Source organism: Uranotaenia lowii, chromosome 3 (assembly GCF_029784155.1).
Source record: "Uranotaenia lowii strain MFRU-FL chromosome 3, ASM2978415v1, whole genome shotgun sequence".
NCBI classification, from domain to species: Eukaryota; Metazoa; Arthropoda; class Insecta; order Diptera; family Culicidae; genus Uranotaenia; species Uranotaenia lowii.
In genome coordinates, this window is record NC_073693.1 from 1213277 (window position 1) to 1285365 (window position 72089).

At 37.4% G+C, this 72089-nt stretch overlaps 2 protein-coding genes and 1 long non-coding RNA gene across 3 annotated transcripts; 1 reads left to right on the forward strand and 2 right to left on the reverse strand.

Annotated features, from left to right (window-relative positions):
- Positions 1-44613: 44613 nt before the first annotated feature.
- LOC129758628 (pescadillo homolog) lies at positions 44614-45911 on the reverse strand. The gene is made up of 3 exons (XM_055756167.1): positions 45837-45911; positions 45594-45712; positions 44614-45373 (listed from the first exon to the last, which is right to left on the reverse strand). Exons 1-3 carry the CDS (start codon positions 45909-45911, stop codon positions 44614-44616), a joined length of 954 nt encoding a protein of 317 aa, XP_055612142.1.
- A 6477-nt stretch (positions 45912-52388) lies between these two features.
- Positions 52389-52912, reverse strand: LOC129751679 (uncharacterized). Its single transcript, XR_008738777.1, has 3 exons — positions 52724-52912; positions 52557-52658; positions 52389-52500 (listed from the first exon to the last, which is right to left on the reverse strand). It is a non-coding gene; the product is annotated as an uncharacterized LOC129751679 (long non-coding RNA).
- Positions 52913-58721: 5809 nt separating this feature from the next.
- On the forward strand, positions 58722-60092 carry LOC129758636 (uncharacterized). The gene has a single exon (XM_055756183.1). It carries the CDS (start codon positions 58722-58724, stop codon positions 60090-60092), a length of 1371 nt encoding a protein of 456 aa, XP_055612158.1.
- Positions 60093-72089: the final 11997 nt, after the last annotated feature.

A 72089-nucleotide genomic window follows, 5' to 3' on the forward strand; every position in this document is an offset into this window, starting at 1 on the left:
CAAAATTGACAAAATTGACAAAATTGACAAAATTGACAAAATTGACAAAATTGACAAAATTGACAAAATTGACAAAATTGACAAAATTGACAAAATTGACAAAATTGACAAAATTGACAAAATTGACAAAATTGACAAAATTGACAAAATTGACAAAATTGACAAAATTGACAAAATTGACAAAATTGACAAAATTGACAAAATTGACAAAATTGACAAAATTGACAAAATTGACAAAATTGACAAAATTGACAAAATTGACAAAATTGACAAAATTGACAAAATTGACAAAAATTGACAAAATTGACAAAATTGACAAAATTGACAAAATTGACAAAATTGACAAAATTGACAAAATTGACAAAATTGACAAAATTGACAAAATTGACAAAATTGACAAAATTGACAAAATTGACAAAATTGACAAAATTGACAAAATTGACAAAATTGACAAAATTGACAAAATTGACAAAATTGTCAAAATTGTCAAAATTGTCAAAATTGTCAAAATTGTCAAAATTGTCAAAATTGTCAAAATTGTCAAAATTGTCAAAATTGTCAAAATTGTCAAAATTGACAAAATTGACAATATTGACAATATTGACAAAATTGACAAAATTGACAAAATTGACAAAATTGACAAAATTGACAAAATTGACAAAATTGACAAAATTGACAAAATTGACAAAATTGACAAAATTGACAAAATTGACAAAATTGACAAAATTGACAAAATTGACAAAATTGACAAAATTGACAAAATTGACAAAATTGACAAAATTGACAAAATTGACAAAATTGACAAAATTGACAAAATTGACAAAATTGACAAAATTGACAAAATTGACAAAATTGACAAAATTGACAAAATTGACAAAATTGACAAAATTGACAAAATTGACAAAATTGACAAAATTGACAAAATTGACAAAATTGACAAAATTGACAAAATTGACAAAATTGACAAAATTGACAAAATTGACAAAATTGACAAAATTGACAAAATTGACAAAATTGACAAAATTGACAAAATTGACAAAATTGACAAAATTGACAAAATTGACAAAATTGACAAAATTGACAAAATTGACAAAATTGACAAAATTGACAAAATTGACAAAATTGACAAAATTGACAAAATTGACAAAATTGACAAAATTGACAAAATTGACAAAATGGACCAAATTGACAAAATTGACAAAATTGACAAAATTGACAAAATTGACAAAATTGACAAAATTGACAAAATTGACAAAATTGACAAAATTGACAAAATTGACAAAATTGACAAAATTGACAAAATAAACAAAATTCACAAAATTGACAAAATTGACAAAATTGACAAAATAAACGAAATTGACAAAATTGACAAAATTGACAAAATTGACAAAATTGACAAAATTGACAAAATTGACAAAATTGACAAAATTGACAAAATTGACAAAATTGACAAAATTGACAAAATTGACAAAATTGACAAAATTGACAAAATTGACAAAATTGACAAAATTGACAAAATTGACAAAATTGACAAAATTGAAAAAATTGACAAAATTGACAAAATTGACAAAATTGGCAAAACTGACAAAATTGACAAAATTGACAAAATTGACAAAATTGACAAAATTGACAAAATTGACAAAATTGACAAAATTGACAAAATTGACAAAATTGACAAAATTGACAAAATTGACAAAATTGACAAAATTGACAAAATTGACAAAATTGACAAAATTGACAAAATTGACAAAATTGACAAAATTGACAAAATTGACAAAATTGACAAAATTGACAAAATTGACAAAATTGACAAAATTTACAAAATTGACAAAATTAACAAAATTGACAAAATTGACAAAATTGACCAAATTGACAAAATTGACCAAATTGACAAAATTGACAAAATTGACAAAATTGACAAAATTGACAAAATTGACAAAATTGACAAAATTGACAAAATTGACAAAATTGACAAAATTGACAAAATTGACAAAATTGACAAAATTGACAAAATTGACAAAATTGACAAAATTGACAAAATTGACAAAATTGACAAAATTGACAAAATTGACAAAATTGACAAAATTGACAAAATTGACAAAATTGACAAAATTGACAAAATTGACAAAATTGACAAAATTGACAAAATTGACAAAATTGACAAAATTGACAAAATTGACCAAATTGACAAAATTGACAAAATTGACAAAATTGACAAAATTGACAAAATTGAAAAAATTGACAAAATTGACAAAATTGACAAAATTGACAAAATTGACAAAATCAACAAAATTGACAAAATTGACAAAATTGACAAAATTGACAAAATTGACAAAATTGACAAAATTGACAAAATTGACAAAATTGACCAAAATTGACAAAATTGACAAAATTGACAAAATTGACAAAATTGACAAAATTGACAAAATTGACAAAATTGACAAAATTGACAAAATTGACAAAATTGACAAAATTGACAAAATTGACAAAATTGACAAAATTGACAAAATTGACAAAATTGACAAAATTGACAAAATTGACAAAATTGACAAAATTGACAAAATTGACAAAATTGACAAAATTGACAAAATTGACAAAATTGACAAATTTTACAAAATTGTCAAAATTGGCAAATGTGAGAAAATTGATTAAATTGAATAAATTTATTAAAATTTAATTTTTGACTTTATTGTTAAAATTAAAGAAGTTGAATTATTCGAGAAGTTGGTGTTATTTCCATAAATGACAAAACTGAAAAACTTTGGAAATTCAAATTCTTTTTCTCTATCTCGGATTTTTTGTGAAATAATCTTTGTTCATTGATGATATCCAAGTTCTTTAGATCAGGTCAGATTGAATTTGGTTTTAAATTCTAAAGAGAAAGATCTTTTTTCAAATAAAAAGTCTGACTAAATCGATAAGTTGTTTCGCCCACAAGAAGGAGCCAACTGCAATTTGAATCCATCACTCTAATTGGATTGACGTTCCTATACTTCGGGTCTCGTTCTACTTCCGGCTGTCATGTTACTTATTTCCTTACTGCAAAATAAATACACTCGCACGACGAAGCAGCAAAATTCGCTCCATAAGCAATAGGAATCGTTAAAATACACACTTCTCAACCGTGGATAAACGAAAAGCTTTTAATCCCCAATTCGCTCTCGGGAAAAAGAAGAAAAACTTGAGTCGAGGACCCAGTCGCCATTCGCGATTTTCGTTCCGTTTTCCGGAACTTCTCCCAAGGCGACATTCCTTCTTCTTGGACGAGAGAGAGAGAGAGCGTGTCACATTAGTGAAAATGTAAACTTTCAAATAACATTACCATCGTCGTCGGCCGCCGACATTCGTAACTGCGGGATTCTGCGGGAGTATTAGCCCTTGAATAATATTTTCATCTAACTACATCAACTTGCTGCTGGTAAAAGGCAAGGAAGGAGTGTTTTCATGACTTCTGCCGAGCGAAAAACGAAACACTGTGAAGGAGTTGCAGCAACGAGACGCCACAAAAGGGACCAAGTGCCACTTGAAATCTTGAAAATGTAGGTCCTTGTTTTCTTTCGCCCGATGCTTCCGGTACCTGCTAAGTGAGTAGGTCGGCAAAAACAGAAACGACGAACAGGACAAATAAATAAAAGAGCTCCTATCTCCTACACACTTACTTACTATCAAGAGTTCCTTTTGCAATCCCTGAAAACTTCGTTTTAAATCTGAAATTTATGTGTTGCAAAATTTCACCACCCCTGAGGGATGTGTTCTACTCTATCATCCTCGTAGCCAGGCAGGAACACTCGACGAACCACAGTTTGTCCCGATAGCCAAGAAAAGTTTTGTTCCTTCTTTTCCTAGCTGAAGGAAAAGAAGAAAAACGAACGAAAAAACAAACCCCGGCTGACACAGTAAGCCATGATACGGGGAAAGCAGACGATCGGAACAAACGAAATAACAAACCAAGCAACCCATGTCGTTCGTTTTACTTTCACCCAGTTCCTGTTCCTGGAGGTTTTCCTATGACTGACTAACTGGATGTGTGTGTATTAGTGTGAAGAAAAGTTTAAAAAAAATGCAATGCCAACGTGATGAGGATAACCGAAAATGTGCAAGAACATTGGAGGTTTGATGTGTGCAACCGAAAAGAGAGAGAGAGAGAGAGAGATGGAGAGTGTGTCTTGAGGCTGCACTCACTCATACGTGGCGTTTTCTTTGTCGGTTTGAGGGCAGTAGAAACAGCGTCAGCATCAGTGAACTCGACAATGAAGCAAAAGGAAAAGTTTCCGCACCGAGTTTGTGGGTTTCAGATAAACTTTTCGTTGTGACTGGTTAAGTTTCACACAATTATATTGATTAAAAAATTTGATGAATTTTATTGCAAGTGTTCACAAAATCCTGATTTTGCAGAATGGTTGTTGAATTTTTAGAACACTTAGCTTGAAAATTAAACGAGATATCAACACCGGTAATTTGTCTAGAGCTTTTAATCAACAAAATAAAACTTGGTTCTATTATCGGCTTGCATAATTTGCTTCTTCTTCAATATTTAAATGCGATTAAGTATCTGGTGAACATGAGCATTGCGTGGCTTACTGTGATTTATAGTCAATTTACTTGCTGGCAGTATTATGTCTTTGTCAGAAAAGATTCACAGTCCGATAATCTTGCATTATATAGGAATGGATAAATTGCGAATAAAAAATCACAGAATAAGGCACGTTTCGATGAATTTAAAAAATAGTAAATCACTTTGTATTTTAAATCTTCGTGAATAGTTTTGTAATAATATTTATGCTAAAATTGGGGATCTGCAAGAATAAATGGCGTAAGTTGCGACGAAATGTCGTAATTTGTAGGGATGGAATATCTTTAACGAGGGATATCTATAAAAAAAGAAATATCAATATTTTGTGAAGTCTATCATATAAAGAAGATTTGACTAGCCGCCATTTATCTTCCAGTTGATCCGGTTATCCATGAAATTTTCACGCAATCTAGTTCAACTATCTAACGCTCTTAAAAATTTGGAACTGTACAATTACTAAAAAAAAGAGTTAGCTATACCCGTTAAATTTGGAAATTTGGGATTGCTCCACTAAATTCGCTGAATCTTTGACAATTTTCATTGGACAAACTTGAAATGTGATCAAAACATGGAAAAATGTTTGACCTAGTACCTGGTCAAGTGAGGTGCCAAGGTTAAGATATATTTTTGTTTAAAGCCAATTACCGTGGCATAGTAAGTCCTCTATACTAAGTGTCAAGAGATCTTTTTTTAAGTTCTGTCATGCTATCTTATCCTCGAAAATTTAACGATAGTGTTATGTTTCACTGAGATTCAAGACGTTTGTGTTTTTCATTTAAAAAATACTAAGAGACATTTCTAACTAGATTTTTGATCAAAATCATGGGAATATGGGTAGCCTTTACAGCGGCACTTTATCGAGGCCATTAATTTCGTTTAGAAGTCTAGAGGCTAGACATTTCCAATTCCCACAATTGATGCGCTCATTTAAAACAACAATGACGGCTCCGACCACGTCCTAGTAGTCAGTAGCAGTAGGCGTGAGAAAAAAAACTAAGAGAAAAAGAACAATTTGTGCTGTAAAACAATCGTTGATCTGCATTCTAGGAAAATTCTTTAAGTTGGTCGTGAAGACTGAAGGTAGAAGGATAAGATATGGGACCATTTTTGTTTGTGTTGTAATCTTTAACCTAGCGTTTTGTCCTAATACTGTTGTTTTCTCGATTAATGTCTTACATAATGATGAGCAAAATATGTTCACATTTACAGACTATTATTTTCCATTATCTGTTTACTAGCTAATCATCCTCATCTTTTTCCTATTGCAAAAATTTATTTATTTCCATTGACAACATAAACATTGAAAAGCTGTTCTTCAGAAAAGTTTGACATGAATTCCATCACTGCTCAGCAATTAATGAACATGTCCATTAAAATTTAAAATATATAATGGAAATCAATTTGTATGTATGTTGATAATCTATCTATAATCACTTACAGTTCAGAGATGATCATACCCGGCACCATAGTTTCGTGTTATCTGTTGTGAGTGAATGTGTTTTGTGTCGCTGTTTGAGTGTATTCTGGATAAATTTTTAAAACGTAGATTTTTTACAGGTATTCAGCAAGGCCCTATTGAAGGGGGGCAATTGCACCGGGCCTTCGACCTATGGGGCCCCCTGAGTAGAAAATTAACATTACTTTAATCATATCAAGTGCTAGAAATCCAGGAAACAAAAAATAAAAACTAGAATATCGGAATTAAAACGTAAAGTATAACAGCTAAGGGGGGCCATTGAATTAATATCTCGAATAGTTTAATTCAAATATTAGCTAAAGAGGTCCCTAGAGTGAGTAGGTATTGCGAAATTTTTCCCGCCTTTGTTTTCCAAAACTTGATAAAATCTTAGCATATAGTTTGGAATTTTTGAAAAACAAAATGCAGAAAAATCTATGCAGAATTCAGTTATTATTTGAAAAATATCAAGAATGAAGGGAGGAATAATACATCTTTTTTTTTTTTATTTTTACCAAACCACCTAGCAACGTTAAAATCGTTTTCCAAACTTCCAAATAAAAACGAATTTAGATAGAGCTAACTCCAAAAATTAAACCCAACTTGAGTTTTCCGTTTTTTTGTAAATCCACCAAATTACGGACTTGTTTTTGCAATATTATGGCAACCAGCCAGACCGTAGTTTGTTTTACTTGTTCATTTAACTTTCAAAGCCCGTGTATGCCCAAAAAAATTTGGTGAATTTTGAATGTCTACCCACAATAAATTTTACAGCACGTTCTATTTGTTTTGATAATAAAGAAGTTTCCAGCGAATGACACAATTGCAAGATGTGTAAAGTTTAGTGCATTTAGAAATGGGACAGTTACGAATGCGTGTATCTCAAAAACCATTCGTTAGTTGGGAGATACCATCGGTTGGCGCACACTTTTTTCAGTCATGATATTTATAAGTATTTCCAACTTATACTTCGTCAAATCTGTATTTTAGGTAGCTACATCCTCCTCCTTCAATTTCTGCTAGTTTCCAATCCAACAATTCTCTTTTTGAAGGAACTACGGGCAATTTAGTGGATACAGCTGTTTCGACATGATTATTTTTGAGCCATTCAAAAGCCTTTTAAATGGATTTTTTGTTGGAAAAATCTATCAATATCGAAGTAAAACCATCATGAGATTAAACTAGGTTGTGAATAATATAGGTTGTGAACGGTACATACAACATAACTCTTTTTTGGTTTAAAAAAACAACGAAAACCAAAGCATTCGTTTTAAAAATTGTTGTACCTACTTTTCCACAAGATCAGAATTTCGGCAAATCATTATATTCTATACAAAACAACTAGCAAATACAAACTTTAATCTGCTAGGGACCTTGCTACGAGCAGACATGGTTTCCAAAGCTGGAATTTGTTTGAAATAGGGGTTTTCATATGTTTTGTCATCCATGAGAAATCATCTGTCTTATTGCCTCGGTGCCAGCTTTACAGCTTACGAGCTCTAGAACTAGCAAAAACTTGTTGTTTGAGGTTAGGTTTGAATGACCCATAACTGGGCAACACTTTTGGGTTATTGGAGTAATTTTTTTTTTGACATTTCGGCGATCTACACTTGGTTTATCGCTTATTGAAAATTATAAATTCTGGTATGAGCCTTGACTTCCTTGATTACCCTTAAATTGTAATTGCCGATCATGTGCCTCACTCCAATGCTTGATTTGAACTTACTGAGCATTTTTGACAGTGTTTGCATACTTTTCCACTACTCTTACACAGTAATTCTTTGAATAACCAACGGTTTTGTCAGCTATAAATTTGAAAATGACGGATTTTGAAGGAAACTGTTCTTTTTCTCTTGCATCCTAAACATCTCAGAAAAGCGTGAGTTCAAAATTTTGATAAAAAAATAGTTATGATAGTACTTTTAACAGGCAGCAAAATTCTGTCAAATTTTGAATGTCTGATCACTAATAAATGAACTATCAGCAAAAGAAAGTGTCCCATTTCTAAAAGAACTAAGCTTTATTTGATGTTTGATTCGTGATGTAACCAAATTTTAAGCAAACTTTATAACCTAATTTAAGATCAAGTTAATACTCATTTTCTGTATGACAACACAGACATCAAATAAATAAATAAATACATTGCTTTGAATTTAAACTTTACCGTGTGGTGAATTTTTCAATCAAAATGAATTTTATTAAAACCCCTCGTTGATCGAGTGTTTGGGTAAGTGACACAGTAATACCAATATCAGAAAATAAAAAAAAAAAGTTGCAATAGTTGATGAAGAAAGTAATAAAAAACGATCGTCCTCTTTTCCTGTGGACCTCCGAACGACACGCTTTTTCCTTCAGCGAGAGAAACCCCTGATATATTACACCGTTATTTGTGAGGAATTTATAATTCATGTTTACCTAAATTGATTTAAAGGCTTTACAGAAAAATATTCCTGAATTTTATTAAGACTTTATAAGAGCAAATACCGGGAATTATTGAAATTTAAAAAATGAAGAACTTGAAGGAAAACATTAAAAATCAATAGGAATTTAATCAAATAAATCGGGCAATCTGGAATGCTCGCTTTTTAAGCATAAGTATGAGTATGAATAATTTGAAATTATTATTAGATTTTTGATCGTTATTGAAATTTTCGAAAATAAATTAAAAAACATTTTTTTAGTTGCTAAAACTGATCCAATCGACCATGCTGAGATTCTTTATTGAATTTTTATTCCAATTTCTATCCTAGATTAGAAATTCAAATTGGAACTTTTCCAAATGAAGTGTTCTAATTCTTATTGATTCTCATTGATTCTGATGTACTTTTATTTTAAAAATTTTTCGTACTAAAGTAAATATACTGAATTCAGCATATCATTTTCCAAATGTTAATTCTCAAATTGTTTTTTTTTTTCAATAAAAATTGACATTTTCAAGTCTTTTGTTGGTTTTTAAGTTTCATGGTTTTCTAAATTTTGGGAACTCGAGATTTTCTTACAACTTCTAAACTCATCTGATTTTTTTTTAATGATTACTGAATATGTGTTAATCTTCATTCTGATTTTATGTTTGACAACTTTGACAATTTTTTTTATTTTGATGTGAAATTTTAAATTGTAATCCGCATCACATTTTCTAAATTTCAACACATTACACAAAAAAGAATTTTAATTATGAATATGAAATTGAAATATGATATATATTCTGAAATTAAAAATTATTGAATCCTTTTTTGACTCCGATTGTAACTTTGTTCCTCAAGTCAGTATATAAATTGTATTTATAATTTGTTTCTTAAATATTTATGAGACACTGAATTCTGAATAAAATCTGATTTGAGTGTTCGAATTATACACTCCATATCTCCATAGAATTTGAATTTACTTATTTTTGTTTTTTTTTTTAATTTTGGTTTCTTAGTCTGCAATTTTAATGTTACTTCTCAAATATTTTGAGGGAAAAAAGTATTACCATGCTATCAAAGAGAAAATAAAATTTTTATTATAAGGCTATGATCATTAAGAATCCGGCAGTTACAAACGTATGTATTTTAAAAACTATTCATTTGATCGAAAAACTTTCTATGGAGGAAATGAAGGTGTTAATATGATATTTAATGTAAAAATATAAATATTATAATGTATCGTTTATTACAAGAAAAACTTTAACTTTTTCATCAAATCTCTTTTTTATCTTTGCAAACTTTTTTCAGACATGTATTGATCTATTATTTCTACCACAGAAGCAAAATTTTTGCAAAATCATAATATTTTAAAGAAATTCACCTGGAAAATGCAATTGGAATCTGGTTAATAATTTCCTGGTTCCATAAATTTCCTGGTCGTCAATACACATCGGTCACATTGCGTAAAACCCGGTTGCGCCGATTGCGATCTATGCAACTGCTCTCTATTATAAAAGTGAGCATAATAACTCTTATTGACTTGTGTCTACTAGTCAGGCAACACTTTATAGCTGCCGGAAACGGATTTACTGCATTGTTAAGGGGTCTGCACTCAGTTATTCTCAATAACCATAGACTTTTAACCACATTTGATATCAAGGGTTCCACTCCGATGTTTGGTTTGAACTTCGTGAGCCTGGAGTGGGTCCTCATGCTTCTCAACCATGGCCAAAAACAATTCAGTAAAAACGACAGTTCATTACTTTTCAAGTCGACAATGAAAAATTTCCGAGGAAATTGTGCAAAATTATTTTTACCATGTCTTTTTGCATCGTAAATATCTCTAATACACGTTAATTTAAAAATCTGAAAAAATAGGCAAGATAGTCCTTTTTATAACCAACACAACACTGCTAATTTTTTACATATCCAAGGTCTAGTAAAGTAGTTATCATATCACCGAAGTAAAGTGTCCGGATACTAAATGATCTAGCCTTATGTATCTTTTATTTTTTAACTAGATAATATAAGTTGATGATAGAATTATTAAAAATTTAAATTACAAATCGAATTTTGAAATTAACAGTTCTTAAAAGAGTTCTCATTTTCCTATATTTCAAATGGCACAATTATACAGAAATAATCGAGGTTTTTCGGTTAAAACACTTTGGAGTTCCTACATTCGATTCAACCCGATCATCACCCAAAAAGCTTCTAATATTCATGATTTGCATAAGAACATCACAACAACTTGCCAAAAATTTATCAAACCTATGACTCGTCACCTTAGAATTCGTTTGAAATTTGTTTTCCCATTAAGCATATAGGAACATATGAAGAGCTCATCAGTCTCCTGGGTAGATGATAAATGAATATATCTCGACGTCCTCTGGTTATATTTTTTCCCAACAAAAAATAAAATGAAATGCTGATGGAATTCCCTTCCTTCTACTGTGGGAGCTTTTTTTTCTCTTTTCATCCTACATTCCGGCAATTTTCCATTTCCCTGCCATGTATTGTACTTTCACATTTAGAAGATTCTGCAAGACGTCTTAAGTGAGGAAAACACGCCACCGTCATATGTAGTGCCAAATTCTTCTGCCTGAGAATGTATTGACATTGACAAACAACGAAGATATCATTCTGATCTTAGACCTTCTTCTGCTTGGAGAAAATCGATATAGTTAGACTTCGATGGGGGTGATTCGAGTTGAAAGGCAAACACCAATCATTATGAGCACATTCAAGTGCGTTCAGTTGCGCCTGAAGATGGTACTTTTGAGTGAAACGGCTGATCTCGACAAAATTGAAAATACTTTTACAGCTTCTCACTCGAAATACGAGAAATTAATCCTCCGATGATAAAACCTACCAAGGAGCTGAAGATTCAATTAAAGTCAACTCACCCCTTCCGGATCCATCTTAATGGACGATAATAAACTACGGAAAGATCATAACAATGCCAGAAGCCTGCTACGATTAAGACACAATGCCATCATCATCTTTCAACATACCTTACTTATACTCAAAGAAGAATGTTATCCCCATTCAAAGTAGCTAGCTTGGTTTTACTTTTCTTCTCGCTAATGAGGACAATCAATTCTGGCAGTTTGTTGTTGTGTTTGTGTTGTTGTGTTAGAACAGCAAAGAATGAGCTTTCCCTTTTGTTTTTCTTAGTGATAATAACTGGAAGATGTTGTGTGTTGGTTTCCATCATCAAATCAACTTTTCCCACCCTTCCTGCTGTTAGATAAGGGTCACATTTATGGCCTACTACGACGGCATACACGAAAGCAAACAGGAAACGAGAGTAGTTCAACTGGCTCATCTTGATACGGTTTGCCAGAAAAGGGTGGTTGGGGATAAGATAATTGGCAGCCATTTCGAAGGGTAATATTTTATCACAGGTCTCGCCGTATTTAGGCGTTGGTGGTGTCTATCACACAGCCCGTAGCCAAAATTAGCATATCACAAATCTTAACGATGTGTTTGATTGCTGCCATCACCGAGAAAATTGGGTAGGAGAGATGGCTGCCGTAATAATTAAAATTTTCGATGGTGAAATTACAGAAACTCATTTGAAAGGAAAAAAAGAATATCTACTTGGATGAGATTTGAAATTTTTCATTCCAGAGTGGACAGCAAAAATCAATAGATTAGGATAACAATTGCTACATACTACATATGAATGACCCCCCTTTTCATCCTGATTGACAAATGTCAATTTTCCCCAACACTGACTTTCATTGCTCAGAGCAAATTGCTGTTCCCATCGATCTTGTTTTTCATCGTAGGTACATATAAGAATTCTGCCGCGCAAATAAGATACTTCCTATGACTTTAGCCTGACTGCACTCACTCGAACCACCACTGAAGTGATACTTTTTCGTCCAGCAGCTCTTAACAAATGTCCAAGTTATTGACTACTTTCTCGGGCCAATAAATCTCTTCATCTATCTCGACTCGACCGAAAGGCCGAGAGTTAGCAGTCCGAGAAATGGACCACCATCCAGCATCCAGCATCCAGAATCGATGGACGAACTAACTATTATACCAACAACAGCTATGTAGGAGCAGTCGGTGTAACTGGTAATCAATCTTGGTGGTTGGTTTGATTGCGTGCGATGCCATCCTCCTGTGTCCTCTTTTTTTCCCCGTTGGAGAAATTTTCCTGCCGGAAGCTGCTCGTTGAAGCTTGACACATCTACCGAACTAACAGTCCTACCTATGGGCTAAAAATAGTTCCTAACATTCATAGACTTCACTCAATTCCACTGCTGCTGCGCTTGTTTGTGTCATTCAGTCGGATTTCCATATATTTGAATTGATTTATAGGCTCGAGTTGTTTAGGAAGTCCTTGATGAATTGATAGTAGGTTTACACAAAAGTATTTTGAGTGAAAGATTCTTTGGTAGCTTTTTGTCCCTTTCAAAAATTTTGCGATCTTGCCAGAAATACTTTTATCATTAATTGAGCTTGGCGCAGAGAACGGGAGGGTCAATTAAAAAATCTATGAGTTTCTATTTGGCTAGTGAAGTAGACAATGTGCAACTCGAGACCCCATACACCCAACCTTCGGGTAGTGGTCATATCACCTCTTGTCTGCAACTCCGATTCTCTACCTCCCCGTGGTACTAGTTGGGGTGCGAGCAACCTTAGCGGAGATCGGGTACCCAACCCCGGTGGATGCTTTGGTCGCATGCAGAATGAGTTAGGGGGCTTCGTACGCGTCTGTTCTCCATGTTAGGGGCGGCGTGCGGAGTGCAACAACGTCCTGGTGGTGTTCGGGACCCAAAACAGCAACATCACGACGGTCCTCCTGCGAGATAGTGGGGTTAGCTGCGGGCCTTGCGAGCCTGTGACTACTAAAAAACATAAGCAACGAATAACGAACAACAAATTTCGGATGGAAATCGGCAAAGACCCACGCGACGAAAAGGGACTAGCGATTGGAAACTTGGAACATGGAACTGCCGATCTCTAAATTTTGTGGGCAGTACCCACGTGCTCTCCAACGAATTGAAGAGCCGCAAATTCGACATCGTAGCGCTGCAGGAGGTATGCTGGAAGGGCTCCACGGTACGAACGTATCCAGATGGTCGTGCCATCTACCAGAGCTGCGGCAACACACACGAGCTTGGAACAGCTTTTACAGTGATGGGAAAGATGCAAAAGCGCGTGATCGGGTGGTGGCCGATCAACTCACGAATGTGCCGGTTGAGAATCAAGGGCCGGTTCTTCAACATCAGCATCATCAACGTGCACAGCCCTCACCTCGGAAGTACCGGTGACGACAAAGACGAATTCTACGCGCAGCTGGAGCGTGAATACGACCGTTGCCCAAAACATGATATCAAGATCGTCATCGGGGATTTCAATGCTCAGGTCGGCCAGGAGGAGGAATTTAAACCGACAATTGGAAGGTTCAGCGCGCACCAGCTGACCAACGAAAACGGCCTCAGACTTATTGATTTCGCCGCCTCCAAACGAATGGCCGTACGTAGTACCTTTTTTCAGCACCGCCTCCCACACAAGTACACCTGGAGATCACCGTACCAAACTCAATCACAGATCGACCACGTTTTGATCGACAGCCGGCACTTTTCGGACATCATCGACGTCAGATCCTGTCGGGGCGCCAACATCGAGTCGGACCATTATCTGGTGATGGTGAAGATGCGCCCAAAACTCTCCGTAGTGAACAACACGCGAAACCGGCGCCCGCCTCGGTTAAATATCGCGCGACTGAAGCGACCTGAGGTCGCGGCAGACTACGCGCAATCGGTCGAAGCAGCGCTGCCGGCAGAGGGCGAGCTTGACGAAGCCCCCCTCGAGGACTGTTGGGATACCATCAAAACAGCCATCAACAGTGCTGCGGAGAACGTCATCGGTTATGTGGAGCGATCTCGACGGAACGACTGGTTCGACGAGGAGTGTAGGAGGGTGATGGACGAAGAGAATGCCGCGCGGGCGGCAGTAGTGCAAAGAGGCACCCGTCGAAATGTGGAAAATCACCGACAGCGGAAGAGGCAGCGAGTCCGACTTTTCCAGGAGAAAAAGCGCCGCCTGGAGGAGGAGGAGCTCGAGGAGCTGGAGCAGCTGCATCGTTCCCATGAAACACGAAAGTTCTATCAGAAACTCAACGCATCCCGCAAAGGCTTCGTGCCGCAAGCCGAAATGTGCCGGGATAAGGACGGGGGTATCCTGACGGACAATCGTGAGGTGATCAAAAGGTGGAAGCAGCACTTCGATGAACACCTGAACGGCGCACATGCAGGAGATCAAGACGGTGGGGGAAGGTACATCGCCGGCGTAGCCAACGACGAAGAGGAGCCACTCCCAACGATGAGTGAAGTTAAGGAAGCCATTCGCCAGCTGAATAGAAACAAGTCGGCTGGGAAGGATGGCATCGCAGCTGAACTCATCAAAATGGGCCCGGACAGGTTGGCCGATTGCCTACACCGGTTGATAGTCCGGATCTGGGACATAGAACACCTACCGGAGGAGTGGAACGAGGGGGTAATATGCCCCATCTACAAGAAGGGCGACAAATTGGACTGTGAGAACTACCGAGCGATCACTGTCCTCAATGCCGCCTACAAAGTGTTGTCCCGAATCCTACTCCGCCGCCTCACGCCACAAGCAAACAGATTCGTGGGAAGTCATCAGGCCGGCTTCATGGAGGGACGGTCTACGACGGACCAGATATTCACATTACGGCAAATCCTCCAAAAATGCCGTGAACACCAAGTCCCTACGCATCATCTATTCATCGACTTCAAAGCCGCATACGACACGATCGACCGTAACGAGCTATGGAAAATCATGGACGAGAACGGCTTTTCTGGGAAGCTAATCAGACTGATCAAGGCGACGATGGATGGAACGCAGTGCTGTGTGCGGATTTCGGGTGAATTGTCGAGTTCATTCGAATCGCGCAGGGGGCTTCGACAAGGTGATGGTCTATCCTGCATGATGTTCAACGTGGCGCTAGAAGGTGTTATTCGACGAGCGGTGGGCGAAATGCGGGGCACGATTTTCAACAGATCCAGTCAACTTATCTGCTTTGCCGATGACATTGATATAGTCGGCAGATCATCTGCGGCGGTGGAGGAGATCTACCGCAAACTGAAACGCGAAGCAGGAAGGATTGGGTTGATGATTAATACGTCCAAGACGTCCAGTAATAACAAGGTCATGATCGACGGCGACGAGCTGGAGATAGTCGAAGACTTTGTCTATCTCGGCTCACTGGTGACCGCAGACAATGACACCAGCCGTGAGATCCGGAGGCGAATTATCAGCGGAAGTCGTGCCTACTATGGACTCCACAAGCAACTGCGGTCGAGAAGACTTTGCCCTCGTACGAAGTGTAACCTGTATATGACGCTTATTAGACCGGTTGTTCTCTACGGGCACGAGACATGGATATTGCTCGAGGAGGACCTGCGCACACTCGGAGTATTCGAGCGACGAGTGTTAAGAACCATCTTTGGCGGCGTACAGGAGAACGGAGTGTGGAGGCGAAGGATGAACCACGAGCTCGCGCGACTCTACGGCGAACCCAGTATCCAGAAGGTGGTGAAAGCTGGCCGGATACGCTGGGCTGGACATGTTGCGAGAATGCCGGACGACTGTCCTGCAAAACAGGTGTTCGCTACGAATCCGGTAGGAACAAGACGAGCGGGGGCGCAACGAGCGAGGTGGTTAGACCAAGTGGAGCGTGATCTGGCGAACGTGGGGTGCCCGAGAAATTGGAGAACGGTTGCCATGGACCGAGTGAATTTTAGGAATTATGTTCGTCAAGTTATGTCGTGAGACGGAATACTATGTAAATAAAATAATAAATGAGTTTCTATTTCTGAAGTTAAGGAAGCCATTTGCCGGATAAATATCAACAAATCGGCTAGAAAGGATGTCATCGCAGTTGAACTCTTAAAAATGGGCCCGGACAAGTTGGCCGATTGTCTACACCGGTTGATGGTCCGGATCTCGGACACAGTATAGCTACCGGAGGAGTGGAAGGAGGAGGTCAATTAGGCCGGCTTCAGGAGTGACGGTCTACGACGGACCAGATATTCACATTACGGCGAATCTTCAAAAAATGCCGTGAACACCAAGTCCCCACGATACGATCGTTCGTAACGAGCTTTTAAAAAAAGGCAAGAATTTGATCGAGCTTTACAAGCTGTACGATTGGAAATGCCCAAAATTTATTCAAAACGTGATTTGAACTAGTCAAACAGACGACTCCACCTAATTTTTGTTTAATTTTGCAAAGCCATTGCATATGATGACTCTTTTTTTTCAAATGATAGAGGATCTAATGTAAGGCTATGATCATTTAGTATCCGGGCAGTTACAAACGTGTGTATTTTAAAAACTATTCATTTGATCGAAAAACTTTCTATGAAGGAAATGAAGGTGTTAATATGACATTTAAACTAAAAATATTATAAAAATATATTTATCAATGATTTCAAGAAATACTCTAACTTTTTCATAAAATCTCTTTTTTATCTTTGCACACTTTTTTCAGTCATGTATTGATTTTTTTTTTTACCACAGAACCAAAACCTTTGCAAAATCATGATACATTACACAAACTCACCTGGAAAAAGCAATTGGAATTCCGAGCTCTATTAACGCAGCTATCACCGTAATAAAGTGCCCGGATACTAAATGATCATAGCCTTAGATCATTTCATCAGAACATTTTAAGACTCTAAAATTATTACCTTTCTCCTCTAATATGTGTTGTGAGCCTACTTGGTTGAATAATTCACCTGAATCAAAACAATCGAAAGATTTCCTTCAATTCAACCAAGGTAAACCTTTACTCAACTTCTACCTTACCTCAACCACATCCATGTAACTTATCGAAAAATCTCGAAATAGTCCTATTTGCCGCTGGTAGTGTTCGTTATATTATGCTGGTTGATTCACCAAGCCTTTTCAGTTTTGGGACAATCAACCTCAAAAACGATTATGTGTGCAGACCGGCTGCCTGATTTGTGTACCGATAGTTTTTGAAGTTAATTGTCCCGTCTCATCTGTACACGCTCAGCAAGTATGCGTAGGAAATGTCAAAAACAACTTTATACGGTCTGTGTCGCTCCCTTCTAAGAGAAGTGATCATAACAGGCAGCTAAAATAGCTTGTACAAGCTAAGCCAATTTTACGTTCTGGTACGTAAAAAGCACATACTTTGAAGTTCGACAATTTTACGGAGAAGTGAGTTTAAGAAATTACATACTTTTTCACTTCTTTCTGTAGAAACCACTATAACGGGTGTAAAATTGGAGAGGGAAGCAATCTGCTCCTCATTCGCACCCGCAGAAAATGACAATCATCGGTCAGTCTTACCAGCATCCTGCTCTTGAAAATACTAAACATCAAATTTTTTGTGCTAAAATTGCGTGAAATCAATTATAGTTTTCTATAGACTTGTTGAATCCATCCATAATAATCCATAAAGTATTGAAAAACTTTTTCAGTCAATAAGATCATCAAACGAAAATCTATATGCACACAGATTTAACAAAATTCAGTGTTAACTAATCAAACTAATGGTATGCTTTTTTAACGAGTTTCATTTTATTAGCTTGGAATTAATTTTGAAATAGGAAGTATATTCGACGAAAAAAAAAACAACAAACCGGAAAGCGGGCAACAAATAGTACGCAGTCTCTCGTTTTCAGCAAATCTCAGCACAGCTCGCAAGCCAGCAAGAAAGAAGTAAGAAAACGTGATAAGCATAAGGCTTCTTCCAAGGTTCTCTGCACATGTGCGCCATAAAAGTCAACTTTACGACTTTTGCCGGATATGCTCGAACATAAAGGAATCAACATTGCCATCATCACACGATGGGCAGCAACGAAAAAAAACTCCCCAATAAGCTTTCTGGGAACGAGACGAGGAGAAAAGAAGGACGCGGGAAAAAGCTGTGAATGGAGTTTTCATCTCAAATCACCACTTTTCGGTGGTCCCACGTGACCAAGAGAGTTGCATGGATAAAATCCTTTTAAATTTTATCTAGATTGTTGAAAGCAATCACAACTTGTGATTCGGATTAGATTAATGGTGGTTTCATTCACAAACATTCAGCTCTGCTAGCTAGCGCTGAAACTTGACACATGAATATAGTAGTGCTCTAAAATGACAGTTTCCATAGGCTTATACATTGATATCAACCAATCAATCATGTCATTGAGCTATTATAAATGCAATTTCGAGCAAAAATCTTGTTCCATACTGACACATTGAAAAGATTCATAAATTCAGGAAAAATCTGCAAAATCAGCTAACGTTGCTACTTACCAGCACACGAAAAAATATCCCTCCTTTCTTCTGCACACATCCAAGCGTTGAGTAATGTTTTGAGTCGATGGAAAAATAACATCACAACGAGAAAGTGAATGTATTTCCAATTCGTTATCGCACATGATGTTTCCAGTGATTTTTCCCCTCTGCTTCTTCCTACTTCCCCTCAGAATCCTGCCACTGGAAAAAAGAAAACGGAAAAACAGAAAACTGAACCACTCATACCGTGAAAAACATAAATTTCCTCCTGATCTTACCGCGAGCGACGAACAGCAAAACCACCAACTTGGCACCGAAAATTTGATTCTACAGCTTCCGTCGTCGTCGTCGCCTTCTGCGATTTGCTCACAAATCGATGTCGTCGTCGCCGCCATCATATCTCGAGAACGTAGCAACCAACTCAACTACTAGGTAAAGTACAAACTACACGAACAGGCGGCGACGACGCGGTACTTCCGGTTTTCCCCTCCCCCGCGAGAATCATCATGACACAGGACTAGGTGCTCTGCTCGTATATTTACGGTGTGGTTTGTTTTTGAAGAAGACACCACCAACTAGCTCAGATGCAATGCATTTTAGTTGGCGTTGAAGGAGAGAAAAAAAAAACCACGTGATGCAATCAATAAATGGGGTAAGTAGCATCAACATAAAATATATGGAATCTCTGCTCCGGCTCATGATTTATGCAATGATCGCCCCCCAGCAAGCTCGAAGAGTCTTCCGTTTGCTGTAAGTATCAAAGTTTTTTCTAAAACGTCAATTTTTTATCAAAAATTAAATTCAATCGTACGAAATAAGTAGAGTCAGATAAAAAAAAATCATGGATCAAACTTTTTAAAATGCAACTTTGTGAAATCGATCCTCAAAATTTTCTAAAGCACGACACAATGTGGAAAAAGTATATAAACCGCGAAAAAAATTCAATATCTTTCCTCCTATATGAATATATACTTTCCTTTAGTGAAAATGTTCGGAAAATCGATTGGACATTGTGTTTTAAACCCCTTATCCCCCAATATTTTGTAAAAAAAAATCCAGAAAAACACTGATTTGGACTAGATTTTTAACGAGGAATCAAATGAAGGCTGTTTGAGCCACCGCACGCATCAGAAAATACTGGAATGACCTTTTTACCCTCAGTTCCTCTACAATTTTTCAATTTATTGAGGAAAAAGTATATTGGGATTTGAACATTTTGAACCAAATGAGACTTATCTTACGTGATTTTTTTTTTTAATGAAGGCTATTTGAGCCACCGCAAAGTTATACGGATTTGACGTTTGAGTTAAAGATTCGAATTTTTGTTCGTAGAGATTTCTGACGTGAGCGCCAGATGTTCCGCCTGATGAAACAGGAAGGATTTCCTGTGTTGATCTCCATCGACTTGGTCTTTCCGACATTGATTTTGAGACCTGCTGCCTTGGAGCTTTCGGTGAGGTCGTCGAGATTGCTCTGCATGTCTTGTATGTATTGTGTTTGTGCGAGCAAAACAATATCGTCAGCCAGGTCAAGGTCGTTCAGTTGCTCCATTGTTGAAGGATTCCACGGTTATCCTCGGTTCGGTGCACAGTCGATCGATTCTGTCAGAATCTCATCCATTACGATTAGAAAAAGTAGCGGTGATAAAATACATCCCTGTCTCACTCCAGCAGTTACCGGGATTGGATCGGACAAGACACCGAAAATGCCTCGTACTGCGTTTCGATGAGATGGACTAGATTCTCTGGGACCCCTCGTCGCCTTAGATCCGCCCAGATGTTTTCATGGTTAAGTCGGTCGAATGCTTTTTTCGAAATCAACGAACACCAGCAGAAGAGAGTCCTGGAATTCGTTAATTTGTTCCAGTATGATTCAAAGCAATAAAATCTCACTGTACAGTTTTAAGGATCTCTTAAATAGTGTACAGTAAGGTTTTTTTTTACACTGATATACGTACCGCGTAAAAAAAACCGTGTAAAAAAAAACCGTGTTAATTCCCGAAAACCGTGTAAAAAAAAACCGTGCTAATTCCCGAAAACCGTGTAAAAAAAGACCATTCGAATTCTGCAGCTTTGAAGTTCTGACACTTAAGACCTGAGACCTGAGACCTGTGACTTGAGACATAAGACCTGGACTTGAAAATGTAGACTAGAGACATGAGACCTGAGACTTTAGACATGACACCTGAGACCTAAGTCCAGGGACCTGAGACCTGAGACATGAAACCTGAGACTTGAAGAATGAGACCAAAGACATGGGACATTAGACCTGAGACCTGAGACTAGAAAACTAAGACATAAAACACGAGACCTGAGACCTGAGACATGGGACATGAGACCTGAGACATGAGACTTGAGACTTAAGACATGACACCTGAGACCTGAGACCTGAGACATGAGACATGAGACAAGAGGCATGAGACATGAGATATGAGACCTGAGACCTGAAACATGAGACATGAGACATAAGACATGAGACCTGAGGTATGAGACAAGAGCCATGAAAGATTAGACCTGAGACATGAGACTTTAGACCTGAGACAAGCTACTAGTGTTATTACCGCGAAAAATTATATAAGCTTCGATTACAACTTGCGACCCCTCTAGTGAAAGGGTTTGACTTGTAGGTGACGAAAAACAGTGTCGCGAAATCGCTAGTCCAAGCTACTAGTGTAAGTACCGCGAAAAATTAGTTTAGCTCCAATTTCAACTTTCGACCATTCAAGTGAAAGGGTTTGACTTGTAGTTGACGAAAAATAGTGTCGCGACTTTGCTAGTACAAGCTACTAGTGTTAGTACCGCGAGAAACTAGTAAAACTCCGATTTATACTTGCGACCCCTCTAATGAAAGGGTTTGACTTGTAGATGACGAAATACATTGTCGCGACTTCGCTAGTACAAGCTACTAGTGTTAGTACCGCGAGAAATTAGTTAAGCTCCGATTTCAACTTTCGACCCGTCAAGGGAAAGGGATTTACTTCTTGGTAATATTGGTTACAGGGGGTAATCTTGAGAATCCGGGGAATTGAATAGTATTTAAAGTGTATTTTTTATATTTTGTATCACGTTTTGTTTTAATAACTGGCATAATAAATCTAAACGCGCAAGCAGAAGCTGCAGCACCCAGCTGAAAATTGAGTAAAATCATCATTCTAGAGAGCTCTGAGAGCTGTGAGCCCGTGCGTTTTTTGATTGTTTGAAAACTTGAACAAGATGCTACAAATTTTCGAAAATTTTTATCAAACATCGCATTCTTTGAAAAATTTGCAGTTAATGAAAATATAACTTCAATATTTTTATCCATCCAATCATGAATTTTTATGATTTCAGCTAGTAGAATTTGTTACAGTGTTTTTCACCCCTAAATGTTTTTTGAATCGTCATGCTTTTTCTTCAACATTTATGGTTCAAAAAATATAAAATTTAATTCGAACAAAGCCAAACACTACTGCAATTGGTGCTTCATGCATTACGACATTACAAATACATCACAACTGGTGGAACCAATAATTTTTCTGACTACCTCAATTTTATGTGCAATCAACTTTAAAACTTTTTTGTGCAAACGGTATGATTATCTTTCATTTGACCGGTCGAAAGTTGAAATCGGAGCTAAACTAATTTCTCGTGGTACTAACACTAGTAGCTTGTACTAGCGAAGTCGCGATATTATTTTTCGTCATCTACAAGTCAAACCCTTTTACTAGAGGGGTCGCAGGTTGAAATCGGAGCTTAACTAATTTCTCGCGGTACTAATCCTAGTAGCTTGTACTAGCGAAGTCACGACAATGTATTTCGTCATTTACAAGTCAAACCCTTTCATTAGAGGGGTCGCAAGTATAAATCGGAGTTTTACTAGTTTCTCGCGGTACTAACACTAGTAGCTTGTACTAGCGAAGTCGCGACACTATTTTTTCGTCATCTACAAGTCAAAACCTTTCATTAGAGGGGTCGCATGTAGAAATCGGGGCTAAATTTGTTTCTCGCAGTACTAATTCTAGTAGCTTGTCTCCGGTCGCAGGTCCAAAGTCTCATGTCTCAGGTCTCAGGTCTCATGTTTCATGGCTCTTGTCTCTTGCCTCAGGTCTCATGTCTTATGTCTCATGCCTCATGTCTCATGTCCCATGTCTCAGGTCTAAAGTCTCATGTTTCATGGCTCTTGTCTCATGCCTCAGGTCTCAGGTCTCAGGTCTCATGTCTCATGCTGAGGTCTCAAGTCTAATATCCCTTGTCTCAGCTTCCAGGTCTCAGGTCTAATTTCTAATGTTTCATGTCTCAGGTCTCATGTCTCATGTCTCATGTCTCATGTCTCATGTCTCAGGTCTCAGGTCTCAGGTCTCAGGTCTCAGGTCTCAGGTCTCAGGTCTCAGGTCTCAGGTCTCAGGTCTCAGGTCTCAGGTCTTAGGTCTCAGGTCTCAAGTCCCAGGTCTCAGGTCTCAGGTCCCAGGTCTTAGGTCTCGAGTATCATGTTCTTAGTCTAAGAGATAAGATTTTCCCAACTTCAAAAAGATTCTAAGTGTTTTCCTTTGAAAAGGACTTAGAATATTTTCTCTCAGAAACCGTGTTAATTCGCGAAAACCGTGTAAAAAAAAACCGTGTTAATTCCCGAAAACCGTGTAAAAAAAGCCGTGTAAAAAAAAAACCGCGTAAAAAAAACCGTGTAAAAAAAAACCTAGGTGTATTCGAAAAAAATGTAACACTTTGTTTTGTGAATAACTTTTGAATGCATGGATGTAAATTAATGAAAATTTCAGAGATGTAACCTGGCTGTTTACATTTGCAAATTTGTGTGATGTTTTGTCAAGTGGTTTTGGAAATATCGTCTAATGAAGACATTTTAAGACTTTAATTTTTGGGCAACACGTGCGCCATCTTTTTTTTTAGATCAAGGCTTTTTTAGATTACGTTTTCTGTTTTCTGATGTTTCACCTTCAAAATCATTTTGACTTTTCTTCCCTCCACCATCGTTTTTGCGTAATGGCACGATTCCAGATCCAACCAAAACAGAGTATAATCTTTGTGGACCTATTGAAGTGCTTCTCAGAGAAAACGGTCGCATTTGGATACATACTTCTTTGTATTTTTAGCCCTTTATAGTGTCCATCGTTATGAAAGACCGAGTAATTTACAGTTTCCACAGATCGTTAGCCTCCTCAAGTACAAGACAACATGTTTCACAATTTTTTCTTTCTTGTTTATTTCCAGGAAACATAGGCGAGGCTTGTCAACTAAACATTTTTGGTTGGAATCCTGCCAGGTGACCGCTAATGAGTTCGTTTTGCTGTCCATTACGAAATTTTACAAAATATCTCCCCTTAAGGAATCCAAATATTTTGCGCACTAGCTTTCTCAAATAAGCCCTGGGGCGCATCGCGACTTTTCGCTTATCAAAAACTTTTATCTGACTTTTTTCTGCAAAACTTGATTTTCATCGGCATTGGCGGTTCTGTTATAACTTCCACAATCCTTTTAATCACTTCACAACACTACAAATCAGCTACAATGGCACTCGACAAGTCCTTCCTTCACTGAATGACATAATACTTGACGGACAACTACGGAATCTTGATATTCGCTCAAGTCGTGATTTACACATCAAGCTTTATTTCGTAACTGACTAATTTTGTACAATTCACCACTTTTCTCCCTTTTTACCTCATCCTTTAATTATGGCACTAGTCAGAACTGCGTAACAATATTTTCGGATTGAGCTTCAAACAACCTCTCACATTCCTCTTACTTTATGGAATCAACAAGCTTTACTTTTATTCAAATTTTAGCTCACTATTGGGTCCTCTAGGTCTTCTTAAACGATTCACCATGTGAACTTTGGCCAAATACTTGATTTCCAACTGTTTTTGGGTCTCCCACTGGAACTTTTCTGGATTTTTCTCGATTCTGCCCAATAAATGTTATCAATGACCATCAGTACCGGACGCTATCTCAAAAACCACTTGACGGAATGTCTCGAAATTTTGTACACGTACACATTACATTACTAAGTAGCTTCACTGAAAATTTCATCAATATCCATTCATGCATTCAAAAGTTATTCACAAAACAAAGTGTTGCATTTTTCTCGAATACGCTCCTTACTTACAAATGAACCAATAACAACGCCGGCCAAGTCCGTGTAGTCGATAGAGGAAGGGAAGTGCAGCACATGTGATAATTTGTTTTGCGGAGACCGGCTGTACGCCATCCCTCCAAAAATCGCACGCAGAATTTTAGGGGTAAAGGAAATGTGGCATGGAGATCCTCTTGGTAAGTGATGTGGCCAAGAAAAACCTATACTCCTGAGCTCCTGAATGTTTCTCAGTGCAACTCCTATCACGTCCTATAATGCAATACACAAGTTGTGAATCAAATTTTTGATAAATTAGGACTCTATTCTATTTGATTTTGTTTAAAATCCTCTTACCAGCTTGGTAATTCATCCTTTAAATTAGGACTCCTTATATTTTTATTTCTTAAGGGGGGGGGGTAGGGTCTAACGGGTATAAAAAAAACACCATTTTCACGATTTTTTTCTAGAGCTATCGTTCAAACAAATGTATTCAATTTTTTTGCATTATACAAAGCATTGTTAAAAGAACATTTAGTAATTTTTTCGTAGAAAAATATTGAAAAATGAGCCAGTGACGGAGCACTTTCGAGGATGCCTTTTAAAAAACAGGATTTGCGGTGGACACTGTATCTCAGCACAGAATTATCTGAAGTCAAAAAATCAGAGCAAAATATTTTTTAATAGATGTTTTTCTGGACCCCAACGTTTTTATTTAACTAAAAAAAAATTTTATGAAATTTTTGTGGCTGTTTGAAGTAAAAACTACGATTTTTCACGAAAAAATCCGCCATTTTTCACCTGTAAAATCTCCCCAAAGTAAAAAAAAAACAAAAAAGAAAACCGTTGGGGTCTGGTATTTTATATGTTGAAAATATGTTCCAAATTTGAAAAGAATCGGATAAGTAGTTTTCAAATGACGATGTCCACGGACTTTAAAATGTGCTTTCGAGAAAAACGCGTTTGAAGTTTCTGCTCTTGCTTTCTTGCAGTATAAGATAGGAGGAGATAAAGGCCTATAATTTCGACAGTTTTGCTTCAATTGACTTGAAAATTTGACCCAACATTCTTGAAATGTTTTACAATAAGAAAATAAAAAAATAAAAAAAATCGATTTTTTGAAAGTGTTAGACCCTACCCCCCCCCCCCCTTAAAGGCCTTTCAACTGGTTGACCTATTCTAGCAATAAGATTCATTTGAATTTTTTAAACCCTTGATAAAATATTTTTTCCTGCTAAGTGATCAGAGAATCAATCTTTCGATTAGAGAAATAATACATACTGTTTTTCCATGAAATAGTGTGATTTTCCTTGAGATGATACTTTGTAACAATCTATTTTAAACCTTGCCAATTTTATGAATTCATCGATAGAATGACATGTTAAGTATGTACTTATTAAAACACAAAAACCATTTCATGAATAAAATAAAATATAATGATTTTCTTCCTTTTTTGTCTAAAAATACTTTGAAGAAAGTTCTATACCTAAAACACAATTGGACAAATGTAATGTTGTAGAATGAAATATCAAGGAATAAATGAACTGTCGTAAGATATAAGATATTCTAATAAAAAAAAATTGTTATATATCGGAACGGGTTTACCAAGACAGGATAACAAGATACCAGAACACTTTTGTTGGCAGATGTAATAGCGCTTAATTTACCGGAACGCCACAACCAAATTTGAATTGAAACAGATAAACTTCTTGAAACTTGTTTTAAAATCTTTCTATTTTTACACATGGTCCAATTTCGTATTTCTCAATTTTTAAAATAACGCTTCCATAGTAAAAAAATCCATCGAGATAATTTTCACGGAGCTGTTATAAACACGGCCGATCACTATTTTTCTCATGGCCAACTCTCTATGAATTTCATTTGTAATATGTTTCTCAAAACTTGATTAGAAATGGAAAATGATTTAAATTTTATTTGTATCCCTTTAGCGTGTCCGTGAGGCTTAATTCTGTTTAAAATAATCCTTAAAAGGAAGGGTAATTTGGGTTTATGAAGATTTCTGCTTGACCAAAAATTAAGTGACAGGTTATCGGTTCCGTCCCACACGGGTCACTTGCATCAAAGTTGTACCCTCTTAACTGACCCATAAAAGCAGCACCTATATTCTTCTCGGGATCTGGAGATTGCTCCGTAATGTCAGGGATTTTATTCCCGAGGCACCTTCATAGCTACTTGATGACCGTCTGGCAGGAGACGAACCGTAAAATCTAATGTAGCTTGTAAAACATTTCGGTCTTGTTCTCTCCGTTCTGTGATTATTAATGATACTGCTTATCGATATTGTTGAACCTTAAAAATAGCAGCCATCAGGGTCAACACCCATTTTGTGCTTCTCTCGGTAACACGGTCCAGATCCAGACTCGGCCAAAATGAAGCCATCGGGTTTTCCTCCACCTAATGGTCCCCCTCTTCTCGGAGTATTTTGGGTACTCGCCGTAGTCTGTTTTACTGTTTCACTATTAAAGGGGGTGTTGTAATGGTTGTTGAAATACGATGTAAACCTTCCCGCTCCTCTCGGATTCTCCGGTCCAGTCCAGAGGGCCACGCGTGAGAAAAAACATGCTGCTGCAAAACAAGATGACCCCAACCGGGCAACGAAACTGGGGGCGTTTGGATTGGACCCGTTACCGCAAAGTATCGTTTTCACGATAAATTGAACTTTAGCTCTTTCACTCCCTTCTCTGATGGGATGTGCAAAACTCCCAAATGTGTAGATACCGAAACACCCCTAGCTATCACTGCAATGGTAGGGATGTTCAACAAGAAAGGGGTAACTCCACTCAAAACAGATACCCTCTGGGCATTCCTCGAGACGACGTCGTAGTCGTAAGCAAATCCTTCCTTCGGCCACCCAAATGTGTTGCTCCCAAAAAGATCTAAACAGCACCCAGTCAGCATCCCTGCAAGGCAAATGTTGAGACTATTTATATTGGATTTTATGCATGCATGCGAGACGAATCAAATGAAGAGAAATGAATGAGTTTATTCTAGTCCGTTTTTTGTTGTTGCTGCTGTTGATTTGTGCTGCAGCTGTTGCCCGATTTTCAGAGCTGAGGAGCCAAAAGTTGGGGTTGAGGGTTCTACTTTTTTAGTTGCTCATCGGTTGGTCCTGCTCTGCTTGGTCAGATAACCGAGAAAGGAATTTCGAAAAAGGCATCCAAGTGGAATTCATATCTAGGTTATTATATATCGTAAAACGGACGAGCACCTCGCACCCTGATCCTGATCCTGATTCCGAACAGAATGAATAAATTTATTGCAGACTGCATTTTAAAGCTTTTAACCGGTTTGATTTTGATTCATTGGATACATTTTAATTAAATTTTGCTTGAATGTTATCAGAGTAAATACTCTCAATATTTTTTTTTCATGAAAAGTTAGAGTAAAGTCGGTTAAATGTTGTTCCTTTGAATGTAACATTTTAAGAACATATGTCCTGAGTTGTCCTGTCTCGATTTCCTTCGGAAGTCGAAGCTGAAACTAGACGGCAAAGCTCTCAAAAACCAACAGCCACTGATTTCAATCAGGACTGAATCCCACTTTGTGCTAAAGGAAAGTAAATATTCAACAACTAAGAAAGTTGATCTGCTGAAGTCGCTTAAAACCTGAACTTTCTTCCCAGGGTAGGGCTTCCAAATTTTATCGACTTTTTTTCAAATTTTATATGGGAGCCCCCTTTTTGGACTCGGAGGGGTTTGAAAGTGTTATAAAAACTTGTCCCGGTCTAGAAAACGGCTACGTACTAATTTTCATAATGATCGCTTCAGTAGTGTCCGAAAATTGCTCGAACTGTATACTTTTTTTGTTAATTTTAAATGGAAGCCTACTCTTTTTGGAAAGTTTTAGAGAAACCATTTACGGTCTTGAAAACGGCTACACACCAAATTTCACGTTTATCGGTTCAGTAGTATCCGAAAATGTTTAGAATTGTGACATATGTGTAGTAATTTTGTATTAGAGCCCCCCCTTTCTTTAAGTCGGAGCCGTTTGAAAGTATTTTAGAAACCATCTCCGACCCCAAAAACTCTTACATACCAAATTTCACAATGATTGGTTCGTCGTCGTCGCTTTGCGTAAGCATATTTTTGGATGCGCTTCAAGAAGTTGCGTCTGGCTCACCACAAGACTGAGATGGTGATCACAAACCTGATCAGCACAAACAGGGACGATTGCTGCTGGACTGTGCGCATTCGAGCCCAAGTACTTAGGGGTGAAGATCGACGATCGGCTTAGTTTCACGAGCTATGCTGATTACGCCTGCAAAAGAGCGGCAATGTCGACGGCATCCCTCTCGCGAGCCATATCGAACAACTCAGCTATCCGCTGCAGCAGAAGCAGGGTCCAAGCGAGCGTGACCTCGTCCGTTGTGCGGTACGGAGCGGCAGCCTGAAAGGCAGCCTTTAGCAGGCAGTGTAATCTGCAGAATCGTCGGATTTCGGATGGATCGGAAATATGGACAGCTGGATTTCTGCATGACGCAGTTCTCGACTGATCACGGATGCTTCAGGCAGTACCACCATCGGTTTGGACATGTAACTTCGCCATTCTACTTAATCTGCGGTGACACAATTATTATTATTATTATTTATTTCGTCTTTGGTTTAATTACCGTACAGACTGATGACTTAAAAACTAGGAAATTATTCTTAAGCCTATTTTAAAACGACGTTTGCACATATTAAAATTAAACAAATGATACACTAAATTAAAAAGTTCACAACACTTGTCAATAGGGTGGTTTTGGCCATAGGCAGTACGGTGGTGAGGAATTGAAAGAAACTGACATTGTCGAAGTGTTCTCGTTGGTACATAAATGTTAACACGTTGTAGAATGTAAGCACAGTCAATACGGTTGGTCAATGTGTCGAATATAAAACCTTGCAGCAGTTCGACGCGCCGCTTTTCGAGTGAGGTTAGGCATATCAGAGCACACCTTTCCTCGTACGGTGGAAGTTGGATCGGGTCATTCCAGGGAAGACGCCGTAGAGCGTATCTTAGGAAACATCGCTGAACTCGTTCAAGACGGTGGCATTGTGTGCTTTGAGCCGGAGCCCACACCTGGACGGCGTACTCCGGTATGCTACGTACTGAAGCACAGCATATGGCTTTCAATGCATAAACGTCATCAAAATCCTTGGTGTTCCGACGTAGGTATCCGAGAGCAGCAAATCCTTTTGCAGAAGTAAGAGCGACATGTTCTGCAAATGTGAGCCTGTTATCGATCTTTACTCCTAGGTCGAGAATAGACTGCACATTCTACAGCCTAACCCCGGTTAGTTGATAGTCAAAATGAATCGCCTTTTTGCACGAGAAAAGTTTATAATCTTACACTTTTTTTTTACGTTTGCTAACATTCCGTTTAAGCGGCACCACTCATCTAGTCTAGCGATGTCAGCTTGCAGGGCCAGACAGTCAACAGTGTTATGGATCTTTCGGAAAATCTTCAGATCATCGGCGTAGAGGAGTGTATCGGACTGAAGTGTTGAGCACAGGTCATTCACGAAGATTATAAACAGCAAGGGTCCGAGATGGCTCCCTTGAGGAACTCCAGACGGTGTGGCAAACATTCGTGAGCGCATGTTTCGTATCCTGGTGAAAGCCTGACGGTCGGTTAGATATGAGGCAATCCACTCGAGTGCCCAAGCCGGGAAACCTAGTCGATTCAGCTTTGCAACCAATATTTTGTGCGGCACACGGTCAAAGCTTTGGCAAAGTCAATATAAACTGAATCCACCTGACAACCTTTCTCCATACTTTTATTCAGTGAACTTACGTAGCACATCAAATGACCAGAGCACGTAGTGTTAACTGTCTAAGTTTGCATTAACATGCTTGCCGCATATGGACCCGACATGACAGCGGAGGATGTGTGAGGATTTCAATACTTGGCGTGTGGTCAGCGATGGGTTCATCTGGATCATGACTGCCCTACAAGGGAGTTGGAACCAGTAGGGGAGGAGCGGGCTATATGCGCCTATTAAGCAGAACACTGATTTAATCAAACATCACATTGAATATGTGTACAAAAACTATATACACGTGTGCAGAAATCTGTTTTCTATACATTGGAGTAATTTTTATGTTAAAATTTTCTTCCGTTTCCAAGAAAATGATTTTATTATAAGTGTTGTCTAAAATGCCGAACCACAAACCGTGCGGGCTAAATGCGCCTATTTATGTTTTGAACATAATTTCTGTTTTTGGGCAATATTTTCGTTTAATTTCATTTAAACTGCTAGAAAGTAATAATTGCCGTACGACAAAGCTGAAGTTTCATAAAAATCTATGTATATTATAATTTTATGGAATAAAACAAAAGTTAGGGTTGCCATACTATGGATACAGTTCATCCATGAGAAAAACTTTATCAAATCTGTTTTTAGATCTTCAAATCCCTCTTAAGATGATATTCAGAGCTTAGATTTGAAGGTTCAATGATAAAAATCATTTTTTTATTCTATTTAACCTGTTATTTTAGGATGGAGGCATTTTACAAACATAATGGGGGCATACAAAAACACTCTATTATTCCACTGTATAATTATTATTAAACCTCCATAAAAGCTGAAATATGTTTAATTTCTTAAGTTTATTTGAGTAAGAAACAAAAACCATCCTAGTTTTTGTTTTAAGCTTCTTTACGTATAATTTTTAAAAGTCGAAATATTACATCAAAATGTATCAAAACCTTGTATGATTTTTTAAATTTTTTTGAGTTTATGTTCTAAGCGTATCACCCTCAAAATGCATTGGTCAGATAAGCTGTCTAGTCAGCCATTTCATCAAACAGCCGTAGGGTCATTTAACCCGATAGGCCCATTTAGGAAACCTTTCCCCTACCAGTCCGTGATCGGTGTAGGGTGACTCTTTCGTCGGGGAGCATCTGAGTAGGGTGCGTCCGAACCTGTCAAAAAAGCATAGAAAAAAAAAGACTTTACCTTCTGCGTAAGCCGAGCTGCTTGGTTCATCGCGTACGTTTGTAGGTTACCTCCAAGGCCGCGAGGTATTTATCCGAGTTGAACGCGCTCTCTACGACGGAAGCTACGGAGATAAGACAATACCTTCTGCACGCTTTGCTCATTCAGCAGCCTTTTCTTTTTCACTCCAATGAACTAAGCTTTGTTGCAAATATTTCACTCAAACTTAATCAACCCGGATACCACGTCAAAAAAGATTCGCAAATTTCTACACTAAAAAGCCCAACAAAACACACCATTTTTTTCATATTCTGCTATTCCAACCCACGCGACACCACCATCCTCCCCCAAGCAGAATCAATGAACAAATTGAATCAACCATTGAAAAAAAAAAATACTTTTTTAACCGTTGGTTGCTCACTCGATTCAAGTTTGCTAGTTTTAATTAGTGTTAACTCCATAATGACCTGCTGGATTACATAAGTTCACATCCGTTTTATAAAAATCCAAAACGGAAAAATTACGACGGCCATTATCAAAAATTTCATTTTTTAACCTTATTTTATAGCATTTTTCACAACTACAACAACGAGCATCGCGGAAAAAATAATAATACACGACCGTCGGTTTTGAGAAATATTTTATTTATTCCTGTTAAGGAAAAATTATTTTCGAAGAATAACGAAGCAAAACGTGATCGTGGAAAATAAACACGACCGCACTCGAGCAAGGCCAACTTAGTTCTCTTTTAAGGAACACACCTTTTGAAAAGTCTCAAATTGAAATTTAATTCGCATTTTTAAACGTTTTCTCGATCAGTTTTCGGAACATTGATGTTAAAATTGTCAACTTCCACGGGGAAAGAGAAAGAGTTGAGCGGTGCTCAGGTACTTGTTGAGTGGCGGGCTCTAAGATTCATATTTCGGATACCTTCTTCAAAGACTTAAAGACCTCATCACTTCTTTTTTGGGCTTAATATCATTTATCTTCGTGCGAGATCCATCACACTCGGACAGAGTTCAAACCGACTCTAGGTTGACATCGTTTGAACTGTCACAGCAAACACAATTGGGCGTCCGATACTTCTACTGGCATACGTACCTACATATTCCAGCCATTCACGCGGAACGTCACGTTTGACTTTTGCTTTCGAATTGCATGCATTCATTTTTCGCCAGGCTCTCTCATATTTGCAAGCATATTACATTTCCCCCACTTTCAGTAGGTACCCGTATCATCAAAGGATCGTTCACCAATATTGTCCCTAGCAGTAGGAAGGTATCGAGCAGAAGGTGCAAGGTGGATACACTGATTAACGGATCTTGTGTTTCAGTTTGAGAATTCAAGCTAAAGTTGGTTAAAAAATGCGTTCGTCCACTTGTCTGTGATCCATGGAGAGTAACACTCTTAAGGTAGGTAGTACAAAGAAAGTCAACCTCACACGGAAAAAAGCTCACAAGAATGTCGATGATCGTTATTATCGAGAAGGAATATGGTTGCGGATGTCGGATGAAGCAGAAGGAACGCAGGGCACATATTGGAATCCGAAAGTACCGTATGTGCGCTGCCAGCCAACCCAGGAAGGACAAAATCGAGCGAGAGCTGGAAAAGGTTCTTCGTATGTATGAAGGTATGGCTTCCGTTGTTCTGAGTGACGGAACACGTTCCATTTGGTCCAAAGGTTTCTTCACACGCATTCCGAGCTGTTTGTAGTATGCAAATTTCATGTAATATTCCTTCTATCGATATGAGATGATGTGATGAAAGTGGGCTGCGTTGCACTGCGTGGGATTGATTGCATACACTACTTTCTGAAAAAAGATGTTTCAAACAAATAAACCCAACATCTTTTGCATACTGTTCCAATAGTTTGATGAATAACACCAATAAGCACTATCACCTGGTGCTTCCAGTTATCTTCAAGAAAATTCTTTAATGGTTTTAAGGTTCATTTTTTTCCGTGTGCATGAAAAATAAACAAAGTTGGCGTTGCTCTGGGGTATTGTGGGTTTGTTATGGGTGTTTTTAAAAAAAATTAGCAACAAATAACCCAATTTTACTACAATCTTAGAGGAAGAACGGAATGTCTTAATAGCTTTAAAAACATAAGGCAAAAAATTGCTTCCTAAACTACACATCTTAAAGCAATAGAATGTTTACTAGCAGGATCAAACACTCGCTCCATAGTTGAGTTGAAATGTGTGCTTTTGTTTATACGACACGAATCTTTGCAGCTTAGCCTTCCTAGAATCTGTGCTTCTCCTCGCTAAGCTACAGCTTCTGTAGAAAACCTAGAAGCGGAGAGGAAAAAAAACTTCGTCACTGCTCACATCCATACCACCATGGGAAAATGTGTGACATTCATTAATTTTTCATCCCAACACCCGCTTGGCACGTATTAAGTTCGAGGCAGCAGCAATAGCAAATGTTACGACGAGTGAGAACAAAAAATAAGTTCCCAATTCCTGTGGCGTTAAGCTTGTGAAGAAAGTTATTCGAGCACTGGAAAGAAAGTATAAGAATAGTCGAAGAAAAAATAATTCTATGAAAAAAAGTTTAAGAATTTGTAACAAAAAATCGGTGAGATTGAATTGATAGCAAAAATAACAGAGTAAATTATTGTCACATTTCATAGCAAATTTCAAAACCTTTCAAAAATGACAAAAATGACAAAAATGACAAAAATGACAAAAATGACAAAAATGACAAAAATGACAAAAATGACAAAAATGACAAAAATGACAAAAATGACAAAAATGACAAAAATGACAAAAATGACAAAAATGACAAAAATGACAAAAATGACAAAAATGACAAAAATGACAAAAATGACAAAAATGACAAAAATGACAAAAATGACAAAAATGACAAAAATGACAAAAATGACAAAAATGACAAAAATGACAAAAATGACAAAAATGACAAAAATGACAAAAATGACAAAAATGACAAAAATGACAAAAATGACAAAAATGACAAAAATGACAAAAATGACAAAAATGACAAAAATGACAAAAATGACAAAAATGACAAAAATGACAAAAATGACAAAAATGACAAAAATGACAAAAATGACAAAAATGACAAAAATGACAAAAATGACAAAAATGACAAAAATGACAAAAATGACAAAAATGACAAAAATGACAAAAATGACAAAAATGACAAAAATGACAAAAATGACAAAAATGACAAAAATGACAAAAATGACAAAAATGACAAAAATGACAAAAATGACAAAAATGACAAAAATGACAAAAATGACAAAAATGACAAAAATGACAAAAATGACAAAAATGACAAAAATGACAAAAATGACAAAAATGACAAAAATGACAAAAATGACAAAAATGACAAAAATGACAAAAATGACAAAAATGACAAAAATGACAAAAATGACAAAAATGACAAAAATGACAAAAATGACAAAAATGACAAAAATGACAAAAATTACAAAAATTACAAAAATTACAAAAATGACAAAAATGACAAAAATGACAAAAATGACAAAAATGACAAAAATGACAAAAATGACAAAAATGACAAAAATGACAAAAATGACAAAAATGACAAAAATGACAAAAATGACAAAAATGACAAAAATGACAAAAATGACAAAAATGACAAAAATGACAAAAATGACAAAAATGACAAAAATGACAAAAATGACAAAAATGACAAAAATGACAAAAATGACAAAAATGACAAAAATGACAAAAATGACAAAAATGACAAAAATGACAAAAATGACAAAAATGACAAAAATGACAAAAATGACAAAAATGACAAAAATGACAAAAATGACAAAAATGACAAAAATGACAAAAATGACAAAAAAAATGACAAAAATGACAAAAATGACAAAAATGACAAAAATGACAAAAATGACAAAAATGACAAAATATGACAAAAATGACAAAAATGACAAAAATGACAAAAATGACAAAAATGACAAAAATGACAAAAATGACAAAAATGACAAAAATGACAAAAATGACAAAAATGACAAAAATGACAAAAATGACAAAAATGACAAAAATTACAAAAATTACAAAAATGACAAAAATGACAAAAATGACAAAAAATGACAAAAATGACAAAAATGACAAAAATGACAAAAATGACAAAAATGACAAAAATGACAAAAATGACAAAATGACAAAAATGACAAAAATGACAAAAATGACAAAATGACAAAAATGACAAAAATGACAAAAATGACAAAAATGACAAAAATGACAAAAATGACAAAAATGACAAAAATGACAAAAATGACAAAAATGACAAAAATGACAAAAATGACAAAAATGACAAAAATGACAAAAATGACAAAAATGACAAAAATGACAAAAATGACAAAAATGACAAAAATGACAAAAATGACAAAAATGACAAAAATGACAAAAATGACAAAAATGACAAAAATGACAAAAATGACAAAAATGACAAAAATGACAAAAATGACAAAAATGACAAAAATGACAAAAATGACAAAAATGACAAAAATGACAAAAATGACAAAAATGACAAAAATGACAAAAATGACAAAAATGACAAAAATGACAAAAATGACAAAAATGACAAAAATGACAAAAATGACAAAAATGACAAAAATGACAAAAATGACAAAAATGACAAAAATGACAAAAATGACAAAAATGACAAAAATGACAAAAATGACAAAAATGACAAAAATGACAAAAATGACAAAAATGACAAAAATGACAAAAATGACAAAAATGACAAAAATGACAAAAATGACAAAAATGACAAAAATGACAAAAATGACAAAAATGACAAAAATGACAAAAATGACAAAAATGACAAAAATGACAAAAATGACAAAAATGACAAAAATGACAAAAATGACAAAAATGACAAAAATGACAAAAATGACAAAAATGACAAAAATGACAAAAATGACAAAAATGACAAAAATGACAAAAATGACAAAAATGACAAAAATGACAAAAATGACAAAAATGACAAAAATGACAAAAATGACAAAAATGACAAAAATGACAAAAATGACAAAAATGACAAAAATGACAAAAATGACAAAAATGACAAAAATGACAAAAAATGACAAAAATGACAAAAATGACAAAAATGACAAAAATGACAAAAATGACAAAAATGACAAAAAATGACAAAAATGACAAAAATGACAAAAATGACAAAAATGACAAAAATGACAAAAATGACAAAAATGACAAAAATGACAAAAATGACAAAAATGACAAAAATGACAAAAATGACAAAAATGACAAAAATGACAAAAATGACAAAAATGACAAAAATGACAAAAATGACAAAAATGACAAAAATGACAAAAATGACAAAAATGACAAAAATGACAAAAATGACAAAAATGACAAAAATGACAAAAATGACAAAAATGACAAAAATGACAAAAATGACAAAAATGACAAAAATGACAAAAATGACAAAAATGACAAAAATGACAAAAATGACAAAAATGACAAAAATGACAAAAATGACAAAAATGACAAAAATGACAAAAATGACAAAAATGACAAAAATGACAAAAATGACAAAAATGACAAAAATGACAAAAATGACAAAAATGACAAAAATGACAAAAATGACAAAAATGACAAAAATGACAAAAATGACAAAAATGACAAAAATGACAAAAATGACAAAAATGACAAAAATGACAAAAATGACAAAAATGACAAAAATGACAAAAATGACAAAAATGACAAAAATGACAAAAATGACAAAAATGACAAAAATGACAAAAATGACAAAAATGACAAAAATGACAAAAATGACAAAAATGACAAAAATGACAAAAATGACAAAAATGACAAAAATGACAAAAATGACAAAAATGACAAAAATGACAAAAATGACAAAAATGACAAAAATGACAAAAATGACAAAAATGACAAAAATGACAAAAATGACAAAAATGACAAAAATGACAAAAATGACAAAAATGACAAAAATGACAAAAATGACAAAAATGACAAAAATGACAAAAATGACAAAAATGACAAAAATGACAAAAATGACAAAAATGACAAAAATGACAAAAATGACAAAAATGACAAAAATGACAAAAATGACAAAAATGACAAAAATGACAAAAATGACAAAAATGACAAAAATGACAAAAATGACAAAAATGACAAAAATGACAAAAATGACAAAAATGACAAAAATGACAAAAATGACAAAAATGACAAAAATGACAAAAATGACAAAAATGACAAAAATGACAAAAATGACAAAAATGACAAAAATGACAAAAATGACAAAAATGACAAAAATGACAAAAATGACAAAAATGACAAAAATGACAAAAATGACAAAAATGACAAAAATGACAAAAATGACAAAAATGACAAAAATGACAAAAATGACAAAAATGACAAAAATGACAAAAATGACAAAAATGACAAAAATGACAAAAATGACAAAAATGACAAAAATGACAAAAATGACAAAAATGACAAAAATGACAAAAATGACAAAAATGACAAAAATGACAAAAATGACAAAAATGACAAAAATGACAAAAATGACAAAAATGACAAAAATGACAAAAATGACAAAAATGACAAAAATGACAAAAATGACAAAAATGACAAAAATGACAAAAATGACAAAAATGACAAAAATGACAAAAATGACAAAAATGACAAAAATGACAAAAATGACAAAAATGACAAAAATGACAAAAATGACAAAAATGACAAAAATGACAAAAATGACAAAAATGACAAAAATGACAAAAATGACAAAAATGACAAAAATGACAAAAATGACAAAAATGACAAAAATGACAAAAATGACAAAAATGACAAAAATGACAAAAATGACAAAAATGACAAAAATGACAAAAATGACAAAAATGACAAAAATGACAAAAATGACAAAAATGACAAAAATGACAAAAATGACAAAAATGACAAAAATGACAAAAATGACAAAAATGACAAAAATGACAAAAATGACAAAAATGACAAAAATGACAAAAATGACAAAAATGACAAAAATGACAAAAATGACAAAAATGACAAAAATGACAAAAATGACAAAAATGACAAAAATGACAAAAATGACAAAAATGACAAAAATGACAAAAATGACAAAAATGACAAAAATGACAAAAATGACAAAAATGACAAAAATGACAAAAATGACAAAAATGACAAAAATGACAAAAATGACAAAAATGACAAAAATGACAAAAATGACAAAAATGACAAAAATGACAAAAATGACAAAAATGACAAAAATGACAAAAATGACAAAAATGACAAAAATGACAAAAATGACAAAAATGACAAAAATGACATAAATGACAAAAATGACAAAAATGACAAAAATGACAAAAATGACAAAAATGACAAAAATGACAAAAATGACAAAAATGACAAAAATGACAAAAATGACAAAAATGACAAAAATGACAAAAATGACAAAAATGACAAAAATGACAAAATTGACAAAAATTTCAATATAAGCAAAATGACAAAAAGTATGAATATCATTAAAATGCTTTAGTTCTTTAACAAAAATACAAAAGTGATATAAAAACTCACATAAAAATGTTAGAAAAAAAAGTTTCAAAATTACAAATTATGTTTTCTTGAATTGAGGATTTCACATTTGAATTTTTTACTGAAGCAAGTTCTTATTTTAGTAGGTATCTTAACTCTCAATAATTAAATTTTTTACCATTTATGTGTTTGTTTCGAGTCAATGGCTCTTCAGTCGATGATAACATTTGCCGGTTTCTGTTCCAAGTAGGTAATCAATCGAGAAATCAATTCCATTGGGACCACCAAGAGGACAAACATCCTACCGGGACAGATTGACCTCACGGAAATTTATGAGCCCTTGGTTTACACATCCAAATTTTGCCATCAGCATCAACGTCATTCGGTTGGCTAGCTGAACACCACATCAAGCAGCAGCAGCAGAATCGGATCCCCAGCTAGATTTATGACCGGTTCAGTTTTATTAAATCTACTGAATAATGAAGATTTGTGGTGGAAGATGACCGAAATTCGAAGATAATGCCTTTCGTAGTCGTGGTCCACCAAACAAGTAGCTATAAATCTAGCAAATCGAAGTTGGCGCTTTTTCGATGACCACACTTCCATCCTCGCTCTTCCGCCGATCGATCGAAGCAACCCAAAATGGCGCGGGAAACGTCAAAAACCAAAATTAATTTATTCCCCGTAACCGTACAATCAGACTTCGCGGTATTCGTTCCGTTTTCGGTTGTAAACTGTAGTGCACTTTGGCAATTGATGGTCACGGTTTAACGGTTAAAACTCTGCTTTTGATGCTGCCTGAAGTCCGTTTGTTCCTCCGACACATAACCTCAATTATTGCTGCTCTGGGTCGAATTCGAGCAGAAGTCATTCTCGTTGATAGTAAAATGTACAGGAAAAAAAACGAAAGTTGAACCCGGTAAGGTACCGTTTAAAATATCACTCCATTACATCTGCTATATGGACGTAGCATAGGGCTCTCACTTTTGGCCAATAAATTTGGAAAACATATTACACCAGTTTAGACAGTTTGGAATTTCCTTGAGCTAGAAGTTGCGTTTTTTTTTCGCTTTCCACCCAGTAGTGTTTGACATCGTCGAACACTTTCCGTTTTGTTCGTTTTGGTTTGGTAGTTTCTCTTCCAGCGCCAAAGCACTACTATCAGTTGAATATGTGTGGGTTGCGAATGTCCCCTCCGGAAGTGACCCAACTCCTGACTAGACCAACCAGGATTGGGTAGAAAAAAATAACAACATTCACCGGGATCGCAAGAAAACGACAATTTGCAATTCGGACCAAACAAGCACCCCACAAAACACCGATGAATAATGACCCAAAGATGCCCGGTGGCCAAATTTTCTATGGCATTTCAAGTTGCCTTGTTTCTTTTTTTGTGAATATCGCTACAAAAAGATTGAAGGAAAGAAATTTAAAGGAATGGAAAGACCTTCAAAACTCGTCCTTAACTATTTCTGAAAGCTCAAATTCAACTTTTACTACACTCTTAAAAATAGTTTTACGGAAGACCACAAAAACCATCTCCCAAAACTTTAGCCAAAAGACACAATATTTTAATTTGGCTCGATTTTAGGCAACCGCACAGTGACTATTTTGTGTCCTAGTTGGGTGTTCTCTGCTGACTTCCTTCGGGGGAAAGTAGGTACCAACTTTTCCCGGTAGAATGTTACGCTCATTTTGTTTGTCCATTCCTTGCACGTGCACAAACTCTGCAGACACATGTGAGTATACCTAACCTACTATGTCGGAACCTTGCAATGCAATGCAATGTGAGTGACTTAGAGTGGGAAGCCAAAAACCATAGCAGGCACTGAACCGGAACGATTGAATGTTGTTTATGATAGGGTTGGGTGCATTCCTTTCCTTTCAAGTTTTTTTTCTTGCCATACTTATACCCTTCAAAACTTCCACAAGCGTTTGAACTCTAGCAGAATTGCAACTTTATCTCCGGACCTCGAGTCCTAAGTCCAAAAGCAGAAAGTTAAACGTCAAACAGTTGGATCTCCTCATCGATGTGGCGGCGGTGCTGGCTAGTCAAGCCCGGTTTACAAAATGAAAAAGCCACGACATCGACATCTACGGGCAATCGTTCTGCACAATTTTGTCATGAATTTAACGGTTTTTCTTATGGGAAGTGAGTCGATTCAGTCGAGTGTAATGATTGCTCTCTTATACTTTCTGTATACCTACTAGTACTGCTGGTTCTGGGCTTTCCTTATTTTTATTGGATAAATACTTACTAGAAAAGTGAGTTCCGCCTTTCCGGGTGGTAAGGAAAAATAAAATTGCTGCCGCTATTTGCGTCCATTCGAAATAAATATTTATCCCTGAGTCAGGAAAAGAAATTTATCGTGCTATTCGATCATTGGAAAAATTGTTATTGAATCTTAGCTCAGCACCATTAGTTAGTATCCACATCTACCAGTCAAACATACTAATGCAAGTGAAATAAATTTATAAAGATATACCAAATTGAAATCGACATAAATGAAAATAAATCAATCTTAGTTCATGAATGGATTTCTTTAAGCACCTTCTGCGTAGTTTTCCGCTAGAGAGATACAAATCTGCCATCTGTCGTATTTATTAAAAACGTTTTTATTTTTATCAGATGGCGGTACTGAAGCTATTAGGTTAGGGTGACATGAAATCATTTAGATCAATCAGATTAATTCAACTGTAAATTGAATGCTATTAAATTGATCAAATGACTGGCCATAACATTTTCATACTTCAACTGTTGAAATCTGTCATAAACCTTTAAATTACTTCAATTGAATGAAAAAGATTATTTTTCTCAGACGTTCCAACTGACATTCAGCTATATTGAATTTGAGCGAGATTAATTCATTCAAATGTTTTTTTTTTTAAATAAGTGTCCATTTTTACCTTTGTCTTCAAAACAATGATAATGATTTTCAATTAAGCTATTTTTTCTTATGTTTATCAATCAATTTAATATATTTCTTAATCGATTTCAAAATTTTCTAACATCGAAGGTTTTTAGAACATATAGCATTCTAGATTTCCCGGTTTTATCCGGGCGTGCCAAAATATTCAAGGAAAATGTCGAGACTAGTCCGTATCCGCCCGGATTCCCGGATATTATTAAAATGGTCCGGTTTTTGTACGCATGTATTCTCATAATTTGTTGAATTTACTAAAAAAAAAATCAAATTGTGTAATGATTTGTTTTAATTTCTGATCTGAATCGGATATTTCATAATTTTTTTCAAGGAAATTAATAAAGGTAGAAGTTTCTTCTATCTTTTCTTGGTTTTGTTTGGATAATGGAAAAATTTTGATCTGATTTGACCGGATAATACCCGGATTTGTATTTGAAAATTTCAAATGGAATGCACGGTTTTTCACCAGTTTTTGAAAAAAATGGCCAGCCTCGAAAACGTACTGAAAAGTTCTGGAAAGCATAACATAAAATTTCATTGTTTTTCACACCACTCGCACTTGATTCATTAAGACAAGCACGTACATTGAATCGCTTGATTAGATAATTATTTTTACTTTGTTGAAAAAGAAATTCATTTCAATATGAATTAAAACCTCATAAAATCTGCCAGCCTAACTCTTCATGCCTATCCTTGGCGCTCATTCTTATTTATTATGAAAATAAAACAATTCCTACGGTAACTATGGCAACTATGGTAACGCACTATGAGAGATTGTCATACATGCAAGCGGACAAACTGATATTAATTGGAGTTTTAATTTTAACAACGCTTTTGTTTGTACCTACTTCGAAATTATCGACGACGTCCGATGAGTTTTAATAATAATCAATAATAAATTTACTAGTTGTATATACGTTTCGAGTTACTCGAAGAGTAGCTTTTGTTTGATTTATATTAAAATTCACCGAAAAATTTCGAAAAATAAACATGTATTGAAATGTTTTCAACAATTTGACTGTCATTTCTTTTGGATACCTAGTTTAAAAGTCAAAGACGGGTGACCTGGAAATCTGGAAGACTGATCTGATCGTTTCATAATTACTTTTCATAGAGGATAGGTCCAAAAAACTATGACTGGTGAGATTCTAAAAAAGCTTCAAATCTGGAGATCGGAACTGAACTTTCTAGAACTTGTTAAATATCCACGCAAAACATGAAAAAAAAACCAGCTGGACCTAAATGATTCATTTTCTTATGATTTCCTTCATTTTCTCATACTTTATATTCTTATTAGTGACTCTGAAGCATCTCAACACTGTATTTCCATAGAGATTCACGTTTACATCAATGCATTGTGCGTAGAAGTTGTTTTGTAATCAGTGATCATAAATTTGCCTTGTTACTTTTTTATCAAACATATATATCTTTGAAATTTTTCCTCATTTTTCAATATCTTAAGAATGGAAGAGTTCTGGAATACGAGCTTTTTACAAAGTCTTTCTTATAAAAATTTAATTCGATTTTTTTTCCGATTTTTGTCCGCGTGAGTTCTTATAGTACAACACAGTGCCATGTTTTGTTGATTTTTCTGTGTTTTCTCTGTTACTTTGATCATGAGGTTTGACCGCTCTGAGCGCTAGTGGCGACTCCACTCGGAAAATTAGCTTTTTCCATCGATCCATTGTGAACTGGAAACTTTAGAGCAAACAGAATGGTAAAATCTTTCCAGCCTGAGCAAGTCAAAAGCAGGCGTTGATTTTTCCATATTTATCACGAGTTTGGGTTAGCGTTAGTTTGATTTGTTTACCGTAAAACAAAGTTTATGTTATTCTAAAGTTCTTTTGCAAGTATTTGTAAACCACTGCCTGAGGAATATCAATATCATATCAATGGTGGCCTGACAACTGGATCTCAAATATTTAAGGAACGTCATCGCCGGTGTCATCAAAGGGCGCTAGAAATCGAGATTCGGGAACGTAAGTGGAGATGGATTGGGCACACGCTGCGAAAAGATGAGAACGAGATTTGCAAAGAAACGCTTGAATGGAATCCAGGAGGACATCGAACAGACCCAGAAACTCGTGGCGGCGAAGCCAAGCCGCCGAAATACGAACTGTCAACGAGAGTCTTGACTGGGACCAGTTGAAGACGCTGGCTCCGAATCGTCAACAGTGGACGGCCCTATGCACCGGAGGATCGGCGCGGGAACATTAAGTAAGTAATTAAGTTCTTTTGCAACATTACAATGAGAAATTGATTATGTCAAGATCAAGATCCGAAAATGAGATCAGGGTCCACGGTCAGGACCACAATTCCAAATTCAGGGTTTTTTTTTTCAATCTAAATATATTTTCAAAAATGTACAATTTTTACAATATTAAAGTATAAAAATAATTAAATTTACAAACAAAATGTTACACAGGTTTACTTTTTTGCACAGTAGCTGCTATCCTTCGGGTCTTGCGTACACTGGGTTCTATAGGGTTCATTTCTGGAATCAATGCCACCACTGCTGGGACCGATGTTTCTTTATTTTTTGGTTTTACTTTTTTCCTTATTTCTTTATCAGAAGCAAAACTGGGGCTGGAAATTGCTCGTTTCAAATTTATCTTTTCCAGATTGATTTTATCGTCGTCGTCATCATCATCGTTTTCGTCATCTTCACTGGCGTCGTCTTCGTTATCATCATCGTCACTAGTATCGTTGTCATCATCGTTTTCGAACTTGTTTTCGTCGTCGTCTTCTCCATTGTCGTCCAATATTTCTCTGATTTCTTCTTCGCTGTTTATTGTTTCTGTCAACGCTTTCAGTTTTGTGGCAGCCGATGCCTGAACAATCCCACTGAGTATGGCTGGCGATATGCGTTTAGATCTATTGGTCGATTTCAACGGCAACGTTGTATTGTTTGTAGTAAGATTCGCGATTTTTGAGGCAGCTCCGTTTGTCGCGTTTACTTGGCTTGGCACTTGGCTGTATGATGCACTTGTTTCAGATGACTTTTCAGGCAATTGACGGCTTATCAGTTTTGGACACTCTGCTTTAAAATGATCTTCGCTCTGGCAAACAAAACACCGATTTTTCACACCGTCATAGAATAGTCTGACCTTGAAATGGGCGATGAAAAGATTCGCTGGCAGTTCCTTGGCGATTTCCAAGTGAACGCCACGAATGCCGCTAAATACGGGGAATTCCGAGTTGGGTGCAAATTTTTCTCGCACTTGCTGTTTAACTGTTCCAAATTTTCCTAAAACAGCCGCGATCTCACTGTCATTTACTTCTGGAGGCAAATTGAAGATTCGGACATATCGAGAAACTCTGCTTGCCACGTATAATTTAACCGCAACCTTGGTTCCATATTCATACGAAAGCCATTTTCTTAGTGAAACTATTAAACGTGGTTTCATCGATGAATTTCACAAAAATACAGCGTTCGTATTCATCCTTGTATAATGAATGTACTATCGACGGTTCTATCTTCAACACATTGTTGAAGTTCTTTATCTTCACTCCCGGCTAGCAATGGGGGAGGAAACACAAATAACCAAAACATACAAAAAACTACGCCACAAAACAAAACCAAAACAAATTTGTTGCTTATTTTCTATTTCTAATCATTGTTTGCTTATTTTTTCCAGACCGCATTCTTTCTTTCGATCTCCTTCTTCTTCTTCTTCCGCTCCTCATCATCCTCTTCTTCCTCTTCTTCTTCCATTCTGCTCTACTGTTCTTCTTCCATCCCGCTTCTACTCTACTTCTTCTATTTCGCTCTTGTTCTTCTTTTTCCTTCACTGCTTCTTCTTCTTCTTGCTTGCCTGCTTCTTATTTCTTCTTCTTACTTTGCTGCAGCTTCTTCCTTTTTTCTTCTGACTAGCGCTAGTACTCACATGTTTCTTTTCTTCTTTACCTTTTCCTAACAGCGACCCATGTTGTCATCAGATGACCGAAGCAGGCCTGGGCACCACTGACAGCAGCCGATCGACCAACTTCAGGAAGAAACACGACTCCAGCACCCGAAGGATAACTCTAGCACCAGCAAGCGCGGTTCCGGCTATCATCGGCGTTTAGCTCCCAATAAAAGCCCTTAAATAAATAAACCAGTCAGTAATCTCCGTTTCTGTTCCTCAGTCCATCCGCACTCACCCAATTTGGGGATCTGGGAAATGTTCCTTGCAGCCAATAGTGATCGGAAGTTATTTCTTCCGATGTCCGCTCTCTATAAAAGGAGTCTTCAGTTCGATTGTTTACTATCAAAAATCCAATCAGACTCACCCGTGGAAACGGAACTTTCTTGCCTTGTTCCGTTTAGTTGCCGATCTCGGATCCTTCCGCTCCCTAGCCTTCCCGGAATTCTGCACGAAGCCTCATACGGAACTGTTTATGGAGAGCATTTTGTCTTGATTTGCCCGCTCGAGGATGTTGTGTAGGAATTTACTGACCTGGTTAATCGACTTCTTTTTCGTTCCTCCCGTAACGGTCTTGGAATCAGCAGCGTCTCGTTCTCCAGGGCACCTCGCGGGTGTACCTCCAACGAGATGGTGGAATCAGCAGCAAACTCGCGGTAATTAAGCCGAACGCAATGGCGACTTTTCGATTTCGGTTAGCTTGCTCTTTTCACGTTTGCTTCACACTAATTTTGTTTATGTTTGTCTTCAATGACGATGACGATGATGACAGATACACGCAGATAATAATATAGCAACAAATACGTTAAACAAACTCAAATGCTACACAACCCCATTGTCACGGAAAAATTTTTCATGAGCGACGGCTAGGAGCTCATGAAAAATTTATAAAAAGCTTCTTATATCACAGGAAGCTGACTAGAGACGCACAAGGCAACAAAGATGGAGCAGACCTCCGCACGGACAACAACGTGCACCACAAATCACAAATAACGCAGGCCTATAGCCCGCCAGATCTCAAATGTTATATTATCCTAACATTCCACAACAAAACATAACTATACGCCAACCAGGTTTGGCAAAAAACAGGTCCCTATGTGCGTTTTATCTCTAAGTCTAATTCACGTGACAATGGTATATTAACATCAGATCACAAACCGTTAAAAACAAAAGGCTTAGATCTAACAAATTAAAATAAATTACCAGAAAAAACGTTCAACTTATTGCTAACATTGAACGAATTAAAATCAGACTGTTTTGGTGATGGTTAAAATAGTTACAGTGTGCTGAGTAAGGAAGCATTACCAACCAACCTCGCCATGAGCCCAGAAGAGGAGTTTTACCGCGCTCCCAATTCGCGTTACTTTTGATCGGTGATTTCATGGCGATCCTCAGATTACACTGTAACATATTGACGAAACGACATTAATTTGGGACTAAAATGACATGATTGGGTACGATGACACTAGTACGGTATGCTCACCAGCTGCGCTCGATTTTTCACGATCGGCTAACGGATATTGTCAACAGGATGGTAGTTTCGCTGGTTGTTCATAGCTGTTTTGCACAGTTTGTCTCGTTCTGGCAACGGCGTATCAGCGCGCGGCATAATACGACCAGTTTCTCTCGCTCTGGCAAACGGGAGAGCCTGTGGGCTGTAACGGTAGGTGTCTGGTTTGTCACGATCCAGTAACGGCGTGCAAGCGCGCTTTAGCACGGTAAGTTTCTCTCGATCTTACTAACGGCAAGCCTTCAAATAGGCCTATGGTGGCATTGTTGTCGCAATTCGTGGTCGTTGAGTGTACAACAGTGCACATATTGACACTCAGACGAAAGTTGGCGAGAAATCGCCGAAATGGACTTGATCGGTAGTGTGGTTTGCGTTGTCCAAACGTTGACCTCCTTTTACTGAGGAGCATGTCGAGTAACATCTGTCTCCACTGATCTGCTTCCAGATTTCTCCTACGTTGTCGAGGTTCTCATGCTGCAGTGACTCGTGGAGATGTTGAGCAGCGAATGTTGCGTGCTTCCGCGACGGGGAGGCCTCATCCCTTCGGCGGAGACGCATATCAGCTCTAATCCGGTTCGGTGTCGTTTTAGGTTTCCGCGATGCGTGTTTTGGTGATAACGTACTACCTTTGTTGACTACCTGTGGTAATGGTCATAGCTGGAGTAATACGAGGCGATGGCAAGAAATGAACTTGCTAACTGCACTCGTAGGTGGCACGATTTTTCCCGATCGGCAAACGGTGTTTTGGGAGCATTAAGCGTTGTAGTACACAAATATAGGTAGATCTGTGTCATAGCTGGAATTTCTACCCGATAATCGTAACCAACTTCATAAAGTCGAATAATTATGATGGTAAAAAGAGCTATCTAAGAGAATTTTCCATTGAAAATGAGTTAAATTCTCTGCTTTAATTCAAATTAAGTGCTCAGTCTAAAAAGTTAACTTTAAGTGGGTATTGATGAGCAAAAACAATTATTCAAATCCACAAATAACAAAACTTAGCATATATCACCAAAACAAAACATAAATCTTAAGACTAGATTAAAATCAACAATCTAAAAATCTTAAAATTATTTTGCGGTAGCATAATTTCATGGGTTTTTAAGTTGGGCGCCAATGTTGAAGTTCTTCATCTTCACTCCCGGCTAGCAATGGGGGAGGAAACACAAATAACCAAAACATACAAAAAACTACGCCACAAAACAAAACCAAAACAAATTTGTTGCTTATTTTCTATTTCTAATCATTGTTTGCTTATTTTTTCCAGACCGCATTCTTTCTTTCGATCTCCTTCTTCTTCTTCTTCCGCTCCTCATCATCCTCTTCTTCCTCTTCTTCTTCCATTCTGCTCTACTGTTCTTCTTCCATCCCGCTTCTACTCTACTTCTTCTATTTCGCTCTTGTTCTTCTTTTTCCTTCACTGCTTCTTCTTCTTCTTGCTTGCCTGCTTCTTATTTCTTCTTCTTACTTTGCTGCAGCTTCTTCCTTTTTTCTTCTGACTAGCGCTAGTACTCACATGTTTCTTTTCTTCTTTACCTTTTCCTAACAGCGACCCATGTTGTCATCAGATGACCGAAGCAGGCCTGGGCACCACTGACAGCAGCCGATCGACCAACTTCAGGAAGAAACACGACTCCAGCACCCGAAGGATAACTCTAGCACCAGCAAGCGCGGTTCCGGCTATCATCGGCGTTTAGCTCCCAATAAAAGCCCTTAAATAAATAAACCAGTCAGTAATCTCCGTTTCTGTTCCTCAGTCCATCCGCACTCACCCAATTTGGGGATCTGGGAAATGTTCCTTGCAGCCAATAGTGATCGGAAGTTATTTCTTCCGATGTCCGCTCTCTATAAAAGGAGTCTTCAGTTCGATTGTTTACTATCAAAAATCCAATCAGACTCACCCGTGGAAACGGAACTTTCTTGCCTTGTTCCGTTTAGTTGCCGATCTCGGATCCTTCCGCTCCCTAGCCTTCCCGGAATTCTGCACGAAGCCTCATACGGAACTGTTTATGGAGAGCATTTTGTCTTGATTTGCCCGCTCGAGGATGTTGTGTAGGAATTTACTGACCTGGTTAATCGACTTCTTTTTCGTTCCTCCCGTAACGGTCTTGGAATCAGCAGCGTCTCGTTCTCCAGGGCACCTCGCGGGTGTACCTCCAACGAGATGGTGGAATCAGCAGCAAACTCGCGGTAATTAAGCCGAACGCAATGGCGACTTTTCGATTTCGGTTAGCTTGCTCTTTTCACGTTTGCTTCACACTAATTTTGTTTATGTTTGTCTTCAATGACGATGACGATGATGACAGATACACGCAGATAATAATATAGCAACAAATACGTTAAACAAACTCAAATGCTACACAACCCCATTGTCACGGAAAAATTTTTCATGAGCGACGGCTAGGAGCTCATGAAAAATTTATAAAAAGCTTCTTATATCACAGGAAGCTGACTAGAGACGCACAAGGCAACAAAGATGGAGCAGACCTCCGCACGGACAACAACGTGCACCACAAATCACAAATAACGCAGGCCTATAGCCCGCCAGATCTCAAATGTTATATTATCCTAACATTCCACAACAAAACATAACTATACGCCAACCAGGTTTGGCAAAAAACAGGTCCCTATGTGCGTTTTATCTCTAAGTCTAATTCACGTGACAATGGTATATTAACATCAGATCACAAACCGTTAAAAACAAAAGGCTTAGATCTAACAAATTAAAATAAATTACCAGAAAAAACGTTCAACTTATTGCTAACATTGAACGAATTAAAATCAGACTGTTTTGGTGATGGTTAAAATAGTTACAGTGTGCTGAGTAAGGAAGCATTACCAACCAACCTCGCCATGAGCCCAGAAGAGGAGTTTTACCGCGCTCCCAATTCGCGTTACTTTTGATCGGTGATTTCATGGCGATCCTCAGATTACACTGTAACATATTGACGAAACGACATTAATTTGGGACTAAAATGACATGATTGGGTACGATGACACTAGTACGGTATGCTCACCAGCTGCGCTCGATTTTTCACGATCGGCTAACGGATATTGTCAACAGGATGGTAGTTTCGCTGGTTGTTCATAGCTGTTTTGCACAGTTTGTCTCGTTCTGGCAACGGCGTATCAGCGCGCGGCATAATACGACCAGTTTCTCTCGCTCTGGCAAACGGGAGAGCCTGTGGGCTGTAACGGTAGGTGTCTGGTTTGTCACGATCCAGTAACGGCGTGCAAGCGCGCTTTAGCACGGTAAGTTTCTCTCGATCTTACTAACGGCAAGCCTTCAAATAGGCCTATGGTGGCATTGTTGTCGCAATTCGTGGTCGTTGAGTGTACAACAGTGCACATATTGACACTCAGACGAAAGTTGGCGAGAAATCGCCGAAATGGACTTGATCGGTAGTGTGGTTTGCGTTGTCCAAACGTTGACCTCCTTTTACTGAGGAGCATGTCGAGTAACATCTGTCTCCACTGATCTGCTTCCAGATTTCTCCTACGTTGTCGAGGTTCTCATGCTGCAGTGACTCGTGGAGATGTTGAGCAGCGAATGTTGCGTGCTTCCGCGACGGGGAGGCCTCATCCCTTCGGCGGAGACGCATATCAGCTCTAATCCGGTTCGGTGTCGTTTTAGGTTTCCGCGATGCGTGTTTTGGTGATAACGTACTACCTTTGTTGACTACCTGTGGTAATGGTCATAGCTGGAGTAATACGAGGCGATGGCAAGAAATGAACTTGCTAACTGCACTCGTAGGTGGCACGATTTTTCCCGATCGGCAAACGGTGTTTTGGGAGCATTAAGCGTTGTAGTACACAAATATAGGTAGATCTGTGTCATAGCTGGAATTTCTACCCGATAATCGTAACCAACTTCATAAAGTCGAATAATTATGATGGTAAAAAGAGCTATCTAAGAGAATTTTCCATTGAAAATGAGTTAAATTCTCTGCTTTAATTCAAATTAAGTGCTCAGTCTAAAAAGTTAACTTTAAGTGGGTATTGATGAGCAAAAACAATTATTCAAATCCACAAATAACAAAACTTAGCATATATCACCAAAACAAAACATAAATCTTAAGACTAGATTAAAATCAACAATCTAAAAATCTTAAAATTATTTTGCGGTAGCATAATTTCATGGGTTTTTAAGTTGGGCGCCAATGTTGAAGTTCTTCATCTTCACTCCCGGCTAGCAATGGGGGAGGAAACACAAATAACCAAAACATACAAAAAACTACGCCACAAAACAAAACCAAAACAAATTTGTTGCTTATTTTCTATTTCTAATCATTGTTTGCTTATTTTTTCCAGACCGCATTCTTTCTTTCGATCTCCTTCTTCTTCTTCTTCCGCTCCTCATCATCCTCTTCTTCCTCTTCTTCTTCCATTCTGCTCTACTGTTCTTCTTCCATCCCGCTTCTACTCTACTTCTTCTATTTCGCTCTTGTTCTTCTTTTTCCTTCACTGCTTCTTCTTCTTCTTGCTTGCCTGCTTCTTATTTCTTCTTCTTACTTTGCTGCAGCTTCTTCCTTTTTTCTTCTGACTAGCGCTAGTACTCACATGTTTCTTTTCTTCTTTACCTTTTCCTAACAGCGACCCATGTTGTCATCAGATGACCGAAGCAGGCCTGGGCACCACTGACAGCAGCCGATCGACCAACTTCAGGAAAAAACACGACTCCAGCACCCGAAGGATAACTCTAGCACCAGCAAGCGCGGTTCCGGCTATCATCGGCGTTTAGCTCCCAATAAAAGCCCTTAAATAAATAAACCAGTCAGTAATCTCCGTTTCTGTTCCTCAGTCCATCCGCACTCACCCAATTTGGGGATCTGGGAAATGTTCCTTGCAGCCAATAGTGATCGGAAGTTATTTCTTCCGATGTCCGCTCTCTATAAAAGGAGTCTTCAGTTCGATTGTTTACTATCAAAAATCCAATCAGACTCACCCGTGGAAACGGAACTTTCTTGCCTTGTTCCGTTTAGTTGCCGATCTCGGATCCTTCCGCTCCCTAGCCTTCCCGGAATTCTGCACGAAGCCTCATACGGAACTGTTTATGGAGAGCATTTTGTCTTGATTTGCCCGCTCGAGGATGTTGTGTAGGAATTTACTGACCTGGTTAATCGACTTCTTTTTCGTTCCTCCCGTAACGGTCTTGGAATCAGCAGCGTCTCGTTCTCCAGGGCACCTCGCGGGTGTACCTCCAACGAGATGGTGGAATCAGCAGCAAACTCGCGGTAATTAAGCCGAACGCAATGGCGACTTTTCGATTTCGGTTAGCTTGCTCTTTTCACGTTTGCTTCACACTAATTTTGTTTATGTTTGTCTTCAATGACGATGACGATGATGACAGATACACGCAGATAATAATATAGCAACAAATACGTTAAACAAACTCAAATGCTACAACATTTCCGATAAAACTAAAAACGTCCATAAAAGCCGGAGGTTTAGCAGACGCACCGAATGCAATCTGAACCGTATTTTTCCGCGTTGAATCCATATCGACACTTCGAACCAAAAATCTCATTGATCATGAGCTCATTTCAACACGACTGATCGCACCAACGTCCGAGCGCTAACTGAGGTTCAGAATGGTAGATAATGTGCAACTCGAAAATAAGGAAATGAATTTCTAACACCATTTTCTTAGTCATGATTACCACACAAACTCAAAAAATAATAAATTTTACAAAATTAAAACTTTCAATACAAATTAAATTGAAAGTTTCAAATCAATGCTACTTTCGATAAGTCATTGATAGTTTTTTAAAATCATATTCTTTATTATGAACTAGAAATTTGCTTCAAAAAAATTTCTTAACAGTCTAGTTTTCGAATTAAATAAATATTCCCAAAGCACAATTTAAAAAAAAAAATTGATTCTACACTAAATGTAAGATCAGGTCAAAAATTAACCATCATAAGGTAATTGTTCGGAAAATGATAAAAATTATTATTTATTATTCATCTTGATTTAGTTTTCCTTTCTTAATTCCTTTCTTGAAAGAATGATCGAAAAATTCAGTTGCAGCATTTGAAAAGTGAAATTTTGATTAGGAAAAAATATCCTAAGGAGAATTTATTCAATAGTTGATGATTTAATTTAATTTGATAAAATAAAGAATATATAAAATAGAGAAAAACCTTTTTAAAAAATAAAATTCTTCCAGTTATCAAAATAACAGCTAAAGTTCAATTATCAATGAATGATGGGCAACTGATAAAATAAAAATAAGAACTTCCAAGTTCTGTTGTGAATATTAAAAGCACACAGCAAATTCAAATTTAGTTAACATTGCGCTTTCAAATTTAGTTTTAAATTTGCTATTTTGAATCTTTTTTTAAACCTTTTTTATATTCTTTCAAAGATGATAGAAAGTACTAGCCAGGACTAGCACCCGCAATTTCCGCTCCGAGTCCTCTCGGTAAGCTATTGCACCTTTTTCTAGAAATTTATAATATCTACTGCTTATGTTCTTTCTTTCTTTGATATTTCACACTAGATTTGAACATTTTATTGATGATTTGAAAAATCATGATCAAATCAACATGTTTTTATATAATATAAAAATAAAAAATTAAAAAATCATAAATTGTTATCATCGACTGAAAAAGCCATTGGCTCGAAACAGCCGCATAATTGGTAAAGAATTTAATTATTGAAACTTGGTCATTTTTGTCATTTTCATCATTTTGTCATTTTTGTAACGTTTGTCAGTATTTTTACTTTTGTCATGTTTCCAAACAAAAAAAACTAACGCTTCTAAAGGCCAGAAAATGCATTTTAAAGCTGTGATCCTAAATTCAGCTCAGAATCCCGAAAAAACGCTTCTAAAAGGCCAGAAAATGCATTTTAAAGTTGTGATCCCAAATTAAGTTCAGAATCCCGAAAATAAAAACGCTTCTAAAAGCCAGAAAACGCATTTTAGAGCTGTGATCCTAAATTAAGCTCAGAATCCCGAAAAAACGCCAGAAAACGCATTTTGAAGATGTGATCCCAAATTTTCAATCGCAGGTTTCATAGTTTAAAATTTTAAGCTCTGAATATTTTGTCTCTTTCAATTGAAATATTGAGTCTTGGAAAGCACAGAAGGCAGAAAATATGTTTTTCTTACTAAAATTTAGATTTAATGGCTTATCTTTTCAGAACACAAAAATATAGAATTGAAAAACAAAGACAAATTTATTGAAAATATTTCTAAAAATTTAAACAGTTTAAAATTAAAATTTGGTGAATTTATTTGAAAATTGGATAAAAACTGTGGAACTGTTCTATAAAATTCGGTAAATTTATTTAAAAATTTAATCAAAACTTGAAGATTAAATAGATGAGTTTTTCAGCATTTCAGAAGATGTTTTTTAATAATCACGTCTTACTGGTATAAAAACTTATTTATATAGTTTAATTGATAGCTCAAGGGAACCACATTTTGGTGCTTATTTTTCAATGTTTGATTGGGTAGATTTTTTGCTCCTGCTTTTGGTGATATGGAATTTTAAAATGTATCAGTTTTAAGTGAAATCATCATAGTTAACTGATTAACTAACAATCCTACACTTAAGAAAAAAACTGATTCTGATTTTGTTTATTATACTTCATTCAATTAAGAAGGGGAGAGTTGGTTATCGTGGGCCATGAGGAAACGTGGACCACCTCTCATATCTGGGATGTGTTTTTAGATAAAAATCTCAATCCAACTGTCATCACATTATTACCCGCCCCCCTTACCCGCAAATTGCATCGCTAGGAAATTAAATGTTCATAATAAAAATATGCTCATATGCTTATGATCTTTATTTTGTCATTATCGTTCACATGCAAAAGGAATTTTTCAAAAAATATCAATTTGTCACTCAAACGCAACCAATTTGCATATCATAGTTTGTGAAGTATCGTGGGCCACCTATATTTTGGTGTTTTTATACGTATTCATAACTTAGAATACATTTTTCCTATCAATGAAGTTTTCTTATGCCAAATAAAAAGTTATAAAAAATATTCTATCAATTTTAGTGAATGCGATAAAGACGAACTTAAATCCTATATTAGGAATTTTTCCAAAACGAACGTGAGCCAGATTTTTTTAATCACAATACACAACTCTCTTTTTTGTTTTCTCACCTGAAATTATGCTTTAGTATAACTAAATGAATAATGAAATATCAGTTTTGGGTGAACTCATAAAATTCGCATGTTATTTGGTCGTTTTGAATTTGACAGCCCACAATTACCCAGCTTTTTTCAAAATAAAAAAATACTTATTTTCAAAACAGTCAGAACTCGTTGCCATGGACCGAGCGAATTTTAGGAATTATATTCGTCAAGTTATATCGTGAAACGGAATACTATGTGCATAAAATACAAAGCGTACGAACTTCCAGCTAGCATGTTTTAAATGCTAAAACCGCCAACCTCTAGAAGAAGAACTAAATATGCCTCGACCGAGATTCGATCTCATGACCTCTGGCCTAGAAGACATACGCTGTAACCTCTATGCCAAGGCCGCTCGTTTAAATGTTTAGTTGTATGTGAGGTAGACTGATTAAGTTTATACACATGCGTGATCCATGGTTTTCGTATAAACAATTAGTGGTTCCATTTTAGCTATAACAATTAGAGAAAAAAAAATATTTCCAGGATTGAAAAAAATAAAAGATTTTCATCAAGTTAATTCCAATAATGTTTGTACTAAACAAGCGCTGAAAAGACTCAACATTCTTCATCATAACGATTAATTCCCTAGCACCCCACATCTGGGATAAGATAAATCAACATAAGAAACGGCATCTTCATAAAGCCATTCATCCAAAATACGATCCACCCATCGAGAAAGCCAAGGATTCAAGAAACTCTGTTCCGGATAGTCCGTTCTAATGAAATTGTTCGCTTTTTGGACCTTTTCCCCCTTCTCCATTCCATTATTGCGGGTTCCAGGGATTCCTCAGCCAAGGGTTCTGTTGGGAGCTGAAATACAAAGCCAGATAAGAAGCTGAGGACGGGAGACATTTATGGATGCTGCTGTCGAATGAATCACACTCACCGTGATGTCTCTAGGAATAGGAATGGACAGCCAGCCCGAGATGGTCGGACGGATTCGATGCTGGCTTTCTGTCGTCTCATCTCTGGGAGAAAACCCATGTCCGTGTCCGGGGTGACATTGCATGCATAATTTCTCCGATATGGTTAATGATGATGATGATGCCTTCGCAGCACCATGCTCGAGACTGTTCTTCGACAAGCATAACTTCAATTTGCTTCCGTTTTTGACACCAAACCATCCACCAGCAACCAGCAACCGGGCAGAGAGATTGTCTATGGGAAATATTCTGCGAAGATACCTACATATCCGTATATATATAGGAGTAGCAAGCTGCGGAGAGTGATTATGCCACACGCTCGAAGTAGGCAGGCGGTGGCGTTCGGGATAAGCAAATGTCCCATGGCAACCATGATCCGGAGATTCGATTCCGGCTGGCGAATGAGCTCCACTTGTCTGTGCTGAACTGTTGTGATATCGCGTAGCAACCACCGAGGCTTGGCAGGCCATGGACGGGAAAAATGGATCCGGATCTGGCCAACCTCAAGCAGCACCGGTGATGTGGCACGAAATTGTGAAGAATTAAGAGACTTGGGTCATTTAACCTAATTAGCCTGATTATCATAATGTGTCGTGTCGAGCAAGTCAGAGTGAGGCGAGAGAAAGAGCTGTCAGGTTCGAGCATTTTGAGTGATACTAATCGTAATCATGTCTCGATTGAACTTCTTGGTGCTGGAATGGAAGCGGTTTTTTGTGCTGGCATTCGAAATGAACCTTAGTCAAAATTAAAACTGCAAGACTGAAAAGAATCAACATAATGACGGTTGTTTTTTTTTTTCGTTTTTAAAATAGACTAAATTGATTACCTACATGTTTAAAATATCAGTTACATTATCTGATAGCTGAAACGATCACAATTCACAGTGCAACACCAAAATGGGGAACAACGTAGGATAATATGGAATAAGAGTTTATCAAAATCATTGTTCTCAGAAAAATTTTATTTTTGAATATACATCAATTGAAAAGTGAAATGCCTGGTAATGTGATTAGCGGTTCTATCCGATAGTAAAGCAGAATCAACCTGCCATGTTGATCGATCCAACAAAGTTTCTTCCCGGAAGATTCTCTGGCAGAATTTATAGTTTGCAGTAAACCGAAGCTAAGTACTTTTTTATATAATTGTTTTGTAATCCAGGATGAGTATATTCCAATCAGTGTTTTTGTAACGGATTGCAAGAAAACAATGCGAAACTTGTAATTATGACTTGAAGACTTTGCATAGTCTTAATACAAGTTCAAGCTATCACTTCAAGCGATCAAAAAATGCGCAGTTTTTCCCATTATATGCATTATATTCCCAAAATGCATAGTTTTGGAAAGGAGTAATACTCATAAAAAATTCACTTGGTGTCCAAAAATACTGAAGTTAGACGCTATACGCTGCACATAAGGATATATATTTTTTGAATTTTTTATGATTATGACCACACAAAATTAAACAAAAGTGATGTAAAACCGTACTTTTCATACAAAGAACCGTTAAAACTGTTTAAGTCACACCAGATAATTTAGCAAAAGAGGGTTTGGCACATTTTTGCATTTTCAGATTTTCAAAATACGAAATACAGAACTTTTGACGAATTTTCAAAGTTAGCTGTTTTTTGAACTTTTTGTCAATTGGCAATATCAGGGGTTTTCTTACACCTCAATTCAACTTTGCACCATTTCTAGTGGTGTAATTACATAAACGTTGCGGTACTTTACAAAAATATGAAAAATAAAAATGCAGTTCCAATCAAGCACTCGAGCTATTCGGTACTTTTATATTGCGCTTTAAATAATCAAGTGATTATTATTGCAAACTATTTATTCGCTTAACAAAATATAAGAATAACTTCGGTGAAGTGATCATCTAAGTTTTTCACATAGTTTTAAGACAAACATTCGCGAAATTTTGTGAATAACATTGGTAAAACACGAGGAGTGATTTTTCCAGTTGTCAGCCATTGTTCTAAATCGTGACCCGAAAACTAGGTGCTTGTGAAATAGTTGTTAACCAAATCAGCACCATGGAGGGTCCACCTCCGGACGATCCGCCCAATTTAGGTGAAAAACGACTTCCGGTTTACATGACCACTCGGCATAATGACGGTGTTTTACGTGTCCTGCAATTACGCGCAAAAGGAAATGACCTTGACTCTCCTAACCCACAAACAGATGAGCCTCGTCTGCCCTCTAATCCATTTGTTATTGCACGATCGATTGAGGCAGCAATTGGGTACGAAAATCGAAAACTAGTAACAGCCACAAAAGAAGCTCGAGGAACACGTTATGTTCTTCGAACGCAGTCGCCTATCATTTACAAAGCTCTAATCTGTATGACTCATCTTATTGATGAGAGCAAAACCCAGGTTGAAGTCATTGACCACCCAAGATATAATTTCACCAAGGGCGTAGTCTTTGACCAGGACACAATAAACGTTTCGGATGAGGATTTACTTGAGGAGCTGAGGGAACAAGGCGTAACTTTAGTTAGACGGATCACCAAGAAAATCAGCGAAAAAGAAACTAAAAATACACCGCTTGTTGTATTAACATTCAGAGGAACGGTACGTCCGAACTTCATTTACTTTGGGATGATACGCACTAATGTAAGACCCTACTACGACAGTGTTCTGATTTGCCGAAAATGCTCCGCTTATGGACATTCTATCAAGAATTGTTCCAATGAAGCGGTCTGCCTAACTTGCTCACAAACGCACACCATACCCGAAAACCAGCCATGTAAAAACTCCCCATTCTGTCGGCACTGCGAAGGGCCTCACTCACCGGTCAGTAAAGACTGTCCGATCTTCCGCAGGGAAGAGGCGGTGATCCGACTTAAAACCGACAGGGGTATAACTTTCAATGAAGCTAGAAAAGAAATTGAAGAAACCACAAAAAACGCTAGCTACTCCAGCAAAGTACAAAATCGACTTTCCGAGTTTTCTGATAAGGACAGAGAAATAAAACTACTACGAGAGGAACTGGCAAAACTTCGAAACCAGATGAAGGACTATGTGTCTCTAAAGAACGAACTCGAAGAACTGAAGTCCTCTATCCAAAATGTGACAAAATCGAACTCGAAAAATCTCCAGCCTGAAAAATCGATCCAAACTAATTTACCTCAAACAAACTATGCTGAAGTAAGTACCAAGGCAAGACTCTCTCGTAAAGATTCCGGCACAAACAACAACAACAAGCCAAGCAACTCCACAAAATCAACCACTCAACAACCTTCCTCGAACACTACCAAGAACTATAGCTGCAGTGTAAGCCGGAAAAGAATTCTGGATATCTCTCCCCCTACAACAGAAACCAAGAAGCTGATCAAATGCCCTGAACCGAGCCATGAAATCGTTGTTTCAACAGAAATTGAAATGCTCGATGATAGCGAATAAATAAAATAGCAAAATGTCTAAACAAAACTCCGAACTAAACCGCAACTACAAACACAAACCAAAAAGATCGCAGCACTATGAATCATCAACACAACCACTGTCATTAAATCCTGCCGACTTCAACTACAACACTCATCTTCTTCAAAAACGACAAGCACCAAATACAACTCTAACCATGCAACCAGAAACTCAGCAGAGCAACAAACTTCAGGGTGACCACGAGAGAGACGTAACACCCCCCCCCCCCCCCCCGCACAGCCTTTCACAGGCCCCACTGTTGATCCTTGGGACTTCAGTGGCCGCTAGTGATTGGCAACCGGGGGGTACACAGGTTTGTACCCCCACTTATGTAAACCGAACAGACTCTATCGTTGAACCAATTCCAGCTACAAACACAATCGCTCCACTGGGAGAACACGGAACTGCATCGATTCCAAAAACAGAATTTTCAACAATCCAGCTTAGTACATACGTACCGGATAACTACTCAAGAAGCAGCACAACCCCCCCGCACAGCCTCTCACAGGCCCCACCGTTGATCCTCGGGACTTCGGTGGCCGCTAGTGATTGGCAACCGGGGAGTACACAGGTCTGTACCCCGACAATAATAAACACAGCAGCCCATATTGCCAAAAGTATCCCTTTAGTCGCCACAGGAACGTCTGCGTCATCGTTCAAAAGATCAACTTTCCACCATAACCCAAACCATTCTACACATCAAAATACAACGGAACATCTGTCCAGCCTAAAATCATCATCACAGATTGAGCTCTGCTCAACTCTACTATCTATGCAGTCTTCTACTCACCATGAGTACCAACCAAGATCATCAGCTCTCGCTCTAACCAGGTCTCAGCAGAACACTCTTCGGGGTGACAACTCAATAGCCACAACACCCCCCTCGCACAGCCATTCACAGGCCTCACCGTTGATCCTCAGGACTTCGGTGACTGCTAGTGATCGGCAGTCGGGGAGTACAAAGGTCTGTACCCCATACATAACAAACCCAACATCCCACCTTGCCAAAAATTTTCCTCCAGTCACCACAGAAACATCAACGTCACAACGTAATAGTTCATTGACTCAGCAACATCTACGTTCACGTCACCTTAAGCAACAAAACGCAATGGATTTTTCATCTAGTTCAGCATCCCCACCACAGCTCGAGCATTTATTGACGCACTCTTCAATACAGCGATGCTCCACTCACCCAAAAGAACCCATCGAGATCCATAGCACTCCCTCTCAACATGCTTCATCAGGACAACACTCTCATGGGTTGCTACACCAGAGCCGTTACACTACCCCCCGCACAGCCTTTCACAGGCCCCACCGTTGATCCAAGGGACCTCGGTGGTTGCTAGTGACTGGCAACCGGGGGCTAGCAAGGTTTGTAGTTTTTTAAATGCAAATCGACCAGTCCCTACCGTTCAACATTTTCCAGAATCTGATGAACTGCAAGCTGAACTCCAGAACAACGTCGCACGTCCAAAACAAATCAGAAATGTTCTGATCACCGATTCACCAGACTGGGACCCAGGTGAGGGCACCAGCAATCGATTTGCACGAAACCGACAACAAGCTCACGGAAACCTGATCGATACAACACCTCTAACACAAGACTTAACCAATCTTTCGCGCCCGCGATAATTTATGGAGCCACTGCCCCACCCGAAGTACCGCCCGATAACTGTCGCCGCTCGGAATCTTCTGAGTCACTTGGATCCTCAAACGATCTCTCCAACTACAGCTGCTCAAATCGACTAGCCTTGCAGTGGAATATTAATGGGCTAACAAACAATTTTAACGACCTGACGCTACTCATCGCTCCCAATCCACCAACGGTTTTAGCTCTCCAAGAAATACATAAAGTACACTCAACAGTACTCAATTCCTGTTTTAGTGGTAAGTACAGCTGGTACACAAAAAATGGAGCCACGTGCTACCAGAACGTGGCATTAGCTATCAGAAACCCTACACCACACTCATTAATACAACTCGATTCCCCACTTCTTGCCATTGGTGTCGTCTTACATACCCATACTCCAACAACCATTGTCTCGATTTATCTACCACCCGGGAAAATTCCTGAACTGGGTAAACACCTATCCGACTTAATAAGTCAACTTCATGGCCGTTTCATTATTTTGGGCGATTTTAATGCACACCATCTTGTCTGGGGCTTTTCGAAATCAGATCATCGCGGGAACACAATACTCGAAGAAACGGAGAAACACAATCTTACGATACTAAATAATGGTACAGAAACCTTTATTCGTGGTCAAACTAGATCAGCAATAGATTTATCGTTGTGCTCTAGAGATTTTACCAATTCTTTAGACTGGTTTATCCATCGTGATCCTCGGGGAAGTAATCACTTCCCGATTGAAATAAATATTCGAGAAAATTCGCAACTCATCACCCGCAGGCAAAGGTGGATCTACGATCAAGCTGATTGGGTCAACTTTGCAAAATGCATAGAAGACCAACTCAAGCCAGATACTTTGTATGGAATTGAAGAGTTGAACCATATTTTCTATCAAGCTAGCGAAGAAAGTATTCCTAAGACTGACGGAAAATTAAGAAAAAAGGCCACACACTGGTGGAATGAAGAAGTTGCCCTCGCCATAAAAACTCGCAGAAAAAGTCTACGTGCTTTGAAAAAATTATCTTCAAATGACTCGAAATATGAGGAATATCGCAACAAATATTGTTTCGCACGGAATAACTGCCGAAAACTTATACGTGAAAGCAAACAGCGGAGTTGGGAAGAATTTCTAAACGGAATAAGCTCTCAATCTACTTCTACTGAGTTGTGGAGACGAGTGAATTCGTTGAATGGAAAAAGAAGAGTACAAGGCTACTTTATAAAAATTAACGGCCACTATACTGACAATCCTTCTGCAATTGCAGAAGGCTTAGGCAACTACTTTGAAGAGTTATCAGCGACACGAAATTATGATGACACTTTCCGTTCCTATAAAGAACAAGCAGAAACAAAAGCGACCCTTTTCCATCATATGGATTACCTCGATCAAGACTATAACCAGCCCTTTTCATTGAACGAACTTCTTTTTGCGCTTGATAATGCTAAGGGGCAATCAGCTGGACCTTGCTCTTTCGGATACCCAATACTAAAACATCTACCAATCTCAGCTAAAGCAGTTCTGCTTGCAGCATTTAACCGACTGTGGGCTGAAGGAAGGTTCCCTGCCATATGGAAAACTAGCCTTGTAGTACCAATACCTAAAAACGGATGTCAAAGTCGAGAACCCAATCACTTTCGACCCATAAGCCTTACTTGTTGCCCTTCTAAAATTATGGAACGCATGGTGAATCGTCGACTTATTACTCTTTTGGAAGAAAAAGAACTTTTAGACAATCGCCAACATGCATTTCGTCGTGGATATGGGACTAGTACATACCTAGCAGACGTGGGAGAAATCATTAACGAAGCCTTTGCCAATGAACACCACGTGGATATTGCATCCCTTGATATCTCGAAGGCTTATAATCGCACGTGGAAAGAAGGAATACTGAGACAACTTTGCAACTGAAAAATAGGTGGAAAATTAGGAAAATTCATTAAAAATTTCTTAACTGACCGCACATTCAAAGTGATTATAGGAACAACACTGTCCACAGTCAAAGACGAAGAAAATGGCGTTCCGCAAGGTTCTGTACTTGCAGTTACTTTATTTTTGATCGCGATGAACTCCATCTTTAAAAATCTAAATAAAGGGGTACATATCTTAGTTTACGCAGATGATATTTTAGTAGCTGTTACGGGACGTAGTCTTAAAGTGAACAACAGGAAACTTCAAACAGCTGTAGACAGAATATCAAAATGGGCCAAATCTATGGGATTCACAATGGCTCCAGAGAAATGTCTCAGGAGCCACTTCTGTCTTAAAAACCATATACCTTGGAAACTGAAAGTATTATTGGATGGGGTACAAATACCATATAGAAAAGAGCCCAAAATTCTAGGAATCACTTTCGATAGGCGGATGAATTTTGTGGCACACTGCAAAAAACTAAAGCAAGAAATTCGTAGCCGCTCACGTCTAATTGAAATGATAAGTAAAAGGCACACTGTGTCAAATCGCGACACAATTCTGACTGTTGGAAACAGCGTAGTTACAAGTAAACTTCTGTACGGTATAGAAATTACCAGCCGTTCCTTAGAAAATATTATATCAATACTAGGCCCCATCTACAACAAAGTGATTCGAAATGCTAGCGGATTACTTCCAAGCTCTCCTGCACTTTCCAGTTGTGCAGAGGCTGGTGTTCTTCCCTTCCACCTTGTTGCCGCTCTTTCTACCACCAAAAAAGCCATCAATGTAGCAGAAAAATTTAGCAAAAATCAATTTCTATATCAAAACGCTCGAACAATATTTAGAAAATACACAGGACTACATCTACCCCACACTGAGCGAGTTTTACGTCTTGGAGATCGACGATGGAACTGCCACAAACTGAAGGTAAATTGGGAAATAAAAAATAAAATTCGTGCAGGAGATGCCCCAAGAAAGGTCATCGCTTGTTATAACTCAATTGTAGAAAACAAGTTCCTAAATCACAACAAACTTTTTACTGATGGCTCTAAATTTGACGAAAAAGTCGGAGCAGGCCTTTATAGCAGTACATTACAAATTTCTCGGAGTCTTCCGAAAGAAACGTCGGTCTTTTCAGCAGAAACTGCAGCCATAGCGCTGGCACTTTACCACTGCACCTCTACAAGCAACGTTATTGTGTTTTCCGATTCGGCGAGTGTGCTGCTCGCTTTGGAAAATCCAAAAAATCGCCACCCTTGGATTCAACACATTCAACTCGCAGCTCCTGACTACTTTACATTCTGCTGGATCCCAGGTCATTCTGGAATTCATGGAAACATCGAAGCGGACAGACTAGCAGCCTTAGGTCGCAACGAAACCCAGTATGAAGTTGGAATACCTAAATCAGATCTTTCACGTTGGGTGAAATCCAAAATATGGGACGCATGGCTAACGGAATGGAGATCGCAAAGAAATCTAAACCTGGCAAAAACAAAAGGGGAACCCAACAAATGGGATGATCGGGCAAATAGGAGCGAACAAATACTACTATCTAGACTTCGGGTAGGGCACACAAGGTACACTCATCGACACTGTATTTCCGGGGGACCAGTAAGGATATGTAACTTATGCGATGCGAGGTTAACGGTAGAACACGTACTGATGGAATGTCCGAAATATTCAGGCCCTAGAAATGCATACCAAATAGATGGATCAATCCGGAACGCACTCTCGAACGACGCAGTAGAAGAAGAAAAAATGTTGTGTTTCCTGAAAGAATCGTATATAATGAACGAATTGTAAAAAAAAAAACCTTTTTCCTAGAGACGAACCAGCCAAAGGCTGAAAGTCTCTCTAATAAAGACAAAAAATAAAAAAATAAAAATGCGCAATACTTTCATTTGTTTTAATATTCATGATTTAGAGCAAACTACCGCTTGGGGGACAAAAACGACCAAATCATAAGGTGGTTGGTAAAAGTTGAGTTTTTTTGGCACTGAACGTTGCCTACGCTCCTTTCTATCTGCGCCAAAAACGCTGACCCTACCTTACTTTTTCAAATTTCGATACCGACGGGTGAGCGAAAACAGACAAAAACGTAAGCGTCCGCGTAAATTTTCTCGGCTTTCCTTAAGTTTTATATTTATCATATTTTTGTAAAGTCTCTCAGCGCTTATGTAATTACACCACTAGCTTACTGGTGAATATAGTTTTTTTGCGGAAATCTTGAGTTAATATACTCAAAACCCATTGCAAAGTTATATTTAAGTCTGAATAAATTGCAAATTGCAAATTGACAAACAGTTAAAAAACAGTTACCTTTGAAAATTCGAAGAAAATGCTGTTCTTCGTATTTGGACAATCTACAGGGTGACAAAAAAGTCCGGTCACACAGGAAAATCTCAATATTTCAAAAAATAAGAAGAATATCTGAATCTGGTTTTCATAGCTTTATTCAGTAACTCATAAAGAAACTTCACAGACGATATCTCGGAAATACACCACCTATCTCTGATCGAACCAGCCTCAGACGTCTCGGAAAGTCGTCGCGAGCGGCGCGCACGTGCTCCATCGGCATCTCTTCCCAGATTTCCCTGATGACTCGCTTGAATTACTCCAGATGTGTTAATTTATAGTCGTTCAGCTTCGACATTATGTATCCCCACACGAAATAATCCAGTGGATTCAGATCCGGAGACGACGGAGACCATTCATTCTTTGGAATGAAATCGGTCAAGTTTTCCTCACACCACGCCTGAACAAACTTTGCGGTGTGCGATGGGTCGCCATCTAGCTGGAAGCAGTAGTAATCGTCTTCAAACAATAGTTCAGCTTTGAAACTAGGCCTTCGACTAGCTCAGGACTCCAGCCAATCTCAGGGTCGGCTCGTCGTAGCTAGAAAATTACTCACTCACCTGTTCGATGTCGTTACCTCCCACCCAGTTATAACCCGTATTTAAGGCTTTTCGGTGCACGCAATAAAGAACCAAAAATCTTTAAGGGGCAATTAAAATTAATTATATTGAGCAAAATCAAGAAAACTTAGGAAAAACAAATCTAATTTATTATAAAAAAACCCTTTTTGACTCACTGCTTATCTCTGCTGCTGCTGGACACTTCGTTGCCCCGGGGATCGCTGCCGTGGTACCACGTGGGATCGCGTGAACTTGGCCCAGTTCTCCAACGATCGGTGATGTCGTTTGGCCCTCTGCCTGCCTCCGGCGTTATGGCGGAAGTTGCCTTGACCTCGTCTTGTTATCCGGTAACTGTTGGTGCTACCCAAGAACCGCAGTTCTCGATATTTTCCCGAGCCGTAGGTTGTCGAACGGCCGGGAATGTCCTGCCGTATGTTGACGGACGGCGTGTACTGAGCCGTATGGTTACGGACGGCTGTCCAATCTTCTTGGAGTCGCGGGCACTTAATTTTGGTTGCACCGTGCCTTTCGCTTAACAAAACTGAGCCCTCAAACAATAACCAAGGTCCCAAATCGGAAACGACACTTGGTTGGCGGAAACGGATGTTGGCGGGATAAAATGCGCGCACAACGATTGGACGACACTTCGGACGCGAACTCCAAGGTATCAAAGAGGCCGGCCAATGGGTGCTTAGGCCTTATATAAACTCCGCCTGAATTGGAGATCGGCAAAGCAGATGCATCTGATTGGGCCACGTCATCTGAGGCGATGTAGCCATCTCGCTCTTTTGTTGTGACAGGTGTCAGGAAGTTTGATGTTCTAGCAGTTGAGTCATCCTGAACTGCTACACGGAAAAAAATCTGCTATTCTCCTAACTTTTATTTAAATGCCCAAAATTATTTCATTTAAACTTAATTTATATAATTCAAAACTTTAATGCGTGAATATGTACATTTATCTACATTTTATCATTTTCAGGGCAAAACTGCCACCGAAATGCATAAAATGCAGGTTGTAACCGAGTAGGAGGTTACAGCTTGAGGCAGAACATTTTTCTCCAAAACCGTGTCCAAGTAGTACGCTGCGTTGATTTTGACCCCTTTATCGATAAAAATAAGAGGCAGTTTACCTCTTTTGCAAATGACTCCCCAAACCATCACTGACGTCTTATTTTGGAACCGGGAAACGTTCAGCTTGTCTGCAGGAGCTTGCTGGAGGCTCACACTCCAAATTCGATCATTTTGACGATTGACTGTTTGCTCCAAAACGAACAGCTTCTCGTCCGAAAAAATGATCTCGTCATCTGCGCGCCAACCGAGCAACTCCCGCGACCGTTGGTACCTTTTGTCCTTTGTAGCTTTGGTAACCCCATGAACCACCTGTTTTTTGTACGGTGTAAGTTTTAAATCCTTGCCCAGAACCAGGCGGATTGATTTTCGATTCATTTTAAGGTTCCTGGCCAGCTTCCGTGTAGACTGGGCGGGATTCCGACTAATCCGGTCTCGAATAATCTTTATCAGTCTTGGAGTTCTCACAGACCTTGGTCGACCAGATCGTGCCTTGTCCTCGATGCCTCCGGTCTCTAGGTACCGATTTATGATCCGGTACACGAATTTCCGGTTGATTCCGAGCGGTTTTAGATGCTTGAATACGTGTCCTGGTTTGAACCCTCTCACATATTCAGCGATAACAGCTGCTCTTAACTCTGCCATAGCTCACAACTCAATGTAAACAAACTGCACAGAAACGAAACTCTGCCACTTTGGGCAGCGAAGTTAGCCTTTTCATTTGACATATAGATGGCACCAGAGAGATGCAATGTGTAGGCTACAGGCGTCCCCAAAAAAGTGTGACCGGACTTTTTTGTCACCCTGTAAAAATGCAAAAATATGACAAATTACGTCAGCTTTCCAATCCTCTTTTCAAAATTTATCTGATGTAACTTAAAAAAAAATTTGATGGTTCAATGATTGAAAAGTACGGTTTTACTCAACAGTTTTTGTGGCCATGATCTAAAAAAAAGTTCAAAAAATGTATCCTTATGTGCAACGTATAGCCTCTAACTTCAGCTTTTTTGGAAACTAAGTGAAGTTTTTTTAGCATTTCGTAGCTGATCTACAGTCTTTTTCCCGAAGCATGTTTTTCGGATTTTTTTTCTTATACTAAAAACTGAAGTATCATAACAGACAGGACTAAATAATTAAAAGCAATTTTAAACGGTTTTTAAGTAATAAAATGAATGAACTGTAATTAATGGACTTATGGTATTGAATAAAGTTTTTTTATTCTTAAAAAAAACACTAATGGACCAACAAATATGGACTCTGTCTCAAAAAACGTCACAGGATGTAATTTTATCAATAACTTTCCTCCTTAATTTAAGAACAAAAAAACTAAAAATAAAATGTAAAAGTTCAACAAGGTTTGCTGGGTCAGCAAGTTATTTCAAATAATATTTACTCACTTTATATCACAACACATATACAAAAAAACCAGTTCCCATTCACCCCAATTATCGAAATCGGCATTTTGCATTGGTCAAATTCTTCACCATCAACCGATGCAATGTCATGAATCCTAGTTGGCTGATTCGATTCAACTTTTTTTCTATCTTCTTCTCAGCGCCAACTGCGATCACCAGTAAGCCATCGGAACATCACAAATTTGGGGCTCGATTCTACTTTCTATGAATCAATGCGGTACTGAATGTGCTGCTGCTCGCTAGCTGGGTAGGTATTGACACTTCATGGTTGCTGTGATTTGCGAATATTTACATTTTTTGCCTTCATCCAATGGCCCCGCATCAATTGCGCGGAAAATTATTCTGCAATTCCGATTGAGTTTTCCGTGATGGGTTTGGTGGTGTTTTGGGAAGTTTTATTTTTCTTTTGTCTGTGTTCCATTTTTATTTGGTTTGGGTTCTTTTTTCCCGACGAATGTCAGCCAGTCGTTATTGTTTACGGAACGTTTTGAACGTGTGTTATTGGTGTCGGAAATCGTTCTGAATTCAAATGCTTGAATAGTAAAATGTGAGTTGGTTATGGAATGAATAGTTATTGAACCGTATCTAAAATGTAATAAAGTGTATGCTGTTCTAAATGTTTTGTATTTTTTAATTTTGAATCAGGCAGAGGAGTTAAGCAATTTGCCGACAACAATGTTTAAAAGAAATTATTTATAAACTATCATTACAGAGCTTTGGTCGTGGGCTGTGAGCGTTGCGTTTTTCAACCATTTGAAGTTAGGGGGGATGAATAACGCCCTTGGAATCTCACAGTTTGTTTTCGTCCATTCCTGGCAAGCAAACGGCAATGAAGAAAACTCCATTACTACTCCTACGCACACCAATTCCGTTAGCACTCTGCAATGCAGTAAATAAAACTCGAAACAATAGTGCTGCATTTTCATTGCTCTTCTGCATTATTATTGACTTTCGATAAAGCATGAAGGAATGGCCTCAATCTTTAGTTGCAATGACTGTGATTATAAGTTTCTTTCTTTGTTTATTGGTGCATTTCGAAAACTTATATTTCTGGCATCATATAACATCGTTGGAACAAAATCTTTGTATTTTTTTGTGTAAGTCATTCTTCAGATAGGTTTCTCATTACGATATTGAAAAAAAGTTTTCTCAAACAAAACTTTTCACTTCCATTCTCTGTTTTTTGTTAAAACTTTCACAATCACCAAAAAACATTTTGGCTCTGAATGGCAACAAATTAACCCTGACAATGTGTTGTTGTAGGTTCATACATGTACTTGCGCTTTCCAAAAAAAAACCTCTTCAACATCTGACCTGAGCCGAGCTGTTTGCTGAGTTAAGTTTTATTGCACCTTCCTTCAAGAGTGCCTGCATTCTGCTAACATGTCTAACGTGTCATCATTTTAACACGGGCCAATTGCGGGACCTAGAGTGAGAGAGAGTTTTCGGAAGGTGAAATGAGGATAACAGGAGAAAAAAAAATGAAAGTGCACCTACTTGCATTTTCCTTTTGTCAGTATCTCGGAGACGATTGAATGGGTGAAAGGGTAGGAAAATGGCAGCGACGCCAATGATGATGGTGATGATGATGGACTACTGACAGCATCCCGGAGAGCATCATCCACTTAAAGTTTCCCACAAAGCTATGAAAACCCTCGCGTCATCGTGTGGTGCTGAAGTTTTACTTCTTTTCAGACTACACCCAAAAGGACGAAGAAAGGTGGTAAGATTTTTTTTCCTATCCCTCCAAACTGAAGTTTACGACCTCTTGACACTCGAGTAAGGATGCTGATGCGTCTTCGTCGCTGCAGCATCTTTTCTGCTGCAATACAGACAGGGTTCCTCTTTTCTTGTGTGTTGCAAACGACACGCGGAAATTTACGCTGACGGAAGCGGAAAAATCAACAATCTACTCACGTGCGGAAACTACAAGATTAGTTTCCACGCTGGCTCTCTCTCTCTCTGGAGCCACTACTCCTTGCTTTGCGCTGTCTTTCGCACATGATTCTCGCGATGGGGGTAAGGGTGGAGGAGTTAAATCAATCTTTATCTCTGTGTACTGTTTTCAGCGGAGATCGTCTATTTATTCAAATGTGGCTACTCGTAGTGACAACGCTTTTCTAAAGAAAAGTTCGGGTCGTGATTTTAAAAAGCCGTCCTGAGGATCCAAATATTAAAAAAATTGAATTGATGTTGAGAAATTGCTCCATCCCAAAACTGCAAAATGAGGAAATTTTTCAAAAAAACTATCAGTATGATTTCTGACGAGAAAAAAAAGTAACCTGAAAGCTAATAAATAAAAAATATGTCGGATAAATGAAAAAAAAATCATTAAAAAATCTGATGACAAAAAACAGGTTATTGAAGGCTACTAAAATTCTCGCAATCAAAAAAAAATGACAAAAATGACAAAAACGACAAAAATGACAAAAATTACAAAAATGACAAAAATGACAAAAATGACAAAAATGACAAAAATGACAAAAATGACAAAAATGACAAAAATGACAAAAATGACAAAAATGACAAAAATGACAAAAATGACAAAAATGACAAAAATGACAAAAATGACAAAAATGACAAAAATGACAAAAATGACAAAAATGACAAAAATGACAAAAATGACAAAAATGACAAAAATGACAAAAATGACAAAAATGACAAAAATGACAAAAATGACAAAAATGACAAAAATGACAAAAATGACAAAAATGACAAAAATGACAAAAATGACAAAAATGACAAAAATGACAAAAATGACAAAAATGACAAAAATGACAAAAATGACAAAAATGACAAAAATGACAAAAATGACAAAAATGACAAAAATGACAAAAATGACAAAAATGACAAAAATGACAAAAATGACAAAAATGACAAAAATGACAAAAATGACAAAAATGACAAAAATGACAAAAATGACAAAAATGACAAAAATGACAAAAATGACAAAAATGACAAAAATGACAAAAATGACAAAAATGACAAAAATGACAAAAATGACAAAAATGACAAAAATGACAAAAATGACAAAAATGA

Bases quoted from the DNA above. Each gene is read 5' to 3' on its own strand.
- LOC129758628 (XM_055756167.1), bottom strand. From the start codon at position 45,911: ATGGAAGAAGAAGAGGAAGAAGAGGATGATGAGGAGCGGAAGAAGAAG. The intron at 45,713-45,836 runs GTCTGGAAAAAA...CCCCATTGCTAG, and splicing joins AGATCGAAAGAAAGAATGCG to CCGGGAGTGAAGATAAAGAA. The intron at 45,374-45,593 runs GTTTAATAGTTT...CCCCGTATTTAG, and splicing joins AAATTCATCGATGAAACCAC to CGGCATTCGTGGCGTTCACT.
- LOC129758636 (XM_055756183.1), top strand. From the start codon at position 58,722: ATGGAGGGTCCACCTCCGGACGATCCGCCCAATTTAGGTGAAAAACGA.